General features: G+C 34.6%; 3 protein-coding genes and 1 long non-coding RNA gene across 4 annotated transcripts; all 4 read right to left on the bottom strand.

The window, feature by feature from the left end:
• Positions 1-6,707: 6,707 nt before the first annotated feature.
• Positions 6,708-9,834, bottom strand: LOC132619701 (transcription factor CAULIFLOWER-like). The gene is made up of 6 exons (XM_060334528.1): positions 9,782-9,834; positions 9,603-9,668; positions 9,400-9,490; positions 8,104-8,555; positions 7,269-7,368; positions 6,708-6,962 (listed from the first exon to the last, which is right to left on the bottom strand). Exons 1-6 carry the CDS (start codon positions 9,832-9,834, stop codon positions 6,708-6,710), a joined length of 1,017 nt encoding a protein of 338 aa, XP_060190511.1.
• Positions 9,835-13,875: 4,041 nt separating this feature from the next.
• LOC132617774 (cation/calcium exchanger 4-like) lies at positions 13,876-16,482 on the bottom strand. The gene has a single exon (XM_060332849.1). It carries the CDS (start codon positions 15,941-15,943, stop codon positions 14,057-14,059), a length of 1,887 nt encoding a protein of 628 aa, XP_060188832.1. The 5' UTR covers positions 15,944-16,482; the 3' UTR covers positions 13,876-14,056.
• A 20,922-nt stretch (positions 16,483-37,404) lies between these two features.
• Positions 37,405-58,285, bottom strand: LOC132616885 (ATP-dependent DNA helicase Q-like 3). The gene is made up of 20 exons (XM_060331645.1): positions 58,128-58,285; positions 57,616-57,780; positions 55,676-55,783; positions 55,542-55,549; positions 55,371-55,454; positions 47,640-47,780; positions 47,521-47,555; positions 46,845-46,928; positions 46,516-46,604; positions 45,689-45,841; positions 45,513-45,609; positions 45,320-45,323; positions 45,077-45,226; positions 44,885-44,977; positions 44,724-44,789; positions 44,488-44,621; positions 41,603-41,697; positions 41,351-41,478; positions 38,304-38,410; positions 37,405-38,213 (listed from the first exon to the last, which is right to left on the bottom strand). Exons 1-20 carry the CDS (start codon positions 58,219-58,221, stop codon positions 37,754-37,756), a joined length of 2,295 nt encoding a protein of 764 aa, XP_060187628.1. The 5' UTR covers positions 58,222-58,285; the 3' UTR covers positions 37,405-37,753.
• Positions 58,286-60,419: 2,134 nt separating this feature from the next.
• Positions 60,420-63,435, bottom strand: LOC132619053 (uncharacterized). The gene is made up of 3 exons (XR_009574487.1): positions 63,255-63,435; positions 62,268-62,317; positions 60,420-60,835 (listed from the first exon to the last, which is right to left on the bottom strand). It is a non-coding gene; the product is annotated as an uncharacterized LOC132619053 (long non-coding RNA).
• Positions 63,436-72,089: the final 8,654 nt, after the last annotated feature.

Below are 72,089 nucleotides of genomic sequence, written 5' to 3'. Positions count from 1 at the left end.
CCATTTAGACCAATTCAGACTTCATTTTATGACTTCAGACAAGGAACTTCCTCTCCTCAATTGCATCAAATCAGTTCCTATTTCATCTTTAGAGTTATCATCTCCAACAATATATAATGTATCTAATCTAGATTTGCAACAAACAGAGAATAGAGATATAGGAAGCGGTTTCAAGACGCCAAAAGGTTCCTTCTTTCCGGTCTATTTACGTATATATAGGTGTAGTAAAATCTCTTAACTATAAACTTTATATATATTGCAGCTCCAGATCTATTGATATGCAGAGGAGGTTCTTTCGGTCTGGTCACTAATCATGTTTTCTTCTTCCTTTTTGTACTGTCTTGATCGACTTTTCTTAATTCTTAATGAGATTTTATTATGTGTATTCGTTGATGTTGTAAGTTTATATCTTGACAAGTGGGCACGCACCTCTATATCCTATCAATAGTCAGGGGACTGTTGTTTGTAACTACTAGCTATCCATCTAGCCATGATAGCGAAGGCTCAAAAAAAAAAAAAATTGAATGACCAAATTTTCTTTCGGTCATTAAGTTGATGTTTATGGGCAAAGTTATTAAAAAAGTCACAGGTTTTCTTTATCAGTTGGTACTTTAGGTTCCTTGAAATTCTGATTTTTGTTCGAAAAAGAAGGTTCTAATATTTGTTGTTGTTTCATCTTTAATCTTTTAACGAAGTTTTTAACTCTTTAAAAAGGTACCACAACCACTAAAAGAGGGTCTGAGAGGCATGGATAGTGATAAGATTGTAGTAATCCCGTTTCTATCATTAAGTTCGCATGCTCCACTTTAATTAGGGGTTTGATTTTCCAAATTCTTTTTGCTTTTGAGATTGTTTTTGGCAATCAAAAACATGTATGCACTACAATTTGCTAATTAACTTTTGTAATAACTAACGCAATATATCTATATCTATATTATATTAAAAGCATGAACTCCCTAACTTGAAAGTTAAATTACATATTAACCCTTCTTAAAAACCTAATTAGAATTGCCTAAGAGCCCGTTTGGATTGGCTTATAAGTTGCTTATAAGCTGTTTTCAGCTTTTTTGAGTGTTTGACTGGCCAGCTTAAAGTCATTTTGTGCTTAAAATAAGCTTAAAAAAATAATTGGGTCCATTTGACTTAGCTTATCTAAAGCGGCTTATAAGCCAAAAAAAATAAGTTAGGCTACCCCAACTTATTTTTTTTAGCTTATAAGCTGTTTGCAGCTTATAGGCATAAGCCCATCCAAACATGCTCTAAATAAACTTCTAAAATTTTACTTAATAGCCACCAACATTTAAAAGAAAAAAGGCAACGCATCTGTAATGACCTCGAGGGGAATCGAAGGGTAGACTGGGCATTTGTTGGGGAGGTTATTATAGAGTACACGTGTACGCGCAAGATTAGAAGTAAATAAGTGAGGTTCGACGGTAGAGATCAGCTGACGGATTCCTATAACTAACTAGCGGACTCGGCTACAGTGTTTTCAACGAATGTGTGGTATCTTCCTTTCCTCTTTTCAATTCTATTCTCTCCCTTTTTCTATTACAGAATTCTCAATCCTTCTTCTTCTCTTCTTTCTTCTTTCTTCTTTCTTCTTCTTCTTCACAAGGAAATTATCGTCTATGGAGCTTCATCTAGTTAATTAGTTCCATTTCTCTGCATTTTATTAGTCTTCCTGTAATTTTCCATTCAGTTCATCAATAGATCAGAAAATTGTCTCAAAAATAGCCTTTAATTTCTATTGTTTGATTGAGATCACTACAGCATCGATCATGGCACTTCTTTGCAGAAAGTACCTCTTCGCTGGAAAAAAAAAAAAAAAAACCACTGCTTTGAACAACCATCACCAAACGCCTCACTTCACTCCAATGCTTCAAATTCCTTTATCACGAATCTGCAACACTTCACAAAAGAAAAAAGGCAACGCATCATACACGCTTTTTTTGTAGAAACGTTTCTCTTCGCCGAAAAAGAACCACGCCTTCTAACAACAATACTCTAATGCTTCATATTCCTGATACAACAATCAGGCAACTATTTTTAACGGGTATGTTGGTTCTCTTTTTTGTTGCCGTAACTATTTTCCACTTGTATTTGTTAGTGTCTATGCGTAATTGAGAAGATCAAACAAGCGTTGAAATTTGCTTCTCTATTTTTTCTTATTACAAACAGGTTTGAGAATTAAATTTTAGTCAACAGTTAACGTGTAGCTATACTTGAAACACTTTTTTTAGGCACATACTATGTATATGTGGATGAATGTAACCTTGCCTCTCTATCTTTTTGAGATTTGGTTTAAGAAATTTTAGTTGATTGTTTAATTTTTCTATCATGAAAGATTATTGGGTGTTTATTTTGAATTTGTATTTGCATTCTACACTATCAGATATGTACTAATAACAATGGGCACTCCGTTTCTCCCTTTGTAGATATATGGTTTGAGATTATTTTTTTCCAGTTGAATATTTAATTTTTTCTACTACCAGTATGTAGATTGTGTTGATAGATAGCTCAAAGTACAAATGAAGCACCAAGGGAATATACACTTTAAAAATAAAGTCAAACAACTGATCAATAGATTAAAAATTCTGTATCCAATATAATATGTTTTGTATTCTACTTACAAGCTACTTGAATGACTCACTTATTCTTTTTTTACTAATTAAAATTATTTAAATATACAAACTAAAAAGCTTGAAGCTTGTTTGCACAAGCTTAATCTCCTTATTAAGCTACAAATGTTTTAGCTGAAACTCTTGGACTCCTAAGTTTTTAGTATGAACAGTCAACTTGGTGCAAATATAGTCCTTGAAAATGAAACTAACGATGTTCTATTCAGTTGTCTTTTAAAATTGAGAATATAAACGGTTATTGATTGTGTAGTTCATTAATATTTGTGGGCAATATTTGATCCAAAGATAGAATGTAAGATTGCTGTTGTTGTATTGATTACTTCACCTGCTATAGGAGTTCAATCAATTCACCCAATTTTTCAAAGTAAATGCATTTCAAAATCAAGTTCATGCTCTTGTAATATCTTTTGTTGAGCCTTCAAATAAGATAGCAATAAGAATATATTTGTCTTGAAAAAGTTAATTTTCTATTTTTTCTTGTTGGGAGAATTAAATTATAACATATATCATTTGATATTTATCGCTAATTTTAATTTCATGCTTTTCAGATGTTTGCATATTAGTAACACTAACATCAGGACATAGCAGGTGGAGAGGAACAATAGTTACAAATGAGTGTAAGTTAAACGTTAACACAACTTTTCATGAAAATATTCATTTTATGTAATTAGATTAATTTATGGAATTTATAATTTTAAAGATACTTGCGGGCATCACTTGATCCAAAAGTAGAATTTCAATTGCTCGTGTTGTGTTGATCACTTCACCTATTGTAGGAGTTCAATCGATTCACTCAATTTTTAAAGTAAATGCCTTTCAAAATTAAGTTCATGCTTTTAAATATTGTTGAGCTGTGAAAGTTTAAGAGTCTTGTTTTTTAATTTATAGATACATTCTTCAGTTGTCCCATCAGAATTATTTTATTTTAAAAATAGTACTTATTTTGTTTGAGATTTGGCAAGATTAGGAAAAATTAAAATTATGAAGTCAATGAAAACAAAGGTCATGATAAATAAGGAATGTGTGTTAGTGGGTAAGAATTTTTTTCGCTTGAAAAAATTAATTTTCTACTTCTGTTTTTAGGGAGAATCAAGCTATAACAACAATTACTTTGTGTTTATCACTTATCCTAATCTGATGCTTTGTAGATGTTTGCATGTTAGTAACAGTAACATCACTTATTTAAGAAGGACAGAGCGGGTGGAGGGAGACAATAATTACAAATGAAAGATATGTAAATTAAAATTATGCAAGTTTTCATGAATAATATTCATTTGATGTGCTATATATACTTCACCGTTCATGTAATTTACGCAAATAGTAATTTTAACATACATGTATGATTACACAAGTATTATTTTATTCGAATATTTCACCTAAAAAGACGGTGAATTCTTGAAAAAATAAAATAAGATAAGCTAATGCTTGGATGCGATCAAGTATGTGCAATGATAACTCAATCAAAGGTTTAAGCAAGTCATCATGTTGGATTCTATTTATCCTTTTGATTATTCATCTTTGTAGTTTTAGACGATATTCAATCATGACCTTGACAAACAATTTACTATATGACCAGTCACAAAAATTATATGTTATCCTTTATTTATATTTTTACTCCAAATTTTATTTAAATACTATTATTTAAAAAAATTACATATTACATGACTCGACATACACGTGCAACGTATGTGTCGAGAAATTAGTATATATATACGTCCTAATTTATTCCAATTTATGGGACACTATTTGACTTGTCACAAAATTTAAGAAATAAAAAAAAAAAAACTAAAAAGTAAAGGGTTCCACACATAAATTGGGACAGAGGGAGTATAAATTGACACAAAACATACTTATATCGCATATGTCTAAAAAATTAATCATTTTGTAAGTTAAGATTATCTAACAGCTTGAAACGGTCAAGTTAGTCTAATAAGCTTATCATGTATTTTATTTTTTCCCTTAGAACTTTATGTTATACATCATACACATGTTTAAACAACATTTTTGCGATTTTAAAAAAATTAAACTTATTGACATGAACACACGTGAAACGCCAAATACCGGTCGAAATAGATTTATATTCATCAATTTGAGTTTTTATTTTCCCCTTAAAATTTTGGAGAATACATCGAATATATATATTTTTAATATTATTTATATTATTTTAAAATATCTATACTATTAGGATGGGATATACGTGTAACGCACGTGTGCAAAACTAGTCAATACAAACATATGAAGCAGTTATCTATAAAACAGATGCAAGATACTCCATAAACTGGACAATATAATCGTAATTGCAACGTAAATGCAAATTCTACTCAAATAAATTTATCCATCCCATATGCAATTTGGAATAAGTGGTCAATAACTAGAATTGTTTTGAAGCTCAAATTGAATAAAAAAGAACTCTCAAACAGGACAATAATGATATTAAATTGATCTTCAATACGATTTTCAGTAACCCCACATAGCTAGCTTCAATTATGTAACTTGTTTCTACAGAAATATAAGCTAAAGGAACCATAACCCAAAAATATCAGTAGAAAAAAGAAGACCCTATAACTACTGTCTAAAATTGAACAATCATGGATCCCATCTCAATTCCTATATGCACCAGGGACTCAATCCCCGTGTGATTTTTGAAAATTTTACTACCCAAATCAATCAATATTCTCTTCAACAACACAATTATCCGAAACACATTCAGTATAACATCATTACCATTCCTTTAAGTTTAAGCTCCTTAGGAACTTTCCCAATATGCTCCAAATTCCTCAAAGCATTAGCAGCAGAAGCAAACAAGGGTTCAGTAACCAAACAAGAGTCTTCACTAAAAAGACAGTATTTTTGCACAAATGAACAGAGAGTGACAAGATATTGCTTCATTTAAAAGTTTAAAATCCTAAACCAAGCAAAATAAAATCAGTCACGTGTACATACATACAAGTAACTGGGTATTCAACAAGAACACAATATATGGAAGAAAAAAACCAAAATAGCGATAAGATTGTGTGTATGTACCTACAAGTATTTAGGAATCAAAATCCCAACAGTCTTTCTGAGAAGACTATACATACAACAACCAATAAAGAAACAAATATAACAACAAACTGTTATTAGATTCAAATGGTTAAATCTCTAAAACCCCCAACAAAGAATAAGTATTTGGGTTATTGAGAAAAAATACCTTTGTGAATATTGGTTTGCCCAGGATTTTGGTTCAAAGTCAAAAGGTAAACACAGGTCATAGAAAAACATGGTTGTTGAACCAAGTCAAATTATTCCCAAGTATTCCTCCATCATCCAAAAAAGAAACACAGAAGAAGAGAAAACAGCTAGAACTCAATATCAACAGAATGTAGGTTTCTATTCCTATGTGTGAAGAAAAACATACCTCAATCAAAGAAAATATACTCCGTCTCAAGATTTTCTAATGATTTTTGATAGCACAATCGCAAATATACAAAGCTTTGAAAGTTTTTCAACTATGATTTGTGGAATTTCATGAAAATCAGTAGTGAATTTTTGTTTTTTCAGGGTTAAGGACTATTGGGATATGTTTTTGCCGTGATATTGTTTTAACAGTATACATATATATGGGCTGGAGTAAAAAGTATACGACATCGTTTTAAAAGAGGGACAATTACTAACTCCGGGCAGGGTTACGTATTAGCCACAATACGTTACCCATGGTAGCGTATTATCTTTTAACGCTGTTAACCCCGTAGCTTTTTTGCCCGTTGATTTTTTTAATAAAATAATACCTAATACGTTACTCAGGAATACTTTTATTCTAATTCTGTAAATTTTCAAAAAAACATATTATTTTAATGAATTAGCTTATATAATGGCTTGCTTCGGTCAAAAATTCAAGAGAAACTCTACGTTTACTTGGGTCAGAACGAAAGCAAATCTTTACGCTGGAGTTAAAGTAAGCGGGAAAAGAAAGTCCTGTTCTTTCACGTCAAAGACAAACCAACCATCAAAGAATCCTAGCTAACTTTTAACCTAATTAAGAGAGAGAAAACCCAAATTGAGCAAAGGAAATAAAACAAATGAATATAGCTATTTCATAGTAGTATTTGGTAGGTGAAAGTGATCAGCCATTTCATAATATTCTTCCCTCTGAGAAGCATGCATTTGATAAGAAGCAGTAGCAGTAGCAGCAGCATTTGGCAGCAGTTGATACTGATGCTGATAGTAATTAGTAGGTGTCACCACTGGTACAAAATAGCACACTGGTTGAGGATGAGGATATTGATGATGATCAACAATATTATTGCTTAACAACATATTCTGATCTCTCATCATCCCCATTGCCTGTTGATTTTCAACAATATTGTTATTTAACATCATCGGAAACATCCTTTGAGCCGAGGGTCTATCAGAAATAGTTTTTCTACCTCCCAAGGTAGAGGTAATGTCTGTGTACACTCTACCCTCTCCAGACTCCATCCGTGAGATTACACTGGATATGTTGTTGTTGTTGTTATTTAACATCATCATTTGATGGCCAACATGATGAGTAGTACTCTCCGGGAAATTCATCGGCTGCACTAATGGTTGTTGTTGTTGTTCGATAATTTCGAGTTGCAAGCTGCTTTTCCTAACCAAACTCTGCATTACGCATGGAGTATTTGGCTGATGAGTTGCTTGCTTTCCAAGAAAACTCATTGCATGCATGTCCTCTAAGGATATAGTCTGTGTTCCCTTCAAGAATTCCAACCTGTTTGGGAAAATAGAGAAACATAATTGTAAGAAGGCTCTAAAAGAGCGACGAATTACTAGCTTTACAGAAATATTGCACCAATTACTATCTTTAAAAGAGATATTGCTTCTTATTATACTCTTTACTAGAAAAGAGAAAATTTTCTTTCAGGATTAAAAAAAGCCGTGCATACTCCGTTTGTCCATAGATTTAATTCAAAACTTTGAAATTATATATATGAAGATTATTTAAAATAAATATGTACTTATTAAATCAGTTTGTTATTTCAATAGCAAACTTGAAATATGAAAATTGAAGTTTGAAGAATAGATTTTAGGAATTTTTGAAGTTCTCTTGCTTACAAAATTTCAACTTTGTTGTTGTGCTAGAAAATAATTTCAACTTTCATATACACTTTTTTCTTTTTCTTTCATATACATAATCTTAATCTTTCTCAACTTCGACTTCAAAAAGTACGTTTTTCAAATCATGTCCAAATGCCTATTTATAGTCACTTATCAACAAAGATCTACATTTATATAGAGTTTAGAGAAAGCGATTTAGAATAGTCATCTTATATCAAAGAAGAGTTATGTTCGTTTAAATGTAAAACTGAAATTTACATTTGTATTTGAATTCAAGTTTTAAATAAACTAAAAATACAAAGTTCATTAAGTATAAAAAGCTTTCAAACTTATTTAGCCTTCCGAAGTGGGATAGTCTTATACTAATGCAAACTATGGAGCAACATACCTTTGCTTTGTAACTTCAATTTTTGCACCCAATAAGGCAGTAAGTTGTTTCAGTTGGTCAGTAGACAAATTATCATAGAGTTGATCCCACGTTGGATACTTAGCCTCATGGTTACTTTTACGTAATTTTGCAGACTCGATCTCAACCTTTCTTGCTAAGTCCTTGAAGTAAAACGATAAATCATGTGTTCTTAACCTCCGATCATCGTCCGATCGCCCTCTATACGACTCGATTAAGCTCCGGACAGTATCTTTTTCCGGCCAGATTGTCACAGTTTCCTCTTGCTGCTTGTCGCTGTGTTTTGGAGCGTATATAATCATGCAAAGTTTGACTTGACACAAAGTTGATAATTCATCGGCCTTTTTCTCCAAACCTTTTTTCCTCTTTTGATACGTTAAATTTCGAGATCTTTCGTTTTTAATCAGTTCCATGCCAATTTTCCTTCGACCCATCTGTGAATACACAACATATAGGTTCAGTAATTTCATGAGTTTGGGTAATAAAATTATAATAATGAGACTCCAGTAAATCATTTTTAGATGAAAAGAAAATGAGCGAATGGAACAACGCGCAAGTGAATTGTAGCATTTTGTGTATCATGAGTGAATGGAACAACGCGTTATGAGTTTGTAGCAGAGAGTACATTTTCCCGCAAACTATATAAAATTGAGTTGGTTTTATACGAAGGTATTAGTACTATGTTATTTAAAGAAAAAGATTAATTTGGGTTAAAACAATTTAAGTACTTATACATTTACAAGATATAGACAAAAACGAGCAGAAAGTGAGGTACATATTTAAGGATTTTCATGTAAGAAACGGGTCTTTAAACCTCAACGCCATATTGTTAGAAATAATTTATCTAAGCAGACACAAAAAAAAGGGGATAAAATTAGATACAAGCGCCCAAGGTACAAGGGATTAAAAATTGAAATTGCTTTTATGTCATTATGTGATTAGAGACTAGTACATGCAAACATAATAAGAAACTCATTTTTGCAAACATAACACACATCAAATTCAAAAAAAAAATTGTCTTCTTGAAAAGTATGTCCGCAAGGACCGCAACGGAGAAGCTAGCTTATAAGCTAAAAGCATAAGTTGAAAATATCCAACTTTTGGCTTTTAGTTTATTTTTGTACTTTTTTTGCCTAAAAATAAATGCTTAAAAATATTGTTTTTATCTTTCTCAAATATCACAAAAAGTATAAAAGAACTTAAAAGTCAATAAGCACTTAAAATAAGTCAATACAAACAGAAATGGTTCACTAAAAAACAAGAAATATTAACCATTACCTCTTTGCAACTTAAATCATCCAACACCACAAGATAGTCAGAGACACCAAGCAAACCCTTCGTTTCTGAAATAAACACCAATGTGACAAGCCTAAAAGAAAAAGTATAAAAAAGTTAAAATTCAAAAAAGAAGAACACAAATAATTAACGCTTGAATTAATTAGTCAGCCCAATTTCTGGAATAATTGCAAAAGAATTTGCACTGCCAATAACCTATATCATCATCAGTAATGTACGACACAGTCCAAAGTTGTTGGTACAAACTAAAACTGAAAATTGAGGACAAAACAGATCCAAAAAGAGCAAGAAAGAGAGAAATTCAAATATGAGAAGAATGACTGATTAAAAAGGGATACCGAATCAGAGACAGACAGTTTGCAACCTTGTACGATGACTTCTTTCTATCTCCTTTTTTGGGTATTTTATGCTTGCCATTTTTTTACTTCTCGTGTAAGTTGTATTATTTTGAGTAGAATATATTTTCTTTCCTTTTTTATTTTACATGGTATATTTTTTATTTTTTTTTTGGTCTTAATTTCGCTTGTTACCTTTTATTTCCTTTTTTAGGTTCTTACATTGGTTGTGTTTCTTTGGTTCTTATATTGGTTTATGTTTCCTTCAGGGCCTGTTTGGAAAGCCACCTGGTAATTGGAATTGGTGTAATTACTAGGGTAGTAATTACACAGCCTAGTAATTACACAGTAGTGTAATTACAACGACTTGTTTGTTTGTCATAATGTAATTACAGTGTAATTACAAGCGTGTTGTTTGGTTGCACAAGTGTAATTACACAGTTAATTTAATTTAAAAATAAAATTTAATTAAAATTAATATTTAAAAAATATTTGCCTTTATAAATGATATGAAATTAGTTATTTAATAACACATTATTTTTTGAAAATATATTAATTAATAATCATATATTTGTAACTAATATTGTAAAAAATAATTGATATATATTTCAAATTAATAATATTTAATTTTAATTAATTATAAAACTTAAAAAAGACTTTTTTTGTGAGAACGTCATGGATTCGATGTTTGACAAAAAAATGATATTTATAAATATAATGTCATAACATTATTCAAACGTTTGACACAAAAAATCCATCAAATGTGAGTGAAAAATAAACAACATGCAATGTGAAAGCAAATAACTTAAAATTGAAAATATAACCTAAATTCAAAATCCAAAAGAAAAAGTTTAACATAATACTCTTATGTCAAATTCCAACGTTACAGAAGTAAGTTTCAACGTAACTTAAGTAAATAGTTTCAACGTAACTTAAGTAAATAATTCAAAAGAAAGGGAAAATATAAGTCTATAATCTCATTTACAACGAAATTCTACTTTAATAACATCACTCGTTATATGTCAAGTTTGTTAATGACTCATTTTTTCCAATATTAAGAGGTGTAGTTTCAAAAATTAGAATAATAACACGGTTATGCTAAATGAATAAAAAAAATACGAGCAACTACATGGAACCACAAGAAGTAAAGGTTAGGAATGAGAAGAAAGGAAATGAAAAATAAATAATATAAAAAGAAAAATACATTTTAAAAAATGAAAATAATTAAAAAGTAAAAATAAGAAAGAAATAAAAATAATAGAAATAAAAAATAAAGTTAAAATCAAAAGAAATTAAAATAATAGAAATAAAAAATAAATTAAAAATAAAAAGAAATTAAAATAAACAAACTAAAAAGTAACCCTGTAATTACAGGGTCAAATTGTGTAATTACACTCAATTACATCCAATTCCAATTACTTGGGTGGCTTTCCAAACAGGCCCTTAATATCGTTTTGGTACTCAATTTGCTTGCCCAATGTCCACGCTTTAGTAATTGCAAAAAAAAAAAAAAAAAATGTCAACGCTTTAGTAATTGAAGCTTTTTAGTCTTTATTTAATTTTTTATTATTACTTGCAAAGTTTATACTATAGAAGAGTCATGATGGACATGCCTGTGTAAATTCATTTACATTATGAGGGCGTTGTGGTAATTCCACTATCAACTGTAAAATGTTATGCGTGGGGTTCTGTAGTATGGCCTGGTCACCTTTTTACTCCCTAATTCAGTGTACACGTGTTTTTCTTGACTCCAAGCATATGCCAATATGCTAACTTCACACTCACAAGCATAATTTTACTTTGTTCAATCTTCTTATTCTTCCCACTATGTTAAGCCAATAAAATAAGGCTCTTTCATACAAATAATTCTTTACTTTAATACTAGAATATACTATGTTTTTTCGTTATTTATTTATGACACACCTTTTGAATTTCGAGAGTTAAATTTTTAAAATTTTGACAATAAATTTTTAAAACTAAAATTTACAATATATGTAAACTATGTAAAAGTACTATAAGTCATAATAATTGAAAATTTAAATATTTAAAGGCGTTTTGACTACATTTTAAGATGTATCAATAAAATAATATAAAAAGAATTGCAACTTATAATACTTTTCGTGTAGTTTGAATATCTAATTTTTAACTTTAAAATATTAAATTAATCTAATCTGATTTAGTTCAACAGTTAATCAAATAAACTATCGAGAAGTAAAATATGATAAATATTCTAAAAATAAACTATCGAGAAGTAAAATATGATAAATATTTTAGAATAGAGGGATCAGTGAATTGCCACCATATTTAAATTATATGACTTTTTCAGAAACTGAACAAATAAGAAAAATTCTATTGGACTTAATCATATTAATTTTACTGTAGTAACTTGCTTGCTTTAAATTTGTGATAGACCAACTCCCTAACAATAAAGAAGATAAGTGATAATTACATTGTTTAGGACGTTAAATTATGATAATAAGTTCATAATTCTTAAAAAAAATATATATATTATATCCATAGGGAGGAAGAGGATAAGAGAAAACATTAGTAATGAAATTTGAAACCATCATTTCATCTATGGAAGGTAGGAAGCTCACCAATTATGCTAATATAGGTCACCCATTTGATCTATATTTGAAATTATAGAAATATAACAAATGCTATTTAAATTAACTCAATTATAATTATCTTTATTAATAAACTACCACATCTTTTGTGTTGGGCCGTGCTTGCACAGCCTTACATCATCTAGTACCATATATACGCGGTAGTTTATTTGGAAGACAAGAAAGGCAAATTGCCATTCAATCATCTATAATAAATAACACCCCAATTATAATGGTTGTTTTTCTGTATATATGGTAAACACCAACCCTACAAAAGCTGCCAATTAGCATCAATTTGTTTACTTGGTGACTTGAAAACTAAAAATCATGGTAGGAAAAAAAGTCCTTTTTGCTAGAATATTTCCTTGTCATGAAATACGAGTGGGCAACTTAAATGACCCATGTTTGGGGCATTGGAACAAAAGTAACCACCAAAAACAAAAAGTAACAATAGTATCTTATGCGCACAAATTTTGTGCGCAATAAGACTTTATTGTGCCACTGATCGTTAAGTCCTATTGCGCACTAATTTTGTGCATAATAGGGGTTAGTTTTATTTTTCCCATACTTTGTATAATTTTAAAGTTTTGAAATTCACGTTTTTTTCATACTTTGACCAAAGATTAGTCATGTATCAAAATTCCAAAATATCAATATTTTATATAGAACCTGATATCTTTTTTTGCGAACAATAATGTAGGCTCAATATATCAAGTATACCAAAACGCTTGGATCGTCGTTTTAGGAATTATAAAGTGCCCCGAAGTAAATTTTGTTTGGAAACTTGTTATCGTTAGGTTTAAAAAGATTTTGATTTAAGCGTTTTATTATTTAGTCAAGACATTACTTTATTTCGAATATGTCGAGATTTTTTTCATAATTAATTTAGGACGTTACACGAGTTATTAATAAACGATAATAAAGACTAAGATAACTAATTATCTTTAAGAAAATAATATCAAAAAAATAAAACTAACCCTTATTGCGCAGTGCCCAAAAAGTACTATTGTTACTTTTTGTTTTTGGTGGTTACTTTTGTTGCAATGCCCCAAACATGGGTCATTTAAGTTTCCCACTCCATGAAATACAGTACATAGTTTACAGCCGAGTTTAACTTTGTATATATGTACTGAATATGTAACAAACTTCTATAGTATCAAATACGTACAAGGTAAGGTTATAGTAACCATATAATTAGTGGATATTAATAACCTGTCAAATCATTTAAAGTACTTATCTTGTATGAAAAGTCAAATCTTGTATAAAAAGTCAAATATTTTGAAGAATATTACAAAAATCTTTCTGGAATCAGAACAAATGAATTGCGACATTTTCTCTTTTATTTAACAAGTCATGATCTCTGCGTTTGGACTAAACTAGATTTTGTTTGGGTCAGCCCAATTGTTTAAGCCTATTCATGGTCATTGGACTTCATAATGATACTGGACAAGAGGGAAAAAGCCAGTAAGAAAATGATACTGATTTGCTTCTGCAAATTGAGATGTGAAAGATGTCAATAATTAAAAGTACAGTCCTATATTTTTCTGGTATATACATAAGACATCTTTCAAATTTGTGTTGCAATATTACACAAAGACAATTTCTACATTTGCAACATCTCACACAACTTATACATAATATTTCCCATAGCTCGGCCCAAAAAAAGGATGAGTTACGATGGAAGTTTTCTACTTAAAATTAGCTTATACCATTAAGTGAACCATCTCCTATAGCTAGCATAGCCCTGCTTGATAGAAAAACTACATAAATTGTCATAAGTCCCAATCCCAACGACTTGCTAGGGCGCATAGCGTTTCGAGGTAGCACAATGAGTGCCCAAACTAGTGCCAACATTAGAAATCCCATTGTGTAATACAAGCTATCATCTTTTGGAAGCATATAAGATTCTGGCCTTTTGGACAAAGCTCCAAGAAGCATGGAAATGCCTAAACCAACGAGCGTGTTGAACATAGGCCCCGCATAACATCCTGACATGGCGATCTGCACACCATCTGCACTATTCACAGCTATTGCAACATTTGACATTAAGTCACCCATGGAGTTGCCCCATGCCAATACGGTTAATGCTAGAATCGATGGATTGACACCAAAGATAACACCAAATGCCACTAGCAGAGCAACTAGCTCGTTTGCCACTATGTAAAACCAAATGATACTCATAAAGAAGCCTCCGAAAAGCCATGGAAACAAGAATCTTTGAGGTGGATGATCCGATGTCGTATAAACAAATGCAACACCTCCAAGTATACCACCAACTACAGCACCGACAACATATGCAGTGCTAGCAGGGCTACTCAAATCGTCCTGAGTGTTCCAAAGGAATGCTAAAAGCAGGGGCGCCAAAGAAGCACTTGAAACAGCATACAGTTTCGACCATCTGTCCTCATCAATAATGGGGATCGTTAACCTTCTTGGGAGTGTCAATGGTATTTCTAGCAGCGCAAACAACTTGGAACACGAAAAGGAAGACGATCGGTCATTAACATCATCCTGCTCATTCCAACCCCATAAAGCCATTGGACTTTCTACTGGAATTTCCTTCACAACTTCATCAGAGAAAATTGCCACATTTGAAGACCACATCCAATGTGGCAGCTGAGCTTGTAGCTGCGGCAATCCATCTACAGATTCCGATGCACCAAAAGAATCGTGCTCTCCATCTACGCTAGATACTGGTAACAATGGTGTAATTAAATCCAACTTCAAACTACTACCGCGATTCCTCAACATCTCATTTGCAGCAACAAAAACAGCATACACCAAATAAATAGCGATAAACGCTACTGCACCAAGAACAGTCACCTTATCTACAATCAAAAGCGCAAGAAGCGCAACGAGAGCTACAATAAAGAAACAAACATCCCTGATAAAACACTTCTTATCAATCTGAATACATTGCTCAGCAACACACAATGACACGGTACCAACAACAACACAAGTAACAAAAACAGCACCACCAAGAACACTATTCAAACCAACCTCACCAGAATCACTACCCATAAAAGCAGCAATACTAGCAAACACATCAGGTGCCCCATTCCCTAAAGGAAGCAAAGTAACACCAGCTACAGTTGGTGGCAATTTCAACAAATTGGATAACTTTTCAAGACAACAACAGAAGTAATCAGCAGCAGTATTCCCCAATAGATAAAACAAAGAAACCAACCAAATAGCAAGAGCTACATACCCCAAAACACTAAAACCTTCACACTCACAGTAAAAAAACAAAAGATAATTAAAGAAACCACCTGAATTACATTGACGATTATCCTTCAAGTACTCACATTTTGTACTATAACCCTTATGTTTATACAACCCCCCACAAAATTTAAGGTTTCTACTTGCAACCCCGACATCATGAGTATAATAACTCGATGAATTCCAACTTGTTTCAGATATTTCCCTTATGACAGCACTTATTTTGAAGCTATTTATAGAAAGTGGACTTTGAAGAACATGTTCTTTAAGGAAAAAGAAAAAAACCAAGACAGATAAACAAAGTCCATTGAATATTCCACGAAACCTGGAACGTTTTCGATAGTAAAAACGATTCAAAGTTTCCATTTTTGTTGAATTCTTGAAAACCCTTTAATTCCGACGAAGAAAGTGACTGAATATGGAAAAAACAAATTAAGGGTCTTCAAAGATTTGAATTTTATGAAGAGGGTTTGAAAATTCTTTAAGGAATAATTTAAATTCCCAAGTATATTAGCTTGGGACCAAAATTTTGTCAAGTGGGGATATTACAAGCTTAAAGGTTCAAGCAAAATAAATACCTGAGAGGAATTTGTAAAAGGGTTTCCTAGGTGAAATTTAGGTTTTTTTGTTGTTGAAAATTTTAGGATATTGTTTTGGAATAATAATATGAAGAATGGAAGAAATGGTAAGAGATGGAAGAAGGAAGAGAAAGGGTGGTGTTGTTATGGAGCAAGATAATAGGGAGCCATACATAGTTTTTGTTTTTTCTTTTTTCTTTTTTCCTTTTTCCTTTTTCAATTTTGTTTTTTGTGTGTGGAGCCATAGATAGTTGAAAGGACAACTGGTCGCTTTCTAAGATGAGTCGAATGTTCTTTTCGATGATGTTTGGGCTTTGTTTAGGGTCACCACATCTTTCATGAGTTAGGTGATTACTTGCCCAATCATAGAGTCCTCAATATTTTCAAAGGAAAATCTCTATTTATTTAGAGATAATTTCATAAATAGTTGTAGTTTAGAGTGTGATTACGAAACGTAGTTATCATTCGTGTATTTACGAAACGTAGCTACAGTTGTTGACTTATTGTATTAGAGATATCGGTTGTATCAGTTAAAGAGTTGTATCAGCCGGGTATCAGCTCAACTGTATCTGACGAGTATCAGCTTAACTGTATCAAACGGGTATTAGTTGTCTCAGCACATACTGTATTAACTGAAATCGTGCGAAAGAGTTGTATCAGCATATAATGTGTCAGCGTTGATAGTAACATTTCGAAAATACAGTAGCGACATTTCATAATTTTTGAAACTATAGGTACGTTTCATAATAAAATTCATTTGTTTCTTCTTCTTTTTATCTCAACTTGAAATTCTTTGTTTTTATTTTCTTCTTTGTGGTTTTGAGCACTTTTAGGTGATCTAGAATCTAGATGAAACTCCATGAAATTAAAGATCCAGAGGCTTAATTTCCATGCAATTTTAAGTGTTTATTTAGTTATTCGTCCTAATTCCTAAAAGATGAAATCTCAAATTCCTTACTTAAATTGGTGGAATTCTTTAATCCAACTTGAAATTCTTTGTTTCTACTTTCTTCTTTGTAGGTTCTCTGTTTTCTTTTTAATTTAGATTTGCGTGTCGGTTTGGCAAAAAAGTGGGAACGGAACCAAATCTTTTTTATTTTTGGGTAACAACCGACTGGTTCTTTAATAAAAGGGACTTCTTGTCTAGACCTAAAGATACCTGAATCTTTTCTGGAATAAAAATAAATTAAAACCTGAAAGAAGTCCTAGATTTGTTATGATTACGTGTTGTTTAAACATTTAAAGATCAAATTAAACAAATGATAGGTACAATATTATGTTACATTATCTAAAGCTATATATAATTAACGCTATTGAGTTTAAGCATGAATGCGGCCTCCTGGAAGTAAAATCAATTGAAGGATTTATTATGAAATCATGAAATGTGTAAAGTTTATGGGGACACTACTATATTGATAATTTGCTTTGAAGCGAAGTCGTTGACAAGTACCACAACTTTTGACAATTGCACCAAACAGATAAAAAGGGAAGAAGCTTTAACTCAGTGGGGTACGTACCCTTCCATTACTAACGAAGCTAACATCATCTACTCCACATATGAATAGTGATAGCATAAATCATCGAAAATTGAATTACAGAACTCAATTATAATATATAATGCTGAAGTTTGATTTATCGAACCGGACTAAACTTTGAAAGTTCGATATTTGTTATCTACTTCTAATTATCGAAATCAAATTTTGGAAATACCTGACCGGATACCAAACGACCACCCCTAATGAATTGTTTTGTATATATAGGTAACATAATGAGTCTTGATTGACTTTGTGACGCTAAATTCATAATGTTAGGGCTTGAGAGTGGAGATTAAATTTCTATGTGATTTCTCTAAAAGCTAACATGTCAAATATTGGACAAATTATGAACATGTCTTGTCAAAATAATCTTTTTCTTCAGTACGTAAATACTGAATTACCGTACGGAAGTTTGATTTTTCGGTACCGGACGGAACTTTGAGAGTTCGGTATTTAGCATCTACTTTCAATTATCGACTATTGAACTACTGAAATCGAACTTTGAAATACCGAACGGCTACCCGTATGAACAGACGACAAGTTTCAACTAATTATTAAAGTAAGAACAAAGAGGAATTCCCCCTATAACATTCTGCCGGCTTAACCCTAAAGCCACTGCCTTTAGATTTCATAATTGCTCAAATTACATATAAGTATATAACTTGATAGATTATGTAAATATTAGTTAGAATATTTTGTAGTCTACTATTTTATGTTAGAATATTTTGTATATTGTGTAATCTCCTATTTTAGTTTAGAATATTTTTGTATATAAACCAATTCAAGTAATGAAAGGATTCAAGGAAAATATTTCCCACATGGTATCAGATTAGGGTTTCTTTCTTCTTCCTCCTTCCGCTACGCCCTAGTCCCTATTTTTTCCTTCCTTAAGCCGTCGCCCCTTCTTCCTTTTTTTCCCATGGCCGACGCACCAAACACCCCGGCTAAGCCCACGTTCCACCAGGCCCTCGCGGTCTCCAATATCAAGAATCACATCTCTGTTACTCTTGAGATGGAAAACTCACAATACGGTACATGGGCCGAGCTTTTCAAAATTCATGCTCGTTCTCACAAGGTCCTTCATCACATCATTCCTCCACCCAAAGGTAAGGAGAAGTCGGCTCCCAAAACTGATGAGGAAGTTGAATTATGGACGACTATTGACGCCACCGTGCTTCAATGGATTTATTCGATAATTTCAAATGATCTGTTAAACACTATTATCGAACCAGACGCTACTGCCATGGACGCTTGGGATCGCTTGCGTGATATCTTCCAAGATCATCAAACTTCTCGTGCGGTGACTCTCGAACAAGATTTCACGACGACTCGTATGGAGGATTTTCCCAATGCCTCCGCCTATTGGCAACATCTCAAAAGCCTTGCAGATCAACTGAAAAACGTCGGGGCTCCCGTGACGAATAGCCGCCTTGTCCTTCAACTGGTCTCGGGTCTCACTGGAGCGTACAAAGGGGTTGGGACACAAATTCGCCATGCAAAGCCGCTCCCCCCATTCACTGAGGCTCGGTCTTCCCTTGTTTTGGAAGAACGTGAACTTGCGGCAATGGTGTCTCACGGGTCTGGTTCGGCTATGGTGGCATCGGTCGACGACGCGCCACTCCCTTCGGACAACACAAACTCACGCCGAGGGAAACCAAAAAATTCCCGCGGCCAAAATTCTGGAACTGGCCGTAAGGGAGGCTCGGGCCGCGGCTCAGGCAGCGGCAAAGTCACCGGCGGCCGCGGTAATTCAACCCGAAGCAGTGGCGGTCAGCAGCCAGCGGGCTCCACTTCGCAGCAGTGGACTGCCGGCCAGTTTGGCCACTGGCAGTGGGTCTCGCAGCCTCGCTGGGCTGCTCCTCCACCCTGCCCGTACCCGACGGCTTCTTGGGCTCGTCCGCTGCCAGTCCCGCCACGGCAGCAGGGTGTATTGGGCCCTCCTTTAACCCAGCAGTTCTACATGGCGGCAGTGGCCTCTCCCGGGTCGTATGTTCCAACCGACATTGAGTCCGCAATGCACACCATGACCTTAAACCCGCCCGATCAAAATTGATACGTGGACACCGGGGCCACTTCTCACATGACATCCTCGAACGGTAATCTCTCGTCTTATTTTAATTTGAGCAATCAAAATAATGGTATTGTTGTGAGAAATGGTCATTCGATTCCAATTCGTGGTTATGGTCGTATTAGTTTGCCTCCACCAAACCCCCCTTTATCCTTACGGAATGTCTTACATGCTCCTAAACTCATTAAAAATTTAATCTCAATACGGAAGTTTACTACTGATAATTCTGTGTCTATTCATTTTGATCCATATGGGTTTTCTGTGAAGGATTTTCAGACGGGGATGCCACTAATGCAGTGTGATAGTCGGGGAGATCTTTATCCAGTCACCACCATCAAATATCCAACCACCACTCCATCAACCTTTATGACGTTGTCCTCTCCTTTTTGGCATGCTCACTTGGGTCATCCGGGAAATTCTATCTTAGATTGTCTTAGGCTTAATAAAAGCATTGAATGTAATAAATCTAGTCATTCTAGTATTTGTCATTCTTGTGTTCTTGGTAAACACATTAAGTTGCCGTTTGATTCTTCTATTTCTGAAACTTTGATGTCATTTGATATTATTCATAGTGATTTGTGGACCTCTCCCGTGTTAAGTTCATTGGGTCATCGATATTATGTTCTTTTTATGGATGATTTTTCGAAGTTTTTATGGACTTTTCCTTTGACTAAGAAATTTGATGTCTATGCGAAATTCTTAGTTTTAAAAACCCACATTCATACCCAATTTGAACGTCATATTAAAAATGTCCAATGCGATAATGGGAGGGAATATGATAATGGTCAATTCGGGAAATTTTGTGAGTCTAATGGGATGTCATTCCGTCTTTCTTGTCCACATACGTCTTCACAAAATGGGAAAGCCGAAAGAAAAATTCGTTCTATCAATAATATCACTCGGACTCTCCTTGCTCATGCTTCTCTCCCCCCTTCGTTCTGGCATCACGCCTTACAAATGGAAACATATCTTCTTAATATTTTACCAAGTAAATTATTAGGCCACGTTTCTCCTCTTCAAGTGTTATACCAAAGAAAGCCATCTTACTCTCATCTTCGGGTTTTTGGGTGTTTATGCTATCCCCTCTTTCCTTCTCCGACTATCCACAAATTGCAAGCTCGGTCTACACCGTGTGTTTTTTTGGGGTATCCTACGAATCATAGAGGGTATAAGTGTTATGATTTATCGTCCCATAAAATCATTATTTCTCGTCACGTGATTTTTGATGAGAATGTCTTCCCTTTTTCCAATTTACATTCTCCCACTTCAATTACTTATGAGTTTTTGGACGATGGCATTTCCCCATTTTGGTTGCATCACTTGGCATCTACTCCGGATAGTCGGCTCAGCCCCCCCCCCCCCCCCTCACTGCTCCCGTGCCACAGCCGACTACCCCTCTCCCACCGTGACCCAGACCGCTGCCTAGTCCCCTCCGCTGGCAGCCGCCTCCCCTACCCGCACCTACCCCTCTCCCCGCTGCCTTGGGCCAACAGCCCTCGGCTATGTCTATCCCACCGTCACCCCAGCCACCCCTTCTACCAATCTGCCCCGAATGGTGACCCGGAGTCAGCATGGTATTTTTAAGCCAAAACGCACGTTTAACTTGAATACCATGGTTACGAAATCCTCTCTCCCTCGTAACCCTGTGGCCGCCCTTCGTGACCCGAATTGGAAAATGGCTATGGATGATGAATTTGATGCTCTTATTAAAAATAAGACGTAGGAGTTGGTGCCCCGTCCACCTAATGTGAATGTTATTCGTTTTATGTGGATTTTCACTCATAAAGAAAAGTCTAATGGTGATTTTGAGAGGCATAAAGCCCGTCTTGTAGGTGATGGTAAGACTCAACAGGTTGGCATTGATTGTGGTGAGACCTTCAGTCCAGTGGTCAAGTCGGCTACGATCCGTACAGTTCTCAGTCTTTCATTATCAAAGAAGTGGCCTATTCATCAGCTAGACGTCAAGAATGCTTTCTTACACGGTGAGCTCAAGGAAACAGTGTATATGCATCAACCTCTGGGTTTTAGAGATCCCACTCATCCGGATTATGTATGTTTACTCCGTAAGTCCTTATATGGGCTTAAGTAGGCCCCGAGAGCATGGTACAAGCGTTTTGCAAATTATGTCTCTTCTCTTGGTTTTTCAAACAGCAGATCTGACAATTCTTTGTTCATCTACAAAAAGGGGTCCGATACGGCATACATGTTACTTTATGTTGATGATATTATTCTTACTGCTTCCTCAGATTCTCTCTGATGCTCCATTATGGCTCTCCTTGCCTCAGAATTTGCTATGAAGGATCTGGGTCCTTTGAATTATTTCCTTGGCATTCATGTCACTCGCCATAAGGATGGCATGTTTCTTTCGCAACGCAAGTATGCCGAAGAAATCATTGATCGAGCTGGGATGTCTTCTTGTAAGGCTACTTCTACTCCGGTTGATACTAAACCGAAGGTGAGCGGCACATCGGGTGCTCCATATGATGACCCGACTCACTATCGCAGTCTCGCAGGTGCCCTTCAGTATCTTACTTTCACGAGGCCGGATATCTCTTATGCTGTTCAACAGGTATGCTTACACATGCATGCACCGCGACAGGTTCATATGCATGCACTTAAGCGTATCATTCGTTACATGCATGGTACACTTGAGTATGGTTTGCATCTTTATCCGTCGTCAGTGACGGACCTTCTTTCCTACACTGATGCGGATTGGGGGGGGGGGGGGCTGCCCTGACACACGTCGGTCAACGTCTGGTTGTTGTGTCTTCCTTGGGGATAACTTGATATCGTGGTCTTCGAAACGCCAACCTACCCTCTCTCGTTCGAGTGCTGAGGCGGAGTATAGGGGGGTTGCTAATGTTGTCTCCGAGTCCTGCTGGCTTCGCAATCTTCTGTTGGAATTACATTGTCCTATTCATAAGGCTACTATGGTATATTATGACAATGTGAGTGCCATTTATCTTTCGGGAAATCCGGTGCAACATCAGCGCACCAAACACATTAAAATGGACATTCACTTTGTTCGTGAGAAGGTTGCGCGCGGACAGGTTCGTGTCCTTCATGTTCCATCCCGCGATCAGATTGCTAATATTTTCACCAAGGGACTACCACAGGTCTTATTTGAAGATTTTCGGGACAGTCTTAGCGTTCGTAAACCTTCCGTTTTGACTGCGGGGGTGTGATAGATTATGTAAATATTAGTTAGAATATTTTGTAGTCTACTATTTTAGGTTAGAATATTTTGTATATTGTGTAATCTCCTATTTTAGATTAGAATATTTTTGTATATAAACCAATTCAAGTAATGAAAGGATTCAAGGAAAATATTTCCTACATAACTATGTACTTATAATTAGTGATAAATGATTGTTTTTTTTTAAACGTTTGTTGTCAAATCTTCACAAATCATTAAGCACAAATTTCCAAAGTTTATGCTATACTATTTTAATATAAGTGAAGTGATTACAATTGAAAGTTGTCCTAATTAATATTGCAATTACTTCATTTTGTATAGGGAATATGAGTCATAGCCCTCACTTAGGACATTCACTGCATGCATTACAGGTTACATGATGTTGTATTTAGGGTTGGGTATGTCTAGCCCTCATATTGCATAGGGGAATAAGGCTAGTCGATCCCCTCCCTCATTTGTGAATATTTTTTGTTACACGAATAAAATTCCATCAACTTACAAGTTCGCAAGTTTAGTGGTTCCCAGGCAAAAAAACTGCCAAATTCTCGATAAAGATTTAACGGAAAAGGTTCAAATATGCCATCAAATTATCGGAAAAGGCTCAAATATGTCATCGAACTATCGGAAAAGGCTCATTTATGTCACTCATCAATAGTTTGGCTCATTTATGCCTTCGAACTATCGGAAATGACTCATTTATGTCACTCATTAATAGTTTCGCTCATTTATGCCCTCACCGTTACCAAAATGACTCATCCATCACTACAAAGAAAAAATATATCTGACAACAAATTTTTTTTTGTTGCCATAGATTGATTATTATTGCGAAAAGTACTTTTAGCAACAAAAAAAAAAAAAATTGTTGCATGAACTTTTCCCAACGGCTGTTATTGCAACAACGTGCAACAACTTTTTTTTTTGTTGCCAAAAGTACTTTTTGCAATAATAATCACTACTATGACAACAAAAAAATCATTTGCCAACAATAAAACTAAGTTGTTGTCAAATATAAAAAAAATTGTTGCGATTTCTATACTTTCTTGTAGTACATGCCATTTTCATTAAAGTCGGTTTGATAATGTCATATATGACACGTGGCCTCCAATTAGAGGTCTACGTCGTTTAATTAAATCAGTCCAATTTTAAATCCCAAATTAATAAAAAAAATCCGACCCATACGCCCGACCCACCCACAACCATCTAGTTGGAGGTCATGTATCATATCTGGTATTGTAAAACCGGCGTTAATGAAAAATGGCATGGATGAGTCAGTTTGGTAACCGCGATGGCATAAATGAGCTAAACTATTGATGAGTGGCATAAATGAGTCATTTCCGATAGTTCGATGGCATAAATGAGCCAAACTATTGACGAGTGGCATAAATGAGTCATTTCCAATAGTTCGATGGCATATTTGAGCTTTTTCCGAAGATTTAATTGGTGTACACTCTTCTAAATAAAAAAGAATTTACACTACGAGAATAACGCTTGCGTTTCGATTTACATCGCATCATTTGGTGGTTCACAAAATAAAACATATAAAAAGAACACTTTTGAAACTTATGGTTTTAAGCATGTCACTATGAGATTGTGGCTCATGTCATTAAGTGTAACATGGGAGTTGTAAAGTTTATTATTTTCAAATATAGAAAATATGTCATTCTTTTGAAATGAAATAATAAAAAATAATGTCACATGAAATGAAACATGAGAAATTAGCTGTAATGAAAAAAGGTTACCATCTTTTCATATTTCAAACTCGTACTTATTATGTACAGTTACATAATGTAAAAGGGTTGTATATTATCAGTTCATAAAAATTAAGCCTTTCCGGTAATTCCTCTAAACTATCAAAACAAACATATGTCCCTATAAATAAATTAAAAAACAATGTCCCTATAAATCGAAATTTCGCTGAGCCTTAGGTTAAGACCCAAATACCTTGGCCTACAAATTGCTTTCTTTCACTTTCTTCAATCACCAAAAATTGATATTACAAATCTATCATTTGGGAGGGCAATAATTTTTCATTCACAAATTTCAAGATCTAATAATTATTTATATACATGAGAATCCACAAAAGAAATTTATCAAATTAAACAATATCATTTTTAAATGCTAGACACCATTGAATGTGGAAGTTAATTCTATTGAGCGACCATTACTTTAAATTCCCTACTGATTATCATGATCTGAGATGAAACAGTTTGCTTAGTGAAAAGGCTTTGCAAATTAGATACTACAAGATTTAAAAGAATATGCTTTGTAAATCAGATTGGACGCAAAGCAAATTGGTGAACATGATGCGAGCGTTGTTGGCTTGTTGCTTCTCAAATGTTGAGGTTGGCAATGTCTTAGTGAATAAAATTGCCAAATTGTCACTTGAACGAATTTGTTGAACATCTATTTCATCATTCTTTTAAAAGTCATGCGTGAAATAGCATTCTTGTGAAATGCGTTTGTTCTGTCTCCTTTAATGTATCCTCCTTTCAGTTGAGCTGTACGTAGATGTTGTTGTAATCTCCTTTTTCAAAGAAAAATCACATATATCCTGAATGTGTTGAGTCAGTGATCACGGTCAAACGTATTCTCGACTTGTTTTAGGAATGTCTATTATTCTGCATGATTTGAAGAAGTATAAGTTATAGTTTGTTTAGTTGAATGTCAGGATATTGTTGTACCCCCGTATATAAATCCCTCTATGTAAATGAATAGTTTGTTTAAGATCGTTTTTTACATGGATCAAACAAGTATCCTACATCTTTATAACCAATTACAACAACAACAACAACAACAACATATCCGGTGTAATCCCACAAGTAGGGTCTGGGGAGGGTAGTGTGTACGCAGACTTACCTTTACCTGGAAAAGGTGGAGAGGTTGTTACTGGAAGACCCTCGACTCAAATAAAGAAGAAAAAGAGGTAGTAGCAACAAGCAAAAACAATAGCAAGATAATAAGATAACTGAGGCTAAAGAACAACAAATAGTAATAGAAATCTAAAAATAACTTAATACAAGCATCTTTATAACCAATTGATGAATATAAATTATTCATGTATTTTTATATATAAAAATTAGTATTCTTAAATAAAGTACGAATAAACATACCCGCAAGGGTGGGTCAGTTGGTTGAGCATGAGGCTTTCATAATGGAGGTCTCAGGTTCGAAACCCCCTGCCTACAACAGCAGGGGATTTGCCTTCTGGGTCGAATTCGTCGTACAGGGCTTGCCTAGTGCGGATTATCTTTCATGTGTGGTTTGCAGGCTATTGCACGGGAGTGGGCTTTACCCTGTGCGCACCCAAAAGAACAGCGGCTGCGGGTTCCCTTGTAAAAAAAATAAAATCATACCAATAAATATATTTAATTCTCCTATATTTTCTAACAAATCTTGCAGAAAAAAAAATACATGAAAAAGTCAAAAAGAGAAGCCACTTTGCCTAAAATAATTCTTAGTAGAACTAAAATGTGCAAAATGCAAGAGAGAAGCCACTTTTGGCCAATACAGGATTTATTGGCTACAATATCTTGAAAGACTTTCATGCGTGGAAAAAGTTGACCAATTCAACATGTGAAAAAAAAGAGGTCACTTTTGGCCAATCTAGACCTATGTTAATATAGCTATCATTTTGGCCAAAGTAAACTCGTCAACCGGTCCGATTTTACCGGTTTAAACTGGTAACCGGATCGATAAAATCGGAACCGGAGACGGTTGAACCAGTTTACTGGTTTCGGTTAACCATATAATTTGTACCGGTCCAGTTCCAATTTTTTTGAAACCGAACCCGATTAAACCGGTAAAACCGGAACCGGTAAACCGGTGGAATTTATTTTTTTTTTTTTTTTTAGTTTGTAGCCGTTGCGGCTTGGGCCCAAATTGGACCGTTGGGCAACGGTCCATTTGCAAAAATGGTTGTTGCCAAACGGTCCCCAACTCTTTTTTTTCCCCCCAAATCCCCCAAACTTTTTTTTAACACTTTAACCCATCCCCCACCCCTATATAAACCCCTCTCCATTTCCATTTTAATCCACACTAATTCACTCTTCTCTTTCTCTCAAATCTCAATCTCTCGATTATAGTTACTTTGCAACAATTAGCCACTTTAAATTTCTCTCAAATAAATATTATAAAGTCTTATTATAGTTTCAATTATTAATTTTGTAATTATAATATTGTTCGTGGAGTTGGTGATTTTGCAACAATCTGAAGTAGCTTTGGTGGATTTGCAATTATAGCCGCCTTCACTTTGTTGGAAATTAGTCCGGCAATTTGGTACCTTCGTTCCAACTCTATCTTTATTTTTCGCAATTTAATTCTAGCAATTTAATTTGTTGCAATTCATTTTCTTGTGATTTATTTGAGTGTGATTTAAAATTAATTCTATTTAATAATGGCAAAGAGATTTAGATGTGGTGCCGGCAGTAGTGGTATTGTTAGGCGTGGGCTTAATGAGGAAACATTTGTGGAAGAAACACCTAATTTAGGTATTGATATTGGTGGAAATAATCCACTTTTAGGTTATGAGGCAATGCAACAACATTATACCGACACTTTTAATGAAATTGATGATGATGATGATGATGATGATGAAACACAACCCCCCGAAAATCCCATAGGAGATACATGTCCTGCACAATCACATACACAAGACAAACCGCCTAGAACTCGTAAGTCAACCGCTAAAATTTAAAAATTTATGACTAAGGATAGGGAAAGCCAAACAGCTAAATGTACCCTATGTGGACAAATATTTATTTTTAAGCAAGAAACTAGTAAGGATGGTGGAACAGGTACACTAAATGGTCATATGAGAAAGAAACATATGGATGTTTGGGGAGAGCAAACAGGTTCAAATGTGGGGGGTATTCAAATGACGATAGACCCACGAACCGGTAAAAATTTTAAGTATGACAAGAAAAAAGAGCGTGTAGAAATAACTAAAATGGTAGCTTATGATTGTTTACCATTTTCCTTTCCTTCAGGTTTGGGGTTTGTTACTTACATTCAACGTTGTTATAATCCGTTATTTGAGGGTATTCCTAGAAGTACTTGTAGAGCGGATGTTATAGATTTGTGTAAAAAATATAAATTTTATTTGCGTCATGTATTTAATTCTTTAAATTGTAATGTTTCTCTTACCGTTGATTTGGGTCTTAGTCTTAACAAGTTAGATTTTTTTGCTATTACATGTCATTGGGTTGATGACAACTGGGTTATGCAAAAAAGAATTATAACTTTTTTATATGATGAAGGAAAAAGTCGTCACGATGAAAAAAATTTAGCGGATTCAATGTCTACTATTATGAGATTTTTTAACATTTATAGAAAAACACTTTGTATTGCTTTAGATAATGCTTCTAATAATACAAAGGTGATTGGTCTTTTAAAAAGAGAACTAAACCCTTCGCTAAGAAATATTTTTCATGTAAGATGTAGTTGTCACATTTTAAACTTAATTGTTAAAGATGGTCTTGTGCGTTTTGACGATTCTATTCAAAAAGTACGAGATGCGGTTGCGTTTCTTTTTTGTAATGCTAATAGGGGAAGAATTAGAGATTTTAAGAATGCTTGTGTGAAAAATAATCTTAGACCTAGGAAAATTCAAGTAGAAATTGAGACTAGGTGGAACTACACTTACATTATGCTACAACAAGCATATGAGTATAGGATTCCCATATAACAAGTTCACAACAAATATAATATTAATAGTGATGATTGGTTAAATTTTACGGATTGGGAAGATGTTAAGGAATGTGTTGAACTCTTAGAAATTTTTTATAATGCAACTCTTGTTTTTTCTAGACAATTCTATCCCACGGTAACTGAAATTTTAGCCTACTTAGCGAAAATAGCTAGAGTTTTACTAGAGTATAAATATAAACCCGGTTATCAAGCGGTTATTTTTTAGATGACAACAAAATTTAAGAAGTATTTTTTCCCATCCCAACTTTATTTATATTGGGTTCTCTTTTAAATCCTTGTTTAAAAGTGTCTTATACTAAAGCATTGGTTGGTCAAATTTATACATTTTTAGAAATTGAAGAGGGAGTTCAACCATCTTTAGCTGAAGCCGAAACCGCTATTGATGACGAGTTTAGAAAAGTTTTTACTCATTATTCTAATTTGGAAGAACATGTTACACGTGCTCCACGCCCTACTACTTCTCAAAGTAGCAAAAAGGGCTTGTCGGGTTTAAAAGTTTTACATTCACATCCAACTCCTTCTTGTAATGCAAACTTTGATGAATATCACTTTTATTTGATGCAGCCAAATGTGGATATCAAGGAACTAGATGAGTTGGACGTCTTAGCATGGTGGAAGAAATACAAGGCAAGTCATCCGATACTCTCAAGAATGGCTCGAGATATCCTTACGGTTCAAGTATCAACTGTGGCTTCGGAGAGTCCATTTAGCCAGGGAAGACAACAAATTTGAGACCATAGACACTCATTATCCGGCTTTAGCTTGCAAGTACTAGTTTGCATTCGCGATTGGATTAGATCGGAGTGGCGCAACCAAAACTTAGAAGTGGAGGAAGGCGAAGAGGAAGAGATTGAAGATTTGATAGCAAGTGGACCAGACCAAATGGAAGACTTTGAAGATATCTCCATGGTCGAATATGATATGGGGGAAATTAACCAAATGATTGAGAATTGGTGATTTTATTATTCTACTATTTCTTTGCAACTCATGTATTATTTGCAAGTTAAAAAAAACTACAACTTGAAAATAAATGTTATCCAAGAATGAATAAAATATATGGCTCATTGTGCTTTCTTCTATTTACTTGTGTTCATATTTTTACTTATATTAAGTTAGGAATATACCTAAAATATTCTAAGAACATACTTATAATATACATGATACATCTACTTAAATTAAAAACTAGAAAGTTATATACTTGAAAAATAACTAAAATATACTAAGAATATACTTATAATATATATTATACATATAACTTAAACACACACACACACACACACACACACACACACACATATATATATATATATATATATATATATATATATATATATACATATATAACCTAAGTATATTGATATATATAAGTATATTCTTACTATATTTTAGGTATATGTAGTATAACTAAAGCATATAACTTTATATATATATATATATATATATATATATATATATATATATATATATATATATATACATGTATATACTGTATTACTGACTTGTTGTTAGCCTGTTAGTCAGTAAATATATAAACTTTACTTATAAACTTATATAACATATGTAAATATACCTACAATATACTAATAAATACTATAATATATATACTATACAAAAAAAAAAGGTTTTGGACGTTTTGAACCGGACCGGTTCCGGTTTCGGGTTTCTAACCGGTGGCAGGTTCCGGTTTTATAACCGGTTGCCAGTCCGGTTCCGATTCAAACCGGTTGACACCCTTAGGCCAAAGTGAGGAGTATCAATTGAGTCAGCTTTTGTTATAAATAGCAAACTCATTTTGTGATCCAAATGTTCAATTATTAAGAAGACACAAAAATTAGAATTGATCTTTTACTTGCTCTTTCTTTTACTAAAATCATTTCCTTAGTCTTTTGAAATATTCGTAGTCTTTTAAAATTAGTTTTTCTTACTCTATAATGAAGTAATTTATTTTTATTGGGATAATGACTTAATATATTTATAATATTATCTCAGAATAACTATATATATATATATATATATATATATATATATATATATATATAAAAAATAGGTATAAATATATAATATTGTCTTCTAACCACAATCTTTTTGTAGGTAATTAATTAATAAAATAATTCTTTATATTTGCTCAATAATTTATCTTTTTATATTCACCATATGGTTATTTATGTTGATATTTGATTTTGTCAAGGCAAAGACAAGCTTCTTCAACTGATTTGGTTAATAATTTCATGTAGACTCTTACTTTTTCAGGTCGCGTAGGTGCTGCATGTCTCTCTCCACTGAAAGGCTCCTCTTCACCAACTTGTTTTCTTGGTCCTTCCGTTGATTTAAACTTTTACCAAATATTTTTGGCACAATATATAAACAAGTCCTTTAACTTGGCACGAGTTGACAACTATAATCTTAAACTTTGCTAGTGCACAAGTAGGCACTTAAATTTGTCAAAAGTCGAACATGTAAACACAAATGCTGACGTGACGCTGATGTGACAGTGACATAACACTGAACAAAATTATGTGTCACGTCAGCGCCACGTCAGCATTTGTGTTTACATGTTCGACTTTTGGCAAGTTTAAGTGCCTACTTATGCACTAGCAAAGTTTAAGGTCATAGTTATTAGCTCGCGCCAAGTTAAAAGGCTTGTTTACGTGTTTTGCCAATATTTTTGGTAATCACTTTACTTATGGTGTTTTGGCTCCCATTGGTGGAACTGCAACATCTAAAATCAAAACAGTGACAGTTGATGGAAAAAGTAAAGTCCGTACTTTGTTCTTTAAACAACAATTTTGGATCTGCTTTGGTAAATATTTGCCGACATCTAATCCATTCTAGTGAAGATAACAAAAGTAAGAAGAACCCTATCTTTATAAATTTCATAAGATTTGATTTTTTTTATTGACAAATCTGCTACTTACAAAGCTAAGAATTGGGCGAGCTATGTAGCTAAAAAGTTTCCTCTAAAACCACTCCTCACTCCAGAAGAGATCTCAAGAATTCACTGTGCTCCAAATTTCAAAATAACACAATGTATTCTCTATCATATTTGAATTAACATTTTCAATAAAATTTAGTGTCGATGAATCATCAAGTTGGTAAAGTTTGTTAGTGGCAATGGCTGGATAGTCGATCTGAATATCTTGGATAATAGAAAAATGAGTATCGATTTAAATTTTTGTAAAACTCCACCACCAAATCAGCAAAAAAACACATGGGTATTCCACAAATTGTGACCATAATTAGTTGTTAACGGCATGAGAAATAAAAGCATTTTGTTTAATTTTCTATCATTAGAATAAAAAATAATTCCATCTCTAAAATAGTTATTCTACTAGTTCTTGTCCAACAATCCCCTGATAAAGTAAATCTGGAAGAAGAAGTTCTTTGAGTAGCCGTAGGAAAAAGCTTCGAGAAGATGAGAGGAAGAAAAGGAAAAAAGATTATATAGAGAAAGATGGTGGGTGGCTAGAGATAGAGAAGGATGCTTTTATTTCACATTCCATTAATAACTATTCATGATCAGAATTTGTGAAACCCCATGTGACTTTTATGAAAATTTGGTGGTGGAGTTTTATTAAAAAAAGGAATCAGAACTCAAATTTTTATTATCCAAGACATTAAAATAGGCTATTCAGCATTGTCATTAATAAGCTTTACCAACTTAAATAATGAGGTTGACGACTCAGTGACACACTATTTTATTGAAAGTGTCAATTTAAATGTGGTAAAGATTACATTTTGTTATTTTGAAGCACACTGGACTCTTAAGATCTCCTCTGGAGTCAAGAGTAGTCTTACTGGGAGAAATTGTAGCCACAGAGCTCGCCCAATTCTTAGCGTTTTAAGTAGCAGATTTATCCCAAACACTAACTCTTATAAAATCTATAAAGATCGGTTCCTTCTTAATTATGTAATCTTCTGGTGGTATCTTAAAAGGTCACTCAACTTTGAGAAATTATTTAACAAAGTCATTGAACTTTGTTATATATCAATAAAATCATTAAACTTTTATTTTTACTCTCATAAAATCACTCAACTAAATATGTAATAAAAAAAGTAAGACATGACAATATTAATTAATTTTTAATGTCATGTAGACATAGACCCCACAAATTAACAAAATTATATTTTAATACCTCAACATTCACCCACCAACTCTTCATTTAAAACTCGTTATCTTTGTTGTTTCTACCTTATTTTTATGTGTGCTCTTTTTTTTTTCTTGAAATTATTTTCTTATTTATTTATTGCATTGTCCTTTTTAGCTTCTACAATCTTTCTTTTCGTCTTTATTTTCTTATCTTTCTACTTTGTTTACGTATATCTTTTTAATAGATAAGACTTACTCATACAAGATATTTACACTAAATCAATATGTATGAATTTTATTATAATTAAGAAATACATAAAATAAAAATATATATATATTAATTAATCATAATTAAAGAATATATAGAAACACGTGAATGTTATTATTGGTCTGGCTGAAAGGAAGAGGCCACATAGGGCCGGTTGGACCCTTTCCTTTTGTAAGCAACAACAAATTTTTTTTAACCAAAAAAAAAATAAAAAATTGGTTAATATATGTTGGAACTAAGGTTAAAAATAAATCCGTTGGCATTAGTGTTTTCAATAAGTCAATTGAAATTTAACAACTTAGCTCTCACGTAAAGTGTCTAAAGCATTAGATTAATTTTTATACATTAAATTTTAGAAAAAACTGAAATGTATATCCAAAATTAAAATATGAATTTATTTATTTTATTTGTGGGGTCCATGTCTACATGGCATAAAAAGATTGATTGATATTGCCATGTCAAATTTCTTTGATGACACATTTAGTTGAGTGATTTTATGAGAGTAAAGGCCAAAGCTGAGTGATTTTATTAATATGTAGCAAAGTTTGATGATTTTGCCACATAATTACTCAAAGTTGAGTGACTTTTTGAGATATTTACTCTCAACTATCACTCAGTTGATTTTGGATGCTGGACTTCCACCAATAGAAGCCAAGACAGTGAAGACACCGTCAAGTAAGGTGGTTGTCAAAAATATTTGGCAAAAGTTTGAATCAACAGTATGATCAAGAAAACAAGTTGGAGAAGAGAAGCTTTTCAGTGAAGATAGACGGGCAACATCTGCGCTACCTGAAGAGATAAGAGTTCACATGAGATTGTTAACCAAATCATGTTATCACAAGATCAATTCTTGGATAGACCAATTCTGCCCAAAATTTCTCCCTAGGTTGACTACTTCGCGATCGCGAAAGGTAACTTCTTCAATCATGCATCACGTTAGAATCACAAGACTCAGCATTCGCGAAAGATAGTTGACCAGCTTGACTTTCGCGATCGCATAGAATAATATCTAGGCAGATTTTTCCTTTTCTTCATTTTAGCTCCTTTTCAAGTTTTGTCCACCTGATTTCTTTTCGGTCACTTTTACATCACATAAATATGTAAAGTTGAAGTAAATCACAATAAATACACTATTTGTTCAATCAAACACACATAATGGTGAGGGATAGAGGAAATTAACCTTTAGAAATTGTGAACATCCACGAATAATAATAAAATTTACCCACAGATATATAAACGGACCAAACTACACAATCTTTTATCTCTCGTACCCTGTATATAGTATTTTTTTTTTTTTTCCTTTAGTTTCTCAGGGAGGGTATGGCTCAATCTTACATTGGGGGACAGTAAATGTCAAGTGGCGGAAACACCCTTCTACAAATTGGTGGTGGGGGTTGCCCCGCGGGGGAGGGGCGGTGGGGGTTATGTAATGACACTCGATCGGACAATAAAACAAAATATCAATTTGGGACAATTTTGTATCTATACGGCTCCAAACACAAATTTTAACAACATACATATAAGTCGAGTTGTATTAATAAACCGACAATACCAAAAATTGCACTAAATTTTTATAAGCGAGTGGATAAGGTTAGTTAAAGTTAGATAACATACCAACCTTCAGAAATAAGCCAAGTGTGGGAAATGAAAACACCCTATCTCATTTTAGTTAATTTCGGAGTCAATCCCTCTTTACCCCCTAACATTTAAGGGTTAAAAAATGATACTCCTTCCATATATTGAATGAAAACGATCACCCCCTTATGTAATATTTTTCAGTGAGAATTTTCTTTTTTGTATAAAGATTTTTTCTTTTTTCTTTCTAGAATTAAATTACAAAAATATATAACTCTTATTATTGTCTCATTCACCTATTCCGTTGAAAATAATGTAGTTATCTTTTAGGATATAACAACTACTTGGAATAATTTATTAATAAATTTCAAGCTTGGAGTTAATATTTTCTTAAAAGGTGTGCTAAAGGCTAAGTGAACACTTGTTTTGAACCGGAGGGAGTAATTTAATTTTAAAATATTTATTTCACTATTAATAAGATGATTTATAGTCATTACAAATAAGTTATAAATTATTTTAGACCACAAGTTTTAATCTAGTCAAAGTTTTCATATCACTTGGGACAGAGAGTAGAATTTACCAAGATTTGTAATTTGGCATAAAACGCACACGTTGAAGAGATTTATATATATCCTAAATAGAAGTATTGAATGGTCTGAAAGATGTCCTAAATAGGTTAGCTCTAGAAGAGAAAACCAACAAGTTTTCAAAATTTAATTCATATCATCTTTTTTCAAAAACTCTAAAACTTTAAACACCAATTTTATCCACCCAATTGGAATTAGGGAAAAAAAATTATTGATACAACATTTGTTATTAACATATTGTATGAAAAAATATTGATAAAATGAATGTCACATAGCTTGGAATTTATTAACAAATTATTCCAAGTAGTTGTTATATTTTAAAAGATAATTATATTATTTTCAATGGAATAGGTAAATGGGACAATAATAAGAGTTATATATTTTTATAATTTAATTATAGAAAGAAAAAAATGATCTTTATTCAAAAAAAAAAATCTCACCGAAAAATATTACATAAGAAAGTTATCTTTCCCATTCATTATGTGGAGAGGTATTATTTTCCGACTCTTAGATATTAGGGGGTAAAATGAGATTGACCCTTAATTTTGGAGAGAGCCAAAAGGTGCAAGTAATTTTGCAGCATACGTAATACAGATGAGAGTTGTCAAAGATAAGATAGGAAGTGTAACAGTAACATGAAGATCTTTTTTTGGTTATTTACTAGGTGTGGAACAGGTAAATACATACATCTCTATTATTGACAATGAAAAATACCTAATGCTAATGGGGCCAATTTACGTCTAGTTGTTGTTTCCCAAATAATTGTCGTGGCTGGTGCATGGCTATCATATCAGTGAAAGGTTCCCTTATTTCCTAGTCATGGGACCATTTACTGCTCAACTTTACGATAACATAAATATTTCATTTGCTTGTTCTTTGCTTCTTATATTTTATCTAGAAAATAAGTTTTTTTGGTCTCTTACAATTTGAGTAGAAGAAAGTATCTTTTTCAGATTTTTTATGTGTTTTTTTTCAAATCTCTTATGTGTGAAAAATAAATATCTCTTGTAAAAAGGTCATAAAATTAAAAAAATATTGTAAAGGGTCAAAAATCTATTTCTCCCTATAATTTTTAAATTTCTTTTAAAATACTTTAAATTTTTAGCTTGTTGACTTATAGTACTTCGGGTAATTTACAAATATGTAAAATTTATTTTTAAAAATTAATATTCAAATTTATAATCAAAATTAAATATTTTAACTATCGTAACTCGAACCCCTCCACATAAATTTGGACGGAAGAAGTCGTACTTTTAAGAGTTATTTATACTCCACTTGCCGATATAGGTGGCTGGTATCTCTTCTTCCCCTCTTAAGCCTCAGCTTTTGGGTGTTATTTGGCCACTTTTGTGCCCTGGTTTTTAAATAGAGAGACGGGTTGTGGGGATTGGATTTACCGTTCAGTTCAGCTTTTGGGATCTATTTTCAATTATCAATTATCGGACCGAATTTTGAAAATACCAAACCGGATGCCGAACGTCCACTTCTAGATTTGGGGAGGATGGCCAAACCGTGACATTCCTATACAACTTAAGTCTCAACCTGCTCTCTAGTTTCATCTCAAATGTGATATCATTCAATTTATTATGTTGTTCTTTACAACTTTTAAATTCTTTTAACTATACAGATTGTATTCAACTTTAGTTATATAGTTATTTACTAAAACAACTTTAAACTATTATTGAATTGTTTTCTCTCACTTTACTTACATAGTAGCACGTTAGTCATTTCATTTCAATTGTTTGCTCAATCGTGTCAAAATGGGATGGAATATATGGAATATGTATAAACTTTCGAAATAGTGAATTAGTAGTAGCATTTTCTGAAAGAACGGACTTGATTCTAGAAAAGCACCATAAACTTAAGTTTCTCAATTTCATTCTGTATTAGTTTCTTCTATATGGTTTAATTATTTCTATATCTTGTTTTATTAATTTGAGATGCGGTAAGTGCATCAGCAGCATGTACTAAATTCAGAGATCAACACCTCTTAACACAAACACGTAGGAAAACCACTGACATATGAATTAGACACAGTTATGTTTCTGCAATCTCTTAGGCTAAGGTCTAGAGATTAGGAATTTTAAACGTTCCCATTTAAAAAAAAATAATAAAAAAAAAAAAAGCTTTCAAAGTTAGCTTAAAGTATTCGTTTAGAATTTTGAATTTTTATAACATGAGAACACTTGTACCAAGTACACCAACATCTTCGCTGCACCAAATGATAGATGAGAGAAGGGTAAGAAATAGTTTTCCAAATAAAAGCCAAGTATTTCGTCGGTTCTTCAAGGCTTGTTAAAGGCTATTCTAAGACTAGTCATCAAATGAAAGCATCCTCCAAAGAGAATGTAAGTTACAGACGAATCAAGAGAAGAACCAAAATTCATAAGCACAGAGCATTCATTGCATACCCTAATTTGCAAGCATGCTCAAGTAAGATACAAGTTAAATAAAAGAATGAACAGAAGAACTTACAACTAATTATGACTACCCACTGGTATTCAGTAAAAATGTGCTAATATACAGGGACTTGCTTTGCCAAATATTTGCAGTAGGATTTCTGAAGAATCAAAAGCCTATTGAAATCTCATCCTCTTCTCTAGATTCTTCTTACCTCTATCTGGTGATTGCCTCTTTGATGCAGATGCAAGGTTTTCCTTTGCCTTTCCGCTGTTGATAAACTGCGAGAAAGACAGGATGGGTGGTAACTTTGCACTTGTGGATTCGTGTAGGGGTGAGGCTGGTGACCTTATTGGATCTTGTGATCCAGCGTTATCAACTTTCTCATCATTAACCTTTGCTGGTATAGGCACCGAAAGATTTGATGATTCTGGAGTGCAGTTGGATATGGATGTTACATTCTCAGGAGAAGCAGGATTAGAACTGCTGAGCTTATTCACTAATTCCATTGGACCCGCTGTAGAAAGCCACCTAGCTGTACTTGCCATTTGTGATAAATAGAAAGACTTTCCACTTTTGCCATACTTCTTATAACATTCATTTTCAAGGAAAACTACAGATATATCAATGTCAATCCTGCAAATGGTAACGAGAGAGCAGAGTTTTATGTGAGAAGAAACCATTTTAGCTACAAATTCTGAAGGATAATAAAGAGCAATTGCAAACCTTGAATCGCTGATCATTTGCTGGTTTTTCTTTATTGCATTCAGCAATCTCTGCTTGCCTGCTTCCCTGAGTGTTTCAGGTATGGCATTCTTGTCAAGTTTATTGACCTATTATGCAGACAAATATTAGTTCACCGCATTAGGTTGGGGTTAAAAGAGTTAGCATAGAAGTGGAAGCGGAAGAGGAGGGTTATAGGTGATTATAAAGAAGTAAAACTAGAGAGCCTGATATATCCTTATAACCAAGAAACCCAAAGAAAATTATCAATATTCCACCTAAGAGGAGTAAACTGATGACTCTCTCATCGTTACCCTTCTCCTTCCCTTAGTCGAATAAAATTTATCTTTTCATGACAGTGGAGTTCGGCCAGCTTGCGAACAAATCGACTATTCATAGTGGAAGAAACATATTAAGCAGATAGAAATTAACAACAAGGACAGGCGAGCTCACAAGCATCTCACAATCTAGATCTGCTACTTTACAAAAGGTTGAACAGATTTAGAGATTGCACCACCTAGGGGACTGCACGAAGGAGCAGCTGGATTGACTGCATATTTCAGTTTTTTCATCATGTCAACTTCAGACCATCATGTTCTAGAGGATGGAACATTAGATTATATTTCCGTGTGCCTTTAGCTGAGATCCAATGGATGATAAAGAACACTAAGGACTATTAGGGTGCTAGAACAGCATTAAAACAAAGAACAGACAGAACAGGTGGTGGAGAATGGCCCCAACATACATATGGTGGACTGTGTGGAAGGAAAGGAATAATAGATGCTTTGAGAATAAGAGTAGTTGCATACAATGAGTTAAGCTGAACTGTTTTTTGTATTTTCAATTCTAGTGTAAAGAGAACTATATAGATGCAGAATCACTAGTAGATTATTTTGACTCCTTGTAGACAAAAGGTCCCCTGTAATATGTAAAGATTTGATTGTCAGTACCATCTTGGTGCTGATGAAGAAATTGTTATCTTGCTCAAAAAAATATATAGTTTCTTCCAGTAATAAAAAAATTCTTTTTATTTTCGTTTAACCATATGGTATCCTGAATTCAATGGCCCAACTAATCCGTATTCGCTCCACATAAGGCCCATTGAAGAGGAAGGGGCTCTCCACCAAATTTCTCCATTCCCCGGAAGTGAACTCAAGACCTCTAGGGTGTGTTCCGCCCAAAATGGGAATGGGTTAGGGTAATGAGCTTATAATCTGGTGATCGAGCCGATTCCATGATAACAAGTTCATTCCATACTGGACTAGGCAGGAATAGGGTTATATATACATTCTCGTGATGAGAAGGGGTCATTCAAGCCTATCTAAACAGATACTACATTTACATTAGGATCCTTACATCATTAGATTCCATTTAGGATTAGGAATATGCGTAATCGAGCCTGTTTTTACATATCTCTATTGGAACACTATTCACCTCTTTGAGTGAATCGAGAAATAGGTTTGATTGTCCATTTTTTGATATATATCAGGAATTGCATTAATCTAAGTCGCGGACTCTTCGTTCTTGATGCCACACCCGTCTCCACACGGGACGGGTGCGGGTGCGGGTTACATCTCCGATACAGTCAACCAACTTCAGATACTTTGACCGGAGTCCATGGACAAATTTGGGGGGAAATTGAGATTTTGATTTCTCAAAATGAAAGATAAAACAGATTTAAGACATGAGAAATGACATACCTTCAATATTATAGTCCTTTTATTTGTTGCTTCATGTTTCAGGCCAAACTGAGAGAAACCAGGAATTCAAGGGATTGTGTTCTTTATAGCTCTATTTTTATAATTTTGATTTTTTTAGCTAAATCCCCGCACCCGTATCCATACCTGGATCCGCACCCCCGAATCTTAAATTTTAGATTTTTGCCGAATCCGACACTCGGATCCGTATCCGTATCAAATACCCGCACCCAAGTCCGAGTAACTCAGATTCAGATCGAAGCAATTGGATGTCCAACTCCGGGCCTATATGACATAACCGATCAATAGATCCATCTTTGTCATCTATTCCATACATCACATATACATAGATATCATATTCATGGAATACGACTCACTTTCAAGATGCCTTGGTGAGGAAATGGTAGACACGCGAAACTCGAAATCTCATGCTAAAGAGCATGGAGGTTCGAATCATCTTCAAGGTATATTATCTCAACAAGAGAGCTCGGATCGAATAGGTATTGGAATTGGACTATATTTGGCAGCGGATCACAAAATCTTTGTGATCTTCTCTATGACTCTATCTAATGAATGGGAAGTCGGCTTTAAAATCATCCACCCTGCACCCACCCACCCCAAGTATATGCTTCAACATAAATTACACAAGGGTAGATTAGAAACCTCAGGTAAAATGCCCACCTGTAACCCAGCATTACATAGTTCAAGGATTGGCAGCTTACCCATTCAGTAACTTTTAGAGATCTCATCCATCCCACCACACCCCTTGGTGGTTCTTCCAATTATAAATTGAAGAAAAAGAGTAGATAAATTAGTGAATGGACCTAAGAGAATTAAGAGTTAGCACAGATGAATTTCACATGTTGATCATTTTGTCACTTAATTCCCTTTCCATTACTGAAAATCCAAATATAATAACTTTAAATCAAAAGAAAATCAAGCAAAGACTATGCAGCGTTTCCAAGTTCTTTATAAAAGGATGACTTGACTGTGGTGCAATGTGAAATTATAGTGCAACGCAGTGTATCAGAAGTAATTCAATGTGTAAACTAAAAACACCCTGTTATGTAAACATGGACAAATGGAACCTACATCATTCAGGATCAAACAAGCAAAGCCTTCTCAAATAGTTTATGATCCTCCATGAGTTATATTTCCTTTTGCTGTTTTTGGTTAGGACTTAGAAGGATAGTCTCATGTCAATGATCATGTACAAAGTTTGAGATGCCAAACTCAAATATTGTAACCTTTTGCACATAAATGATCAATGGAGGCAAAGTGTGTTTTTTTTTTTTTTCCACCCTGTGATGCAACCAAAATGTATTTTGGAAAGAACAGACTTTAAAAAGCCACCTGCTTGTCATGGCTTTTGTTCTGATAATAATTCTCTTCTGCACGCTGCAGCAAATCCATTTTATCTTGCAGCCTGAGTTTTGCGGATGTTTTCGATGAAGCGACATTCTTTGCAGCATCCAGAGCATCTAAATATAAGTAATTCCGACTTAGCCAAGATTGAAAATCAATGAAGGGAAACAACATCACATCAAAACTTCCAAGTGGCTTCAGTGCATGGGACTCTATAACCAAAATAATCAATGTACATACCGTCAGATTCAGATATATCTTCTTCTGATCCACTTGCTTCATCATCACGGTTCCAGAATTCTGACGATTGTTCCTCCGCATTGATACTCGAACCACTGAAACCGATATAGTATTTAAGAAGAAAAATTTCCAAAATGCCTAACAGCTCCACAGTTTCATGAAAAGCTCATAATTTTTATATTTAAGGCAAATTTGAGGTGAATTAAAACTAGATGTTCACTAGAACATGAACGAAAGTAGTCTGGTGCACAGTTCTTTTATCCCCCTCTACTTTATGCAGCGCGGTCTTTGCCTTGCCTTCATCTGTAATAGATAAGAGGATACAGGAGATGTCGTTATGTATGTATCTTACGGTTCTCTTGGATGACACCATAGACAGGGGGCTTCAAAGTCGATTCTCTAGTTTCCAGTACGTATAGCAGTATCCCAGGCTAGTGCAACTAGAGCTATTGAGCAACTGTAAACTAAATCTAGTGACTCGCCCGCTGGATGGTCTTTAACAAGTAAAGTTTTATCTTCTACCATGTAACATGAGGTCGTCTTCGTTATATGTTATGTTACCCTTCAAAGATATATATATATATATCCAATCAAATAAGCATCCCATTCTAGCCAGTTCTGGAAGTGTAAGGTGCCTTATTTTCCTGCTATAAATTTCCAGAACCCAGATTTGAACTCCCAACTTATATCCCCTACTTATCAACAAAACAATACCTTCCGTCTCCTATGTCCTGAAAGATAAGTTTGTGAACCCAGGTTTGCACTCCAACTTATACACATTTCAAAAACATGTAAGAAAATTAGCATTTAGCCCTCAGGTTACTTAATGAAACAACTTACCGTTTCTACAGTATCTTCCTCAGTCCGACCTTCCCTTACTAATTATTGAGAGAAACCTAGGTTCCTTGGGCCTTTTTACTTTCTCACTTTCCATTCATTTGTTGGCTTTTCTTATCAAGATGTAAAGATTGAATTGATTTAACACGCTGGAGATATTGATTTAATGGGAAAACCCCTGCATACAGAAAGTGCAGCATGATATTCTTAGAACATCCAACCGTTAACAGTGATTTGGAATGTCATAGTGATCCAAAAATGTAAAAAGAAAACAAATAAAAAAGTTCCATTAATAACAAATAAAAAGGTTCCATTAATCTCTACCTAATTATATTTAATTCCCCGGCTACTCTTCCGTTCCTCTTTTCCAAATTGTTCAGATGAGGTCCAAAGGGTTACTTCTCATGCTCTCCTTCTCTTCCTTCTCTTTATGAACTGGCACCACAGAAGCATTTCTCTAATGGTTGGTAACCTCAACCTTCAATTCTCAACATATTCCACTATGTATATCATAACCTGTAGGCAATTGGGGTATGAACCAATTAGTGGTTAACATTCTTCCCACTATTTTGACACGAAACACCAACTAATCTAGATGTCCTCATATTTTCAGTTGGTAGGATGGATTCTTAGGTGTCCATGGAAAAGAAGGAATTACTGGTAAACTTTATATTTTCCAACTTGTTTGTGATAAATACAACAACAACATACCCAGTGGAATCCCACAATGTGGGATCTGGGGAGGGTAAAGTGTACGCAGACCTTACCCCCACCTTGGAAGGTAGGGTTGTTTGTGATAAATGATAAATCAAATATCATTCAGTAAATCAGCGCAAGTTGGTGTAGCTATACAAAAGTGAGTTGGGACTAGTATGCATCGGACCACCCAAAAGTGTAGCCAATTATCTGTACAACATGGAAAATACTCTTTACACTAAAAATCTAAGCTGCTCGGACTCGGGTGCGGGTGTCCGATACAGGTGCGGATCTAGAGGTCAGATCCTTCATGATCTAAATTTTAAGATTCAGGGATACGGATCCAGGTATGGATACGGGTGCGGGGATTCGGCTAAAAATAATTGAAATATCTAAAAATAGAATTATAAAACCTAAATTATGAGATATAATGTGGAAAACTTGAGGAGAAAATATTGATCAAGGAGATAAAGGAAAAGGAGTGACACAGGAATTTCAATATACAAGGTATTCCATTTTCTTCAAGTCCACCATAGCTTTTATTTTGATTATAGAAATCATTGGATCTGTCCGGAATTTGTCCGTAGATTTTGGTCAAAGTACCCAAAAACAGTTGACCGGATCGGGTACGGATCCCACACCCACACCCATGCCGTGTCGACAAGGATGAGCACTGAAAGTGAAGAGTCCGAGTAACTTAGCCAAAAATACAAGTAAAATAAGAAATATTTTGACTCTTAATATAGAATTATCCACTCCTTCAAATTATCTACTATCATTTCTCTTCATAATAACCAAAACATACAAAAAAGGGCGCAGCCTTTTATAACTTTTTTTTCCAGCATCCAATTTGCTCATCCTCCAAATTGGCATTGTCTCTGCCACTGCTATAGGAAGTGTCCAATTTGCTCATATTTCACTCTTTCTCAGCAATTTATCATTCACAGAGGATATGGCACTCAGTATCAAAAGGGAGGTATGATCCATGCAAGTACTCGTCTCTAACTGAGAAGTCTTTTTTTGATAAAGTAAAGAATTTTATTAACTAACTTATAAGACTTATGCTGCTTCATATACTAACAAATAAAATCCATGTTCATCGACTTCTCACACGATTTTAAACACTGACTGCTATAATAAAACACTCAACGCCACCAACCATCTTATGCTACCATTCTGTAAAAGGAAAGAGAAAAGTAGAAAGCAAACTGCAAAGCATATCTCCTTTTTATAATAATCTTTGGCACATAATGAAGCAATGAGCATTTAGTGAAGATGATAGGAAGTGCAGCATATCCCAATTAAAGTGGCAATCCGTATTTCAGCAGTAAGATGAATGCAAAACAAGATACCTGGTCATATATATTCTTGAAGATCCAGTTCGCTGCCGGAAAGCAGTTGCAGTTTTAAGTTGCTCCAAGTAACTTGTAACTAGATTAGGATGCTTGCACACATCACATGATTTTTCACATAAAGAAGCAGGTACCTACTTTGAAAGAAACACAGACATGAGATGACATAAGCCGGTAAAAACATCTTGCAGTCACCATATGAAAAGGACTATCAACAATCATGACTGAGAATATACCATCTCTCCAAAGCTCTCAAGTATCATTTTCCTACGACAACCAGACCCTTCACAATACTCAACCATCTGAACGTACATCAGTGGCAAGAAGAATCATGTTAGTTGTAATGTATGAAAAGCTAACCAAAATAATTTGATTTTATAAAAAGGGAAAAGAGGACCTGGTTGAAGTCATCCAGGGACTTCTTAGAGGATTTATCTTGCAAGCTTGAGAACTCATCCTTATTCCTTTTAGTATTCCTTAAAATAAACTCCTGCAATATGCTTACAAGATGTGACTTATTCAAATTTAGTAGCAAGAGTGAGAAAGAAAGATTCAAAGGAAAAATCAACTGGTTGACAGGTGATTCAACCATTCTCCTGCGGTCGTCCACTCCATAATACAGTACACTTCTGGAAGGCAACTGATCACGTCCAGCTCTGCCTGACTCTTGATAGAAGCCTTCCATTGATTTGGGAATATTGAAGTGACAGACCACTCTGACATCCTTTCTATCTATACCCTATAATAATGAAAAACCTATGAGCTCTGTATAATCCTTGTCAAGATTTGCTATTACAAGATATCCTGGAAATTGAATCAAGATAATGCATACCATCCTGCAACGGAAGCAACATCTCAGCAGCTGTTTGTGCCTCAGATACTCCATTGTTATCCAGAGGGGTTAAAATAGAGAAAGGCATGAAACCCCATATGAGACATGAATGGAAAGTATAGAGAAATATGTTACTTGAATCCGTCGCTTAGAGGCTAGTAAGGATTATTTATTTCTGCAAAAGAACTCTTACCCAAAAGCTACAGTTGCAACAACCACTTGTGTTTTTGAAGAAATCCAGTCATCCAAGACAGAGCTCCGCATTTTATTGTTCAGCCCAGCATGATATGCTAGTAGTAAGTTAATGTACATTTCAGGAAAATGTATCATAGACAAAATTGCGTAGGATTAAACTGAGCCACTAATTACCAGCACAAGAAATGCCGCTGCTAGTTAGATGGATCGCAAGATCATCACACATAGTACGCTCCAGGCAGTATATAATAGCGCACACATTTCCACAAGATTTTAGTAATTTACACACGTCAGCATATGGATCATCCAAAAGGTCTTTATAGCGAACTGCAAAATGGAGATATATGATCAGGTATGTTATTGCAAGAGTGATGACAGATACAGTACATAACCTGATAGTTAGAAGTAGGTCCAAAGTGATAGAATAGTCAAAGGTAATAGGATAATGATGACTGATATGGTACATAACCTGATAGTTCAAAGAGTAATGACTGATACGGCACATAACCTGATTAACTGAAGGTAATAAGATACAATGATTTCACCAGAATTTAGTACATATGAATGACCGTAGATACTTCATCTGATACACATACAAAGGAAAATGCAGCAAATGAGACTTACAGAGCATTTGGTCCCATGATTTTAAACCAAAAGCTACAGAATCATATGAGCCCACGTTGAAGCTATATTTTCACAGTAATTGTGTTCTTATCCCTTTTTTTTTTTTTTTTTTTTTTTGAAAACTGGTAATGTAATTGTCTTGTTATCGTTACATCCCCTTTCCCCTCGCTTTTTAAAAGCAAGAACCAGGATTCAAAGAAGGAAAAGCAAAAAAAATGAACTGGTTACTGTATACTCATTATTATAAATTGCTGCAAGCTGATTCCTCATAGATTTAAGAATTGGCAGTTTAAGAAATGGATTAGTTACTGGCTGCTCATCAATTATATACCAAAACATTTGCACTTTATCAAGGAATGGAGATCCTTAGACCTGACCTTCATAATAGATATTTGGCCGGTTGAACGATGATTTCAGGACTAGAGGGCTTTGCAAATTCAATGATTCTATGACATCTTTCTGAACTCTGCAGAGAAAGGAAAATGTCCGAGAAAACAAATAAATCATGGTTCTTCAATGATCATTTTCTAAATAAGCCGCATGGAATTGTTAACCTGAAAATTGTTAAAAGTATATTTGGCACTGTGAAAGAAAAAGCTAGTGGGATGTAGATCACACACAACCTCTGTTACAATGAGATTGATCTCTATTGACGTATAAATTGTAATTCCTTACATCTCAAGCAAAGTCACATAAGCAAACTTACTTAGGGACAGCAGTTGCTGTCAAAGCCAATACTGGTACATTTGGGAAATGACTTCTCAGCGAAGAAAGCTTCCGATAGCTAGGCCTAAATGGGGAAAAAATAAACCAAAACAATTGTGCAAGGATTAAATGCATAAACGTAAAAAAAAGAAAATGACGACAAGAAGTTAAAAGTAGAAAACTAAAGACAAAGGACAACTCCAATTTACAAAAACTTCAATATAGCTTAAAGGTAGATAGAACAATAGCAAGTAATATCAAGCTAATGATCCCACTGGACACTAGTATACATGCATATTAACGGTAAACCAAGTGTGCCATAGGATCTGAAAGAGTCAATTTTTAACTAGAATGCAAGCATCAAGGGAAGCACTAAATTTTGTGACCATTGTCACGTTTTGTTTTCAATACACTTGTAAATGCGAAATTTGAGGATGATAAAGGAAGAGAGATGTCTCAGGCATTTTATACAAAATTACATTGCCACTGGATATTCCAGAAAAGCGCTCTTAAAATTATATTTTAAATTGGAACATACTATCATTTTCATAGAAAATTATTCTAGTTTACAAGCTCAGAGAACCATTGATAAAGCCCAAAACCATGTTTAACCAAAAGGACAGAAGTGCAGTAAATTAACCACAACCATCAACAACCACGATATATTGAGAAGTCACCTGAAGTCATGGCCCCATGAAGAGATGCAATGTGCCTGGATTGTTTTAAAGTAAAATGATATAAACAGATAAATAGTTAGGGAAACTTCTGATAGAAGTAAATAGAGATGGAGTAAAACCTCATCAATGGCAATCAGATTCAACAATCCTCTGGAATGAATCTTTGTCAGTTTTGACATAAATCCAGATGTTGCAATTAGTTCTGGTGTCACGTACAGTAACCTTACAGCTGGCTTCCCAGATTCAAGGTCCTCGTATATCTAAAGATTCAAAGGAAAAAAAGCAATTATATTCATGTGTAATGTGTTGGACCCTCACGTTTCTCTCCACAGTTTGGATACATTTACAAGCATCTGGCATCACACTTCAAATTGTTGATGACTGTACCTCTTCTAGGGCACCTATATAGTGAATCTTTTTTTTTTTTTTTTTTTTAAGGTAGTACTGAAAATCCATATTTAACCAAAAAAAAAAAAAAGCTAAAAAGATACAGAAGCTGCCAAAAACAATCCTAACAGGAATAAAAAATAACTAGGATTGTTTCTATATCTTCAGAGTAAATCTTTCTACACCAAAAACAAAATAACAGAATACAGTTAAGTTTAATATTCTGTATTGTGTTACTTCTATCCCCAAACTTATTTGGCATTTCTTTCTCTCCAGATGGTCCACCTTATACATGCAGGGATGGTCCTCCATCTATCTCTGTCCCTTGCCCCAGCCCAGCTTCCTCCCAGCTAAAAAGAGTATCAACAATCTTATAGGCACTGACCAGGAGATGCCTCTGAGATTGATAAAAATCTTCCATAGCTTGGTCTGTGACTCCGCAGTGTAGAAATAAGTGGCTCACTGTCTCAGCTTCATTCCCACATAAATAGCATCTTGAACATAGCAAGTCAAGTTTTCATGTGTTTCTTTTGCTAACAGCCATGTGAAGCAGACAATTTTGCAAGGTATCTTGACCTTCCAAATGTGTTTCAATGGCCAATCAGTAATATGTGGCTCTGTTTGATTCATCATCTTCTATCCTGAGCTAAACTTGTATAGCCCTCTACAACGTCCATTCCACCACCAACAATCCACTCATCCTTGCATCCCTTGAAAGTTTTTCAGAAGTTTGTACAAATCAGCCAGTCGGTATCGCCCAATCATTTGTCACTCTTCTAAAACTCAGGTCCCAGCCTTGGGGAGTCCACATCTCAGCCACTGATTTCTGTTGACGTTGAACCAGTAACAGGTCAGGAAATAAATTCTGCAAACAACTTGGACCAACCACTTGGCTTTCCAAAAACTAGTCTTGTTTGCCATTAGATACTTTGAAAGAAGAGTGTCTCTTTAGAAAAAGCCAGAATGCTCTGATTGATCTCCACAAACTCACTCCATATGGAATATTGACCTCCTTGGATACCCAATGGTCTTGCTCCCCATACTTATACTTGATAACACTGCCCCAAAAGGCTTGTGGTTCCTGAGAGTATCTCCAAAGCCATTTTAGCTTTAAAGCTTTGCTCTGATGCTTCAAGTTTCTGATGCCAAGACCACCTTGGCCTTTACTTCTGGTAAGGACTTTCCATTTGACTAAATGGAGAACACTTTTTTCCTTGAACCCTTTCCAAGAGAAGGATCTCCTATTTTATCCAATCTCTGAATAACTCCTGTAGGGATGGGAAAAAGTGACATCATGTAGGTTGGTAGGGCATCCAGAACAACATTGATCAAAGTGAGTCTGCCTCCCAATGATAAATACTGTGATTTCCATCTAGACAGTTTTTTCTCACACTTCCCCAAAAGAGAGTTTCATATTTCCTTGGACCTTGATTTTGCTCCTACAGGCATACCAAGATAGACTGTGGGGAGGGTAACCACTTCTCCACCCAGGATTAAGGCCAACTGCTCCATATTAGGCACCAAGTAGATGGGGGTATATGTGGCTCTTTCTCCAGTTGATATGAAGAGATGCCTTCAAAAAGTACTAAAATAACTCTCAAATATTTCAACTGTTTTTTCTTTGCATCACAGAATATTAAGGTATCATTAGCATACTGGAGATGAGTGATCTCCAAACTGGAGTCACTATTTCTAGCAACCTCAAAACCTTGGATCCAACCATTAGCTTCGGCAATCTTGAACATAGTATTGAGCCCTTCTATAGCTAAGAGAAATAAAAAAGGGGACAAGGGATCCTCTTGTCTGATACATCTAGGTAAGTCCTGTACATGCTATATTACAGTGTTATTTACCTATAGTACCATTAAAACCAATTTTATGGAAAATAGCAGTAGTTTCATTAGGTAAATCCTGTACATGCTATATTATAGTGTTATTTACCTGTAGTACCATTAAAACCAATTTTATGGAAAATAGCGGTAGTTTCATTACCAAAAAACATACAGAATTGGGTAAATACACGTAGGATACAATTTTACCGTGAATAGAATTCCTCTATTAACACATTATTTTAAGGGATCTTCTGTTACTATTTTATCTTCAGCAATTCATAATCTTCTATCTCATAACAAATTCACTTTCCACGAACGTATTCCACCGTCATTGAAGATCTCTACAAAACTTCGGAAACTATTGTGTTTCTTTCTACTTTCATATCTTATTTGATTAATAATCAAAAATTCGTGTGATTTTGTATTATGATTCATTTGATATCATTGAAATTTTGATTTGTTCTAATATCTTTTCATACAGTTCTGGAAAAGCAACTTTGATTCAAACGTATATTCACTCTGATTTTCATAACAATGTCGACAATGGCGATTATGCTTTGCCACAGTAGTCGGTGGGATGTCAGCGGTAATTTTGTTGAATTTCGTTATCGATGGAATAGTAATTAGTCAAGAAATAAGCTATGACGCATTGGTTTCAGCCATTGCAACACAGCTTGGAATATACATGAGCATCATAGAAATAAAAAACAGGGTGAATGGCAGACGTCCTCCGATGGAAATCCAAAATGATATGGGAGTCCGTGTATATTTCGAGATGAAGAAGGATGACAAGGAACTTGGAAAGTATCCATTGTGTGTGACGTTGATGGATATAGCTTTGGATAATATTTGTCTTATCGAGAATTCAATTGGTGGTACATTTGATTGTATCATAATGAAGAATAGACGAATTCATTCGTTGGAAATACATTCACATGGGCTCAACCTAATCGTGACGAGCAATGCTCTATAAACTTACTGTCTCCACCAGTAATTTATGAACTACCCCGATTCTACCAAATCAAAGTGTAATTTGTCCACGGGGGTGTTATTTTTCTCAGTTGAGAACAAGAACTCAACAACAACAACAACAAGCCCAGTATAATCCCACTATGTGGGGTCTGGGGAGGGTAGAGTGTACGCAGACCTAACCCCCACCTTGAAAGGTAGGGCGGCTGTTTCCGAAAGACCCTCGGCTCAAGAGAGGAGAGAAAAAAAGACAAGACAAGACAAGACAAAAGGTTAGATATGATCAAGCGTATTGAAAACAATATGAAAGCAAGGAATAACAAAACAAGAAAGTCATGGTAAAAGGAGAATTAACTGCTATAAATAACTATGAAAATGAAAACAATGAAGAGACAAGAGACAAGAGACAAGAAACTATACAACAATATAACAACTCTCAAGGGATGATAAACGCAACTACCTACTATCCTTCTACCCTAATATGAGTCCTCCAAACCCTCCTATCTAGGGTCATGTCCTCCGTAAGCAGGAAATGCGCCATGTCCTATCTAATCACTTCCCCCCAATACTTCTTCGGCCTACCTCTACCTCTTCTGAAGCCGTTGCTGGCCAACCTCTCGCACCTCCGCACCGGGGCATTTTCATCTCTCCGCATCACATGCCCAAATCATCTCAGCCTCGCTTCCCGCATCTTGTCTTCCACTGAGGCTATTCCAACCTTGTCTCGGATGACTTCATTCCTAATCCTATCACTCCTAGTGTGCCCACACATCCACCGCAGCATTCTCATTTCGGCCACTTTCATCTTCTGAACATGAGATTTCTTGACTGGCCAACACTCCGCCCCATACAACATAGCTGGTCTAACCACCACTTTGTAGAACTTGCCTTTAAGTTTCGGTGGCACCTTCTTGTCACACAGCACTCTGGAGGCAAGCCTCCATTTCATCCATCCTACACCAATACGATGTGTGACGTCATCATCAATCTCCCCATTTCCTTGTATAATAGACCCAAGATACTTGAAACTATCTTTCTTCTGTATGACCTGGGTGCCAAGCTTCACTTCCACGTCAGCCTCATGTACTATATCACTGAACTTGCACTCCAAGTACTCTGTCTTGGTCCTACAGAACAAGAACTCAAATATGAATATAGTGTAGCAAACTTCGTCTTCATCATCTAACCATGATTAATCCAAAAAACGAGAACGCGGAGTCTTCTTGTCAACTCTATCTAACCTGTGGCCGTGGAAGTAATTGCTCATCAGCCTATTAGGAGCCTCAGGATCAAATCTGAACTCACCTTTGCCCAAACAGTTCATCCCCATTAAACTTTTGATCACCGGATGTTGGGTTCATGTCTTAGGCATATCGAGGAAATACCCAAAACAACTCTCCCTAAACATATTTAATTGTTGAGAAGATAATAAATTCTTGATTTGCTAAATGACATCAAGATTGGAATAAAAGAACCGGTGAGTGGCAGGAAAACTGACTTTTTAAGTATATCAAGCTTGTGTTTGTATTTTTTGGTATCTTTTTTGTATATACTATAGGTCCCTTTTTTCACATTAGGGTATATTTTTTTTATTTTTATATTTCTACCATATTTGTCAATTGTTGAAACTGTATGGTTTATAATTTTCCTCTACTGACAATAGGTTCATTGTATGACATTAGAGTATATATAATTGTTTTTTGTATTTTTAATGTATTTCTATTGTATACACTAATACTAGGTCCACATTAGATTATATCTAGCTATATTTGTTGCATTAACCTCTTTGTTTATGCAGAAAAAGAACTTTTCAATCCCAAAAAAGTCAGATTTTCCTACCACTCACTGGTGCTCCTATTCCAATCACCAATCTTGATATCATTGAGCAAATCAAGGATTTATTATCTGCTCAACAATTAAATGTGTTTAGGGAGAGTTGTTCCGGTATTTCCTCGATATGTCCAATACATTAACCTAACATCAAGTGATCATATCTTTAATGGAAAGGGAATTGGATAAAATAGCGAGGATGTATTTGGTGTAGAGGGGAATGGAAACAGGTAGTACTTTGGTCTCCGTGAATTTGGCATTGTGATGGGACTGAACTGTTTGGCGGAAGGTGAGTCTAGATTTGATCCTGAGGCTCCTAATAGGCTGATGAGCAGTTACTTCCACGGCCACAGGTTAGATAGAGTTGACAAGAAGACTCCGCGTTCTCGCTTTTTGGATCAATCATGGTTAGATGATGAAGACCCTGTGAAGTTTGCTACACTGTATTTCATATTTGAGTTCTTGTTCTCAACTGAGAAAGATAACACCTGGTGGACAGCTTACACCTTGATTTGGTGGAATCCGGGTAGTTCATAAATTACCCGTAGGGACAGGAAGTTTATAGAGCATTGCTCGTCACCATTAGGCAGAGGTTGAGCCCAAGTGTGAATGTATTTCCAGCGTATGAATTTTGTATATTCTATATTCTGATACAATCAGATGCTCCACCAATTGAATTGCCGATAAGACAAATACCATCCAAAGCTATATCCATCGACGTCACACACAATTGCAACTTTCCATGTTCCTTGTGATCCTTCTTCATCTCAAATTATACACGGACTCCTATATTATTTCGGATTTCCATCGAATAACATCTGTTATTCAACCTGTATTTTATTTCTATCAATTTGATGCTAGTGTCTATTCTAAGTTGTGTTGCAATGACTAAAACCAATGTGTCATAGCTTACTTATGGATGGATTACTATTCCGTCGATAACGAAATCAAAAGAAACTATCGCTGACATCCCACCAACCACTATGGCCAATCATAATCACCATCATCGACATTGTTATGAAAATCAAAGTGAATATACGTCTGAATCAAAGTTTCAGCGATATCAAACGAATCATAATACAGAATTGTATGAAAATATATAGAGCAAATCAAAATTTCAGCAATATCAAACGAATCATAATACAAAATTACACGAATATTGGCCAAAGAAGACACGCCAGCAAGAACAGACACAATAGATTCCGAAGTTTTGTAGAGATCTTCAATGTCGATGGAATACATTTGTGGAAAGAGGAATTTGTTATGGGATAGAAGATTATGAATTGCTGAAGATAAAATAGTAACGGAGGATCCCTTAAAATAATGTGTTAATAGAGGGATTCTATTCACGGTAAAATTGTATCCTACGTGTATTTACCCAATCTTGTATGTTTTTGGTAATGAAACTACTGTTATTTTCCGTAAAATTGGTTTTAATGGTACTATAGGTAAATAACATTATAATATAGCATGTACAGGAAATTTTCCCAACTTCACCCAGTTGATCCACTTCTCCTCAAAGCCCATCTGCCTCAGAATTCTCAGTAGAAATTCTTAATTGACATGATCATATGTTTTCTCAATGTCAAGTTTGCATAAGATACCTGGCCTCTTTTGTGAGATTCTTGAGTCTACTGTTTCATTAGGTTAGATATTTTTGAAAGAGTAAAACAACAGAAAAGAGTGAAAATCTCAGATGATATCTCTTATTCCTTTAGTTTATCCCCTTAAAAAAACTTCAACTCATGATGAGTCCCTCATCATAAAGGATTTCTCAGAAATTGTTTTCGCAAAATCACACCCCCTATGAGTGCTTTTTCAAGCATAGAGAAATATGAACATGCAAATAACTGAGATTCTGAAGGAAGAGATGCACACTGCTAAGGTGATAATCAACCAGGACTCACACATCCGTCCCATTTTAGAGATTATATTGTAACTGCAAATGAAATTTAACAAGGTAATTGGCTTGTATATTGTAGAAGAATAAAAATAAAAATAATGGTTAACAGGTCAGTGTAAGGGGTTAAACATCACATCATTATTGAATAGAATTACTCAAGTACATAATATAAAATGCTATTGTGTATCTTGGTCTTCCAGATATTAGATGTCAATCATCTTTGCACATCCCAAAAGAAAGTGTTTAAACATAAGCTCAGATGAGGGAGTAATAGATAAAACTCCAGAGTGTTATCAAATGATCAAATATCTAGGCAAATGGGATAGGAAAAAAACTGATCCCTGTCAACCGTGCTGATAAAAGGATTCAAGAAATCTGCAGCACTATATATCCAAACCTGTATATTTGCTTGATCTAATAAAATATCAGAAATAGAAGTATCAGCTACGCCTCTCTTTTCTCCATTATCATCTACTCCCTCCGTTTCAATTTGTTTGTCTTACTTTCCTTTTTAGTCTGTTTCAAAAAGACCACTTTCTATATTTAGTAAATCTTTACACCCAACATCCTACATGGCATATTTAAGACCACAAGATTCAAAAGGCATTTTGGTACATTACACACATCTTTAGTTTAAGACCACAAGATTCAAAAGTCTTCTTTATTTTCTTGAACTTTGTGCCGAATCAAACTAAGACAAACAAATTGAAATGGAGGGAGTAATTCTAAGGGTCCATACACACTAAAAACAACCTTGCTGTGAATATTATGAAAGTAGCTTGAGATTGTAGATAAAAACATGGTCTATCTCGAAAGAGTATTTTTGAAATCAACTATCAGCCAGTAATCCCACTCCCACAATAATTTAGCCATGCTTCAGAAGTTTAGACTTGAAATTTCTCTGTAGATATTAACTTATCCCTATTTACCTTATTTTTCACTTGAACTGTCTGGGTTGACGAAAGAAATTCAGCAGGAATCCTTTTTTCTTTCAATGCTGAAACTTGATTTTCCTAATCAAGAAAAGGAAAAATTAGAAGACAAAACTATGACAGTTAATAACCAGAAAACTAGAAGCAAGATTCTTATATTGTACTTACCATGAGAGCTGAAAGAAAATGGCAAACCGATGAAAGGAGTCAATGATGTGTCCTAGAATTTCCAAGCCAACGGAAATATAATGTAGCTTGTGCTTCTTTATAAGGTGAAATCAAACAAAAATAACAGAAATCACCTATCAAAGGACTAACAACAAGCACAATTCCTGGTTTTGTCAAAGCAGGGATCTGATAGCACATGGACTTCCCTCCACCAGTTGGCATGAGACAAAAGCAATCCCTTCCTACATAATTTCCAGTTATCATTAACACAGAGGAGAGTTATCAAAAGGCAAAGTTTATGGCTGACTGATATTGCCAATCACCATTTAGCTATTGCATTAATTTTTGTTGTTGTTGGTCATAAGTATGAAATCAATTTCATGATTGGGCACTGTATGAAAGATTTTTAGATGCACATATTCCTCCGTGAGGACGATTGGGGCGTGGACGTAAGAGTCTTTATAACAATTAGATCTTCTATCACCAAAGAAAATGTCTTAATATCTTATTTACTTAGACTCCGATAAACTAACTATTTTTTTGCTACAAACACAAATAAAATAATTGAACTTAGTGCTCTACTTGATTTTGCTCGACTTATGATTAAAAAAAAAAAAGGCATGGAGCTTAAATAACTCAGTCTGAACGCTATTTAAAAGATTACGTGGTACAATTAGGTCGGATAAAGACTATTTTGAATTAGTTTTCAGCTGCTTGGATTCTGTTCGATCTTATTTGATTGTATTCAACCGGGAAAATCTAAAATAGGACTACATCCCAATTTCTTTACTTAACCAGCAGAAAACAAAAAGATTAATAAGATAAAACTAACAACAAAAAAAATTGAACCAATTTGGCCAATAAGATAAAAATACATGTGCAGCCCCTTAAACTTGGCCGATTTTTCCATTTAGACACCTAAACTTAACTTTGTTCCTATTGAACACTTAAAACCAAATTCAAGTTGTCTATCAGACACAAATTTCACAATCTGTGGAAGGACATAAGGGTGTGATATCAAGCGCTTCTTATGTGGCACAAAGAGCAAATAACAATGCGACAAGTGGAAAATCTTTCTAAAAAAAAAATCTCTTTTACAAACTTTATCAGACCACCCCCCGGCATCATTATTCTCCCCATCCCCACTGCTATTTCCCTCAGTTTTTCTTCTTCCACACATCTTTTATCATTGCCATGGCTGGCCAACGAATCTCCCTCGCTAACCACCTTTACGAGCACCTCAACCCCAAACAAAAAAAAGAAAAAGAACCACCACTCAAGCTTCCATTCCATCCTCTAATAAATTATTCACATTCACCATAAATTTCCCACAACCTCTCTACTACACAGTGCACCTTTCAAAGCAAAAGCCACCCATCTTATGCTCTCTAGCACCACTGTTCACAATCTTCTCCATTTCATGTTCACTAAAAATCTTGCCATCACCGTACTCTCGTTAATCATAGTCCTCGACGATCACGACAGCCACCATTTCGGCCTTGTTCACTGCATAATCTTGATATTTAAATAGCCGCCAAAACCCAGTTGTATTTAACTCTGCTTCGACTAAATACACCTGTAACTCGACTCACTCTAATTTGAATATTTTCAGTAGTTTGTTGGTACCAAGCTCTTGAGTTGTGTTTCTTCTAATTTGAGTCTTGTTCAGTAGTTCGTTATGACGGTACTACCGGCTGGATGGTTTTGGCAGTGGTGGTACGAGAGAGAAGGTGAAAAAGTGACAAAAAAATAGTTTTTCTAATGTCTTTCATTTTCACGCGCCTAGTATGGGTGTCCTACACATATTATGCCACGTAAGCAATGTGTGTCTAATTGATGCACTTTTTTTTTCACTTTAGTTGTTCAATAGGAACAAGACTTAGTTCAAGTGTTCAAATGGAAAAATAGGACAAGTTTAAGGAGCCACACATGTATTTAGCCAAAAAAAAAAAAAAAAAATGAGTACAAGAAAATGCTTAAGGTAGAACTTTTATAACTAATAAATCGTACCGCAATTACTCTTTTATAATGCACAACGGCACTCAAGACGTGAACACGGAAAGAACAACCTTACCTGATAAAACAGCTTCAATAGCTTCCAATTGCTTCCCCCTGAAATCAGAATGTCCAAAGTGCCATCTCAAAAGTTTAACTAAAGCTTCCTTCCCAATCACATTCTTCTGAGGTCCACAATTACTTTTCAGTGGTAATGCTGATTTCTTCATTTCCACCACCAAAGCTGCAACAACACACAATACTTTATTTCAACTTATCTTGCATCTTAATAACTCTTGCCAATAAAACTTGCCCTGACACCACCTTACTTATTTTTTAGGAAAACATATAAACCTAACATGCCCAAAATCCTAATTCAAATTTCTCTTCAGACGCTTCATATTGGGGAACAACAGACAGCCCAAAAAGTGTGCACACACCCGCACGTAAGCAAACACATAATTTTTCAATGGAATAGAGAAAGTGCTTTTTTACAAAAATAAACAACCCAACATAATATATTACACCTACATAGCCATATTTACATTCACATAACCAAATTTTTTTTCGCAACAATGCTTATACACTTACGGTAAACAATGTGTCCCCCTTGTATAAAAATGTATAAGATGTGTTTAAGGAGAAACTGGGCTAAACCGGGTAAATATTCTTTCCAAGTAGACATTTCCCATAGAAAATCAAGGTAATGCTATATCGATTCTAAAGAAATTGGACAAACAATGAAATAAAAATCCTGATTGAACAAAGTAATTAAAGTGAGATTAAACTACACCTTGAAGAAGAAGGGAGGGTTTTGCCGGGAAACAACGAAATGAGAAGAAGAAATTTGGGAATTTGAAGTTAGTTTTTGTAATTCGGGTATGAATCAGGGGTAATTCAGACAATTGCTGTTTCAGTGCAACTCGCTTTATTCAGCCCAAATTGCCCCTTTGCCAACGGTTATTTTTCAATTACAACCCCTATGTATACTTGGGAAAGAAATTTAACATGTGTATAACAAATTAAATTTTGTGATTTTTGTGTTAGATTTTCCTCATGGTTTAACTCAAGTATGAACATTCTCATTTTTAAAATTTATATATATTACATCATCTAATTTTCTTACATAAATGATAATATTAGTAAAGCTCCATATTTTTTTAGTGAGTTCGAAAATTTTCCATGTATCGTTTTCATATTTAAATTTTATTGAATTTAAATTTATAAAATAATGTGGATTATATCAAATTCAAGACAATAGTTGATGTGATTCTTCGAGTTAACAAAGAACCAATCGATCAGGATCTTGTTCTTGAAGCGATTGATGGGCAGAATTCAAGAAACTGACATATCTCAAGGTATAGGCGTAAGATTAAAGTGATTCAAAAACTATGTGAAAGATGATGATTTGAACTATAAAAATAATTATTGAATCATTCATATCAAGTAAGTATTGAAGACAGAACGATAGAAAGAAAATTAAGGTTCTGGGTATGAACTAAAACGAATTTTAATCAAGAAACGCATTCTTGAATGATCAAGAACAAATAAAGTTCCTAAGTCACCACTTGAAATCAACTTACGTGATAAAGAAACACCACACGCAACTGAAAACAAGATAAAGACTATCACCACCTTGTTTGGAACCAAAACAAGGATAAAGAACAAGAAATAGAGAAAATAACTCTATTGCAAAATTTAGGTTTGTGCTAAAAACGTGAATTCTATATTTACAAGTCATGAGAACCCTTTATATAGGCCTAGAGTCTCTTCTTTTATGACTACAAATCTCTATTCTACTCTAGAAAGGAAATAGCTAAAAACAAGGAAAGTAAAATCCCTATTCTATAAGGAAAAGAATAAAGAAAACTAGAATCCTACTAGAACTAGGATAAATATCCTACTAATGATAGGAAATTATATCCTACTATAATATAAATCAAGAAACAAGAAACCTATTTAGAAAAGAATTCAAGAAACAAGAATGGAAATAATCTTCAAACTTGTGCTTCTTGAACTTTTCTTTTTCTTGAATTTTAGTCTTGCGTTTCTTGATTTTCTTGGATTTCTTGATCTTCTTCATCTTTCATCATTATTTTCTTGGATTTCTTGATCTTCTTCATCTTTCATCAATAGTCCAAATAAATGTTGTGGCAAATATAATGAAAAATTATGTGAAATAATGACTTAAACCTGCTAACGACTCGTTTTAGCAATACCTTTAAATTATTACAAAAAAATAGCTTAATTTTCATTTTATAGAAGATTTTTACTGTATGTATGTATGTATTTATCTTTGACGGCCAGTGAATGTATTGATGTGTATTGTATGTATGTATGTATGACGGCTGGTGTATGTATGCATGCATGTATTATTGTATGTATGTATTGTGCTTGCTAGTGCATGATGTAATTTGAAAAAACAAAGTTGTTGCTATGTTTTGAAAACTCAGTAATATCGTCATAATTTGTTATTAGGATAGTGCTATTTATGAAAATTTTCCTAATATAATTGGATTAATTATTTAACTTTAAATGCAATAGGTTAGTCCATTTTTTAATTGGACTACAAATGATGAACCCATTTTATTAGCTCACGGTCCAATAGTTATTAACTATCTTAAATCCAGGCCCATGCTATATATCAAATGATGTGACAATTCAAGTCAAATAAATTAGTTAATGAAATCATGCCAAGTGAGTAGATGGTGTGTTTTAGTCAATCAAATTGGAGCTTATCACTAATGAATGTGATTGGTCAGTTCAGATTCAATCAAATCACACAGCTACACCACTCCCTACAACTATAGATGCTGGTCCTCATAACTCATAAAAGACATCATAAATAAGAACAAGAAGCATGAAAAGAGCTCGTGCATCAAAGGCCGCAGATTTCTCTACAAGTTCAAGCACTCAAACTGTCACACCCCGATCCTACTAGGGTGTGATGGGCACCCGACCCCATATTCGGAGCCGAGCGAACCCGCTGACTCTTATTACACATATAAACTTGTGAATCAATTAAGAAACAAATACACAGCAAGCTCTCCAATTTTTTTTTTTTATAAGTAAAGTCTATCATCATGTGGGACCCGTGACATGAAATATAATAACATATCGACTGGCGAAGCCATCTACAAAGCTGACACTCTATACCCACGACTCTGTCTGCAAAGTCTCTAACCTCGAACATAGCGTCATAGTACATATACTCTGACTTGGCAGCACTCCAGGACAAATGGAGCCTACCAACTCCGCTGGAACATCTTCTATGCTAACTTCGCATCCTTTGGGTGTACCTGCGCGGCATGAACGCAGCCCCCGAAGAAGAGGGGTCAGTACGAGTAATGTACTGAGTATGTAAGGCATAAATAGTAACATAGTAAGAAATATGCGTATGAATAATAACTGCATGGAAACGTAGAACATATCATAGGATAAAAGAGTGACCTGTACATATGAGTGCCGCTGAGGGCGAGTACCATGCATGCTTGTCTTTCCTTTTGTAAAAATATTTCTTTTTCATAGACATAGAAAATAGAACTTATATCATATCATGTCTTATCATATCGTATCGTATCGTATCATATCATATCGTGTCATGTCATAGCATATCATGACATATCATGTCGTGTCATATCATAGCATATCATGTCATATCATAGCACCGAACAATGTCGGCTCGCCCACATAGCGCCGAAATACGTCGGCTCGCCCATATATCCCGCGTCCGGGATGATAAGCCAGCTGACCAGGTGGCAATGAAACATGTTTCCCTTCCCATTCCCCCATGTATCCCTTCCCCCCATCCCAGGTTCATATACATATCTTATATATATATATATATATATATATATATATATATATATATATATATATATATATATATATATATATATATATATATATATATATATATCTCATATACATGTGTCATATAAACATGCAGGAGAGCCCAAAGGAAATCATATATCCATCGGAGTGACGTAAGGTCGATGACCTCCGATTGACATTATGGAATAATCGTGATCGCTTTGTTTCACCTTGAAGGGATGAGTATTTTAAGGTGAGACTATCAACGGAAAATAGTATTAAAAGTAAACATAGAACGAAATCATGGGCATCATAGACGTTAATTCATAGGACTTGAAATCCTTAGAAAATAGTGTCATAGCTAAGAAATAGAAATAAGGTTCAAGAACTAGTTTATCGCCCTCATGTTCACATTGAATCCTTAGTTTAAAAATCTTAGTCATGGAATCATTCTGGTCGTATTTGTCATAGGCATATTCTCTTTTCTAACATCGTCGTTATCATTATCGTCATAGAAATATTCTCGTTAGAGTAATTATAGTACTTGTCATTTGGTAACGGAATCAGGATCAAAGGTTTCCTTTGGATTCAACCTCAAGTAAGTCAAATAGAACTATAAGGAAAAATCCGGGAGCAACGGGCCCACCTCGAGCCGAATGAGGTAGCGTATACGATTTGCATATGTTACATGTCATGGCGTTACTTGTGAGGGTTTTAGGGTAGTCGGGTCCTATTTGTGCAAGTTCTAGATGTTTAGGCAATTTTTCAACATTTCATACAATATTTAATTCAATTCTACTGAATGAAAAAGGGGAAACTTTGGGTGCGGATTCCGGAGAATAGAATTGTCCCCGAGGCTTGTATCCAACTTATTACGTCTAAGACATGCCATAAAAGGAAGGGTGAAGCCTTACATACCTTTTCCGCTTCATACACGTCTCCAAAATCAAGTTTCAAGTTCGCCAAATCTACAATTTGGTCACAATTACCAAATGTTAATTGTAAGGCTTTAAGATTTCAATCTTAACCAATACTTGTCTACAAAAATTTGGGCAGCATCTCCCCTATAAATACACCATCCCCAAAATTCAACTTAGCCAATTTTTTTATCAACAACAATCCGGGAATTCAACCCGGCCAAACTATCAACACAATGACAACAACCATGACTACAAAACACAATATAACACAACTAGTCTTCTTTCCAACATAATGCAATAGCTTTCATTCCAACTTCACATTTCCAAACCAATCTCAATGTTTTTACATCCATTACTAATCAAGATCATTACAATATAATTCGGAAGCATTTCATATCATTTCTACAAAATATTCACAAGATATACAAAATATACAATCTTTCCACCAAAACCATAATCCATCCAAAACTTCTAATCTTCAATCTACATATTCATAACATATTTCCATCTTCCAATTTCATCAACCATAATCATAATTTGCACCTTAACAATTTCATTTTCATAATTACATAAATCTACCATAAAATCACAAAACTTCTCATAACCACTTAAAAACCAATCTTTCATGCCAATATGGACTATTATCCTTCCAAATTCACCAACTAACATAATAATTCACATTTAAAACTCCACTTCCATAATTACATAAAAACTTCAATAAAATCACATAATTTCCTATAACTATTTCCAATAATTTTCCATGCCAACTTGAACCATTTTCTTCCATTTCCAATATAAGGTCCACCACAACTACAACTAGAATACAACATAAAATTCAACTCATCTTATTCATACAACCTTACATACACATGTACACATGCAAACCCACTTTGTAAACTTCCATATTTCCATAAATTCTACTCATTTCTACATACTACAACATAAACCAACCTTCATAACATAATAAAAAGGAATTAATTCTTACCTTTTTCTACAATCTTCTTCACTTGACCAAGTTGTCAACTTGAAGAAACAAGTGCTCTTTCTTTCAAAATAATTACACCAAGTTGTAAAGGACCCTTGAATTAGTAGGAATACCACTAGAAAATAATTTTTGGGAGAAGATTTCAAAGGGACAAAAATTGGAGAGCATGGCCGTATGCCATGTCTCCTTTGCTCTTCATTTTTTTGTTTTTCTCCTCTTCTAATGTTCTTGAAACTTCTATATGTTTCAAGACAACTAAATGACCCCTTTTATTTAATTATCACATGGAAATTAATTAGAATCCATGGGCGTGGGCCATTGTATGGCCGGCCACCCCTCTTTTGGGCCTAATTTTTCTCTTCATTTTTTTTTGGGCCAACCCGGTTGGTCCCGAGTTGAGCCTAGCCCACTGACCTTTCGACCTTAAAACGTCCATATCTCCTTGTACCGACGTCACCTGGGAACCCACGACCTATGGTTGGAAAGCTAATTCAATTATCTACGACTTCTATTTCTTGGTATTTTTCCAAATTCCAAACTTATAATACCGTTTTTGCCCCTAGAAGTCAGATCACCCGAAAACGTTTTCTTAAAAATATTCGTTTGGAGGGCTTCCACTTTGATTTGGCCCAAGGGTCCTTCTTGAGTTGTGTTTAACTTCACATATGTGATTCATATGACTTGTCACATGTTCCAAAAAAAATCTTGACGTGTGGGCCCGACCCCATCTTACAAATAATCCGACGTTCAAAATACGGGATGTAACACAAACAATCAAGTTCAAGAACGAAGGCAAATCAACTGAGGCATTCAAGATCAAATTACTTGTTTGTGGAATCTATATTCATTATTCGTGGCAACCAAATAATTTTTTTGTGGAGAATAATCCATATCCAAGTCCAAGACGAAGATTCAAGATCAAGTTGTTCAAGCCCTCGAATAAAATTGAAGTTCAACATATTTTATATTATTATTGGAAAGAATCAGAGAATTATAGTAGAGATTTTAACACTCATTATACGTTAAATCAAATACTACATTTGTTACTCAATTTTCTTGTCTTGATTATTATTTTTCTTTCCGCGAAATGTATTGTTAATGAATTTTTGGTACGCTTAGTAGGACAGTCTCTATCTCTCATCTCTTCACGTTAATAATCAAATTTCAAGAATACTAAAATGACATCTAAAAAGTCCAACTCTAAATTCACTGTTGTTACAGCTACTAATTCCAAATTTTCCTATGAGGTGGAAAATGTACTAGCTGCTATTATGAGAAGTTTGCGACCCATCACTAGAAACAAAGCAAAACTTATTAGGACAACAAGCATTTCAGATGTTATCTGCATCAGTTCTTGTCTTTGAGCTTCAATCCTCCAAGGGAAAGATCCTGTCTGAATAAATTGAAAGAATGAGAGAGTATTGCTGAAATAGTTGAAAAGACATTGGCTCAACTCAGCCCGTATAGTTACAAGAATCATATCATACAAAATGAAGATGATGCTTATCACCATATCTTCCCCAATCACTCCATGTAACATGCTCCACTCGAAGTTCAATTTGAGGGTTGTTTTTCTTCGTCATCTATGACGGTTATCCAAGCAATGGTGACTAACACTCAATTTCTGAAGAATAACTCGCAAGCTTGACGAAAGCAATTGAAGTCTTAACAAAATATATGCAAGATCAGGATAATCAAAATTGTTAAGTTGACAAACAGAGTTAAAAGCATGCTGGAGGAAGATTCAAGTCATGCACCTGGAAAGCTTCCCGAGGCATAAGATAAAGAAGACTCATTTAGGAAGTAATTGCATGTTGCTAAAAATTGCAACTATCCTCTGAATGATTAATTCCTATTCATCAATTGAAGAAGTTCATTATGAGGACCATTAAAACAAGTATGATGTTGTTTTCAAGTCTTCCTTACATATGTCCAACCATATCCTTCAAGAATTGATGGCTTGAATATGCTTGTGGTTATCAACCTCCAATATTTTAACAATTTAATGGTAAAGAAAATCTGAAGCAATATGTAGTATACTTTGTCGAAACTTGCAATAATGTTGAACCTACAGAGAATATCTTGTTAAGTAGTTTGAACGGTCCTTACAAAGAAATGTCTTTGACTGGTATACAGATTTCGAAGTTGATTTCATTGATAGCTAGGAGCAACTTGAATAACGAATTTCTCGACTGCTTCTATAACACAAGGCATACTGTGAGTATGGTTGAACTCACAAATACGCATCAATTGAAGGATGACCATGTCCTTGATTTCATCAATCGATAGAGGAATGCAAGGTCCAAATGCAAAGATAGACTTCGTCAAGTTTCTGGAAAGAAATGTGCATCCAGTAAATGCAATGGGGACTTTGTCGTATCCTACAAGGCATCAAACCCAAGTCATTTGAAGAATTAGCTATACATGCTCAAGATATGGAGTTAAGAATGCCCTCAAGCAGAAATCAAGGACCGCTTGCTTATGAGCGTCGCAAAGAAAAAGACAAACAAGAAGTAAAGAAATGGGACAAGTTTGTGCCAAAGTTTGAGAGCAAAGACTCACCCAAATTTTGTAAATAAATAAGTTAAAACCTTTTCAAAATGGGTTCCTGATTCCCAAATAATTAGGTGACGAGTCTATTATATATTTAAAATCAAGCTATGGAACATTTTTTTACATGTTTAAAAACTGATCGTAACAATGAGCAAACTAGGTATGGAGATACAAATGATACAAAGTTTGACTTAGGAAAAGACATAACACAATAAGATAGACTCTGTCGCCATTGCGAAGGACAAATAGGTGGCTCGCCATAAGGCTGCATCTGCTACGCTGAAACTTGCTCATGCACTATGCAAGAACTATGATTCAAACCTGCACATAAGTACAACAAGTGTAGTATGAGTAGAAAAATTAACGTGTACCTAATAAATCTTATTGACCGCTCCCAACAAGGTGGGGTTGAGATTTACTTAAAAATCGGTCTTACCGATGTATATTTAATATAGAGATATGAAACAAATAGCAATGACGGAAGCAAGTATATGAAGATAATCAACAATATAAGCATTTATGTTCAAATATATCAAATTAACAAGTTCATTGACAAATAAAGAGATCAAGTTAGGAGATAATCAATAAAAGCAGCAAAGTTCAAATCTTTATCACATGATTCCGCTTTACAACTCATTTCTCAATTTGCCTAGTGTAATTCACAAATGGGGACTGGACAGGGTGGTACATACGCAGCATTATCCCTATCTTGTGAAGATAGAGAGGTTGTTTTCGATAGACCATCGGCTCAAGTAAAGCATATCAAATCAAGTATGAAAAGAAAATACATAGAGAAGAAACCATGTCAAAACATATTGGAGAAAAATAACAAGAGTAACAACAAATAATACGATGACTAAAGTAAAGGAAACAACATGTAATAATAAAATTGAAAAATAAGATAATAGGTGCGTACTAAAGAATAGTACTGATAATGAAATCTAGACAACGCTCGACTACCTATTAACCTTCTACCCTAATCCTCGGCTTCCATAACATCAAATCTAGAGTCATGTCCTCGATAAACTGCAGTTGTGTCATGTCCCGTCTAATCATATCCGCTACTTTCATCTTTGACAACGTCCAAATCCACTCCTCAAAGAGAAAGTGTACACGGTCGTATGCAATATAATTACTCAACTATGAGTCGGGGTCGAATCCCACAGAGAACAATGTAAAGGCAATCAAGCAAGTAAGAAATTTTCACTTTCTACACTAAGCCAAACACTTGATATATTTTGATTTTGAGAAAATTACAACTATTGCGAAAATGTAAACTAACCAAGAAAGCATGTAAAATGATTAATGGTCACAAGCATGGAAACAAGGAAATTTACACTCTAGTAACAGTCCAAAGTATTTCACGATTTTACAACCAAGAGCAAGTTTATGTTAATAGATAATAATTTCTAAAATCTCATTGAAAGTCTTCCAACCAAATCAATGAATTTTACTCTAAGCTTTTTCAAGCCTTAGAGTGTGATATTAGGCACAATCAATTTAACCCCAAGTTAACTATCGTATTCCTAGCTCAAGTTATTAGATGAGGCTCAAAGCCCCAAATTCTTGTTAATTAATCTTTCTCAACCTCAATTTTCCTCTTCCGAGCTCAAATCGAAGTAAATGGGTGAGTCTAGATAATCCCTTAAGAAGCATTAAAGATCAAGATTAATTAAAGAAACAAAGACCCACTTCATTAGCAATAAAAATTGTTCAATACATAAGCAAAACAAGAGATTTAATTCAACACTTTATAATGAATATTTTCATAATAAGGATTCAAGTGAGAGAATGAAATACAACACACTTAAATATGCAATACATAACAAGGAATTGAAGAAAGGTTTAAGAGTTTGCTCATTAAAGTGCTTCAATCTTCTCTTCCAAAGTGTTGGTTGAAGAACCCTAGCTTCCAAGGCTTGAAAATATGGCCAAAGATGCAAGTAATTTACCCCAAACCTTGCTTTTATAATTTCCCATTTTTTCCAATCAAACTAAGTCCAAAACAGCCCCATATTTTCAGATTTACAAATCTGTCCTATTTTTGCACTTCTAGCCATTTTTATCATTTCTTCAATTTGGCCTCTTTTTGACTTGTTTTTCACTTGGTTTCTTCTCGATAACTTCTAAATCACATAAACCCTATAAAATGAGAGTAAACGACATTAAATGCACTATTTTATCAATTGGACATAAAAAAAATTTAAGTTTAAAGAAGAGATAAGTTGATAAAATACCAATTTATCAATCTTCTGGACGTGCAAGTTCTTGGCCGACCAACACTCCGCCTCATGCAACATAGTTGGTCTAACAACCATTTTATAAAACTTACCTTTAAGTCGTGGTGGCACATTCTTATCAAACAAAGTACCGAATATGAGCCTCCATTTCATCCACCCCGCTCCAATATGATGTATAACATCATCGTCAATCTCATCGTTGTCTTGCATTATTGACCCAAAATACCTGAAACTTTCTCTCTTAAAGATGACTTGGTATCAATCCTCACTTCTGCCTCTGCCTCGTGAATTACGTCACTGAGTTTGCACTCTGGTTACGCCTTAGTCTTGTTTAACCTGAACCCTTTATACTCCAACATTTATCTCCAAACCTCTATCCTATTGTTAAATTTGTTATGTGTCTCATCAATAAATACATTGTTATTTGAAAATAGCATATGACATGACACCTCCCCTTGTATAAACCGCATTAGTTCATCCATCACCGAGACAGATAAAAACAGGCCAGAAGTTGAAAAGAAAAAAAAATTGAAGTGTGAAATTGCAGTGCAGGAAGGTTGTAGTCACTCATTATCCGTATTGATATCGTACATCTAACCAAAAGCCTACATTTCATTCTGCAAGTCCTAACTGGATTTGAACTGTATACATCTACATTAGTTTCACTTTACACAAAGGGCAAGTCTATGATACCACTTTTGAGCACTTGAACTTCCGCGTGAGAGAGAGTGTTAATTCTTACTATTTTGACATCCCATGTGTTTCTTTTCTCAATTGAAATGAATAAACAAAAGAAAGTCGCTATCTGAAGAAGAGGCAAATTGTGAAGCTTTAATGTTATGACTTGGATTGTTTACTTTGATAGATTTTGTTGTTACTTTGATTGATTTGGTGTTTTGGAACCTGATTGTCTACTTTGATTGATTTGGTGTTTTGAAACTTAAATTAAAATGGATCTTTAGAAAAATTACAACGGTTCATATGTTTTTGATAATTGTTGGTACCAAACAAAGTCGTGAGTTTTGTACTTAGATTAGGTTGTAACTCGATTGTGATTAAGCTTAATTGAATTGACTTGAGTATCTAATTGCTCTCATAAATCCATACTCATGCTTGATTTTCTTGAGTTTGGGTAGTTGATAAGTTGGCGTTTTGTCAACTTGTGCTACTTTTAATAATAAATTCATACCCTATTTGTGCGATTAATGGACCAACAATAATTAATACTTTATTGATTCTTTAGTTTACGTTCAGTTATCTTATACTTCACTTCAGTATCAGTTTCAGTAGCTTTACATACTCAGGGCATTGTTTCGTACTGACGTCCCTTTGCCTGGGGACGTTTTGTTCATGCCCGCAGGTTCAGATAGGCAGCTGGAGAGACCGCCTCAGTATATTGCCGAGTAAAAGCTAGTGTGGTAAGCTCCATGTCATTTGGAGTTACCCATTTCAGTGTTTTGTGTATATATAGATGATGGGTATATCGGGGCCCTGTCCCGACCATAGTACAGTCATTAGACTTTAGAGGCTTGTAGACGTATCCTGTATGTTATGTATGTCAGTGTAGCTACCTTGTCGGCCTTTGGCATAAGTTCATTTTTCTAGTACCGTTTGTAAACGTTGATAGCGACCTGCACAGTTATGCATATGTGCTTGTGTGTGTGCGCCTTTCAGATATGATAGTTAGTATTTACAGATGGTTCAAAATGCGGCCTTATCGACCTTGTTGGTATTGTCTATTTGCAGGTAGGCCTCGTCGGCCTAAGTTGAGGATTACCCCTCTAGAGTTACAGTTACAGAGTGGTACGCTCGGGCCGAGTGTGGCACCGAGTGCCGACCACGCCTCTTCAGATTTGGGGCGTGACAAAGAGCAAGAGGCAAAATCTGAGTGAGTCAAGTGGCTGGATCACATAGTGTTACATCTCAGAAGTTTTGCGTTATTGCGTTGTGAATTGACTAATGCGAGCTTAAGATGAACATGAAGTCCTAAAAGATTAAGGAGAGTATTTGATAGCCTTAAGTGCGTACCACAAGATTTTGAAGTTATACGAATAAGTGAAACTAAGTTCGTTGAAGGAAGTGAAGTATAAGTCATGTTTGGAAAGGTTTTCACTATAATCGAGCTAATATTTATTTAGTAATGTCTCGAGGGCCTGCTATAAGGCCTATTGTATGGTTAATGAAGTGTTATATAAGTGCCAAGAAGGTTCCACAAGGATTAGAGGTCAAACGAATCAACGAGAGTGAGTTTGGAAAATATGGGTTATACGACCACTTATACGGTCCGTATAACATTACAAAGAAGGGCAATCCCTGATGGGATTATACGGTCATTTATACGGACCGTATAAAGTTATATGGACCGCATAAGTGTCCGTATAACCAAGTCGGGTAACTTTTTCCAGATTTTTTCCCTTTATATATATATATATATATATATATATATATATATATATATATATATATATATATATATATATATATATGACCCAAGCTCATATTTTTCATTTCCCACATTCTCCACAAACCCTTGAGAGCTCTAGAACCCTTCCATACATATATTCCACTCAAACTCAAGAGAAATCAAAGATCAAGAGGCAAGAATCAAGATACCCATGTGTTGGAAGACTTGCTAGGGTTAGTAGACTTCAAGAATTTCTTGGGTATTGAAGTTAGGGTTTTCATACAAGTTGATAACTTTCTCCAAAGCTCATTCCTTTGAGATAAAAGGTTAGTTTTCATGCTTATTCCAAGTTATCAAGAATGATTAGTTGTTGAATAACTTGGGTGAAAGGAGTAAGTAGAAGATGAGGCCTAAATGTAGATTTTAGGATATTTTGGAGTAGTAAACTAACTTGAGTCATGATTCTTAGTATGCTATAGATATAATCTTGCTATGAAGGGTATTAATGATGACAAGAAAGTGTTGTATAAAATTGTGCAAAGGGTGGAAGTGAAGTTGTTGATGTAAGTTGAATGTGAGAATGAGTTTTGAGACTTAACGGAATATGACTACTTGATTATGATATTGTGGATGTTCTTATGGTTGTTTGGGAGTTGTTTTGCTATATGGTGGAAGTTGATTAAATAGGGGAAATGCTGCCCAATTTTTGTTAGTTCATGAGTTGCTCTAGTTGAATTCAATAGTGTCTTTAAGACTTAACCATGGTATGAATCCTTTTAAATGTAGATTTCTCAAGCCTTGGCGGTGAACGTTAGATAGTTGAGAAGACAAAGAGGTATGTAAGGCTAACCCTTCTTTTTAAGGCATGTTCCCATTGTCGTATACCTTCACATGAATTCCATAACGTCTGTCATAATGACTTCATTTCCTAGAATCATTAAAGCTCACAGTTCTTGATATTTCCATGACACTATTGGTCCCATCCTATGATAGTTGATCTTCTAAGGAAGGGTGTAATGAAAATGACGATGACGATGATGATGTTGATGATACTTTTGTTTATTATGCACTTTGTGCACCGTGAATCTACTAATGCTAATGTTTCTATCTCATAATCATCTATTTTAATTCTTGCAAGTATTTTTATTGTTCCTAATTTTTTATCTTCATTACATACTAATGCTTTATGGTCTTCTATACTCATTAATTCTACTTGAGAATCTTCTGGTATTGTTCTTAATGGTTTAATTATTGGTTGTATATTTGATAATCTTATTTCTTCGTCTTCACTATCTACTTCTTTTTGTTTTCCTTTTTCTAGGTTACATAATCTAGTTTCTAATTCATTTATTCTTGTTTCTAATGTTATTATTCTTAGATTAATAGTAGGATCTTCAATTTTCTTATGAGTTTCCTCTTTATTTATTTTTGTCTTAAATTCTTTTTCTATACACATTGTACATCCTTCTATATAACAATTTTTACATTTAGCTCTTTTGTCTCTACTAGGATACCATTTACAAAAGAAACATGCATTACTATCCAATCCCTTATTTTGTTCGAACTCATGGTTACAGTCTTCCACTATATTTGCTAAATTATCTATTGCTTCTAAGTCTAGATTTTCTAATCCTATTT

Source organism: Lycium barbarum, chromosome 11, assembly GCF_019175385.1.
Source record: "Lycium barbarum isolate Lr01 chromosome 11, ASM1917538v2, whole genome shotgun sequence".
Taxonomy (NCBI): Eukaryota; Viridiplantae; Streptophyta; class Magnoliopsida; order Solanales; family Solanaceae; genus Lycium; species Lycium barbarum.
This window is presented reverse-complemented; position numbering and strand designations above follow the sequence as displayed.

What these genes read in the sequence shown, in the direction of transcription:
- LOC132619701 (XM_060334528.1), bottom strand. Translation starts at nt 9,834, where the DNA reads ATGGCAAGCATAAAATACCCAAAAAAGGAGATAGAAAGAAGTCATCGT. An exon ending in GAAAGAAGTCATCGTACAAG is followed by an intron (nt 9,669 to 9,781) that starts GTTGCAAACTGT and finishes CTCAATTTTCAG; the next exon opens with TTTTAGTTTGTACCAACAAC. An exon ending in ATGATTTAAGTTGCAAAGAG is followed by an intron (nt 8,556 to 9,399) that starts GTAATGGTTAAT and finishes GTGTATTCACAG; the next exon opens with ATGGGTCGAAGGAAAATTGG.
- LOC132617774 (XM_060332849.1), bottom strand. Translation starts at nt 15,943, where the DNA reads ATGGAAACTTTGAATCGTTTTTACTATCGAAAACGTTCCAGGTTTCGT.
- LOC132616885 (XM_060331645.1), bottom strand. Translation starts at nt 58,221, where the DNA reads ATGTCTACTTGGAAAGAATATTTACCCGGTTTAGCCCAGTTTCTCCTT. An exon ending in ACAGCAACTGCTGTCCCTAA is followed by an intron (nt 46,605 to 46,844) that starts GTAAGTTTGCTT and finishes CTTTCTCTGCAG; the next exon opens with AGTTCAGAAAGATGTCATAG. An exon ending in TTGAGAGCTTTGGAGAGATG is followed by an intron (nt 44,622 to 44,723) that starts GTATATTCTCAG and finishes CTTTCAAAGTAG; the next exon opens with GTACCTGCTTCTTTATGTGA.